Source organism: Vicia villosa, linkage group LG4 (assembly GCF_029867415.1).
Source record: "Vicia villosa cultivar HV-30 ecotype Madison, WI linkage group LG4, Vvil1.0, whole genome shotgun sequence".
In the NCBI taxonomy this organism is placed as follows: Eukaryota; Viridiplantae; Streptophyta; class Magnoliopsida; order Fabales; family Fabaceae; genus Vicia; species Vicia villosa.
In genome coordinates, this window is record NC_081183.1 from 1,302,355 (window position 1) to 1,353,005 (window position 50,651).

A 50,651-nucleotide genomic window follows, 5' to 3' on the forward strand; every position below is an offset into this window, starting at 1 on the left:
TCCAGAATGTTAAAATTTGAAAGTTTAACGACCTTCATGACTTTTATGTAGTATAGCACACGAAAATCTCCCAAAATATTAAAATCTATATGTTTAACGAACTTCGTGACTTTCATGTAGTATAGCACACGAAAAGCTTCCAAAGACCAAAATTTGCAAGTTTAACGAACTTCATGACTTTTATGTAGTATAACACGTGAGAATCTTCCAAAATATTAAAATTTATAAGTTTAACGAACTTCATTACTTTTATGAAGTATAGTATACAAAAATCTTCCAAAATACCAGGGTATGCAAGTTTAACGAACTTCGAGACTTTTATGTAGTATAGCACACAAAAATCTTCCAAAATATTAAAATTTATAAGTTTAACGAATTTCGTGACTTTCACGTAGTATAGCACACGAAAAGCTTCCAATGACCAAAATTTGCAAGTTTAACGAACTTCGTGACTTTTATGTAGTATAACACACGAAAATCTTCCAAAATACTCATGTAACCAAGTTTAACAAACTTCGTGACTTTTATGTAGTATAGCACATGAAAATCTTCCAAAATATTAAAATTTATAAGCTTAACGAACTTCATTACTTTTATGTAGTATAGTACACAAAAATCTTCCGAAATATTAAAAATTCCAAGTTTAACAAACTTTGTGACTTTTATGTATTATAGCAAGCGAATTCTTCCAAAATACCAATATATACAAGAGTTACGAACTTCGAAATATTTATATATTATAGCACACGTAAATCTTCGAAAAAATTAAAATTTGTAAGGTTAACAAACTTCGTGAGTTTTATGTAGTATAGCAAACGAAAATCTTCCAAAATACAAATGTAACCAAGTTTAACGAACTTCGTGACTTTTATGTAGTATAGCACACGGAAATCTTCCTAAACATCAAAATTTGAAAGTTTAACAAACTTCGTCACTTTTATGTAGTATAGAACACGAAAATCTACCGAAATATAAAAATTTATAAGTAAATAGAACTTCATGACTTTTATGTAGTATAGCACACGAAAATCTTCCAAAATACCAGTTTATGCAAGTTTAACGAACTTCGAGACTTTTATGTATTATAGCACACAAAAATCTTCCAAAATATTAAAATTTATAAGTTTAACGAACTTCGTGATTTTCATGTAGTATAGCACACGAAAAGCTTCCAAAGACCAAAAATTGCAAGTTTAACGAACTTTGTGACTTTTAAGTAGTATAACACACGAAAGTCTTCCAAAATACCAATGTAACCAAGTTTAACAAACATCGTGACTTTTATGTAGTATAACAAACGAAAATCTTCCAAAATACCAATGTAACCAAGTTTAACGAACTTCGTGACTTTTATATAGTATAGCATACGAAAATCTCCCAAAATATTAAAATTTATAAGTTTATTGAACTTCGTGTCTTTTATGTAGTATAGCACACGAAATTCTTCCAAAATACCAGTTTATGCAAGTTTAACGAACTTCGAGACTTTTATGTATTATAGCACACGAAAATCTTCAAAAATTTAAAATTTGTAAGTTTAACGAGGTTCGTGACTTTTATGTAGTATAGCACACGAAAATCTTCCAAAGACTAAAATTTGCAACTTTAATGAACTTCGTGAGTTTTATGTAGTATAGCACACAAAATTATTCCAAAATATCAATGTAACCATGTTTAACAAACTTCGTGACTTTTATTTAGTATAGCACACGAAAATCTCCAAAAATATTAAAATTTATAAGTAATTAGAACTTCGTGACTTTTATGTAGTATAGCACACGAAAAAATCTTCCAAAATACCAGGGTATGCAAGTTTAACGAACTTCGAGACTTTTATGTATTATAGCACACAAAAATTTTCCAAAATATTAAAATTTATAAGTTTAACGAACTTCATGACTTTCATGTAGTATACCACACGAAAAGCTTCCAAAGACCAAAATTTGCAAGTTTAACGAACTTCGTGACTTTTATGTAGTATAGCACACGAAAATCTTCCAAAGACTAAAATTTGCAACTATAATGAACTTTGTGAGTTTTATGTAGTATAGCACACGAAAATATTCCAAAATATCAATATAACCAAGTTTAACAAACTTCGTGACTTTTATGTAGTATAGCACACAAAATTCATCCAGAATGTTAAAATTTGAAAGTTTAACGACCTTCATGACTTTTATGTAGTATAGCACACGAAAATCTCCCAAAATATTAAAATCTATATGTTTAACGAACTTCGTGACTTTCATGTAGTATAGCACACGAAAAGCTTCCAAAGACCAAAATTTGCAAGTTTAACGAACTTCATGACTTTTATGTAGTATAACACGTGAGAATCTTCCAAAATATTAAAATTTATAAGTTTAACGAACTTCATTACTTTTATGAAGTATAGTATACAAAAATCTTCCAAAATACCAGGGTATGCAAGTTTAACGAACTTCGAGACTTTTATGTAGTATAGCACACAAAAATCTTCCAAAATATTAAAATTTATAAGTTTAACGAATTTCGTGACTTTCACGTAGTATAGCACACGAAAAGCTTCCAATGACCAAAATTTGCAAGTTTAACGAACTTCGTGACTTTTATGTAGTATAACACACGAAAATCTTCCAAAATACTCATGTAACCAAGTTTAACAAACTTCGTGACTTTTATGTAGTATAGCACATGAAAATCTTCCAAAATATTAAAATTTATAAGCTTAACGAACTTCATTACTTTTATGTAGTATAGTACACAAAAATCTTCCGAAATATTAAAAATTCCAAGTTTAACAAACTTTGTGACTTTTATGTATTATAGCAAGCGAATTCTTCCAAAATACCAATATATACAAGAGTTACGAACTTCGAAATATTTATATATTATAGCACACGTAAATCTTCGAAAAAATTAAAATTTGTAAGGTTAACAAACTTCGTGAGTTTTATGTAGTATAGCAAACGAAAATCTTCCAAAATACAAATGTAACCAAGTTTAACGAACTTCGTGACTTTTATGTAGTATAGCACACGGAAATCTTCCTAAACATCAAAATTTGAAAGTTTAACAAACTTCGTCACTTTTATGTAGTATAGAACACGAAAATCTACCGAAATATAAAAATTTATAAGTAAATAGAACTTCATGACTTTTATGTAGTATAGCACACGAAAATCTTCCAAAATACCAGTTTATGCAAGTTTAACGAACTTCGAGACTTTTATGTATTATAGCACACAAAAATCTTCCAAAATATTAAAATTTATAAGTTTAACGAACTTCGTGATTTTCATGTAGTATAGCACACGAAAAGCTTCCAAAGACCAAAAATTGCAAGTTTAACGAACTTTGTGACTTTTAAGTAGTATAACACACGAAAGTCTTCCAAAATACCAATGTAACCAAGTTTAACAAACATCGTGACTTTTATGTAGTATAACAAACGAAAATCTTCCAAAATACCAATGTAACCAAGTTTAACGAACTTCGTGACTTTTATATAGTATAGCATACGAAAATCTCCCAAAATATTAAAATTTATAAGTTTATTGAACTTCGTGTCTTTTATGTAGTATAGCACACGAAATTCTTCCAAAATACCAGTTTATGCAAGTTTAACGAACTTCGAGACTTTTATGTATTATAGCACACGAAAATCTTCAAAAATTTAAAATTTGTAAGTTTAACGAGGTTCGTGACTTTTATGTAGTATAGCACACGAAAATCTTCCAAAGACTAAAATTTGCAACTTTAATGAACTTCGTGAGTTTTATGTAGTATAGCACACAAAATTATTCCAAAATATCAATGTAACCATGTTTAACAAACTTCGTGACTTTTATTTAGTATAGCACACGAAAATCTCCAAAAATATTAAAATTTATAAGTAAATAGAACTTCGTGACTTTTATGTAGTATAGCACACGAAAAAATCTTCCAAAATACCAGGGTATGCAAGTTTAACGAACTTCGAGACTTTTATGTATTATAGCACACAAAAATTTTCCAAAATATTAAAATTTATAAGTTTAACGAACTTCATGACTTTCATGTAGTATAGCACACGAAAAGCTTCCAAAGACCAAAATTTGCAAGTTTAACGAACTTCGTGACTTTTATGTAGTATAGCACACGAAAATCTTCCAAAGACTAAAATTTGCAACTATAATGAACTTTGTGAGTTTTATGTAGTATAGCACACGAAAATATTCCAAAATATCAATATAACCAAGTTTAACAAACTTCGTGACTTTTATGTAGTATAGCACACAAAATTCATCCAGAATGTTAAAATTTGAAAGTTTAACGACCTTCATGACTTTTATGTAGTATAGCACACGAAAATCTCCCAAAATATTAAAATTTATAAGTTTAACGAACTTCGTGACTTTCATCTAGTATAGCACACGAAAAGCTTCCAAAGACCAAAATTTGCAAGTTTAACGAACTTCATGACTTTTATGTAGTATAACACGTGAGAATCTTCCAAAATATTAAAATTTATAAGTTTAACGAACTTCATTACTTTTATGAAGTATAGTATACAAAAATCTTCCAAAATACCAGGGTATGCAAGTTTAACGAACTTCGAGACTTTTATGTAGTATAGCACACAAAAATCTTCCAAAATATTAAAATTTATAAGTTTAACGAATTTCGTGACTTTCACGTAGTATAGCACACGAAAAGCTTCCATTGACCAAAATTTGCAAGTTTAACGAACTTCGTGACTTTTATGTAGTATAACACACGAAAATCTTCCAAAATACTCATGTAACCAAGTTTAACAAACTTTGTGACTTTTATGTAGTATAGCACATGAAAATCTTCCAAAATATTAAAATTTATAAGCTTAACGAACTTCATTACTTTTATGTAGTATAGTACACAAAAATCTTCCGAAATATTAAAAATTCCAAGTTTAACAAACTTGGTGACTTTTATGTATTATAGCTAGCGAATTCTTCCAAAATACCAATATATACAAGAGTTACGAACTTCGAGATATTTATATATTATAGCACACGTAAATCTTCGAAAAAATTAAAATTTGTAAGTTTAACAAACTTCGTGAGTTTTATGTAGTATAGCAAACGAAAATCTTCCAAAATACAAATGTAACCAAGTTTAACGAACTTCGTGACTTTTATGTAGTATAGCACACGGAAATCTTCCTAAACATCAAAATTTGAAAGTTTAACAAACTTCGTCACTTTTATGTAGTATAGAACACGAAAATCTACCGAAATATAAAAATTTATAAGTAAATAGAACTTCATGACTTTTATGTAGTATAGCACACGAAAATCTTCCAAAATACCAGTTTATGCAAGTTTAACGAACTTCGAGACTTTTATGTATTATAGCACACAAAAATCTTCCAAAATATTAAAATTTATAAGTTTAACGAACTTCGTGATTTTCATGTAGTATAGCACACGAAAAGCTTCCAAAGACCAAAAATTGCAAGTTTAACGAACTTCGTGACTTTTAAGTAGTATAACACACGAAAATCTTCCAAAATACCAATGTAACCAAGTTTAAAAAAAATCGTGACTTTTATGTAGTATAGCACATGAAAATCTTCCAAAATAGTAAAATTTATAAATTTAACGAACTACGTGACTTTTATGTAGTATAGTACACGAAAATCTTCCAAAATATTAAAATTTCCAAGTTTAACGAACTTCGTGACTTTTATGTAGTATAGCACACAAAAATCTTCCAAAAGACCAAATTTTGCAAGTTTAACAAACTTTGTGATTTTTATGTATTATAGCATGCGAAAATCTTCCAAAATACCAATATATACAAGTTTAACGAACTTCGAGATATTTATATATTATAGCACACGAAAATCTTCCAAAAAATTAAAATTTGTAAGTTTAACAAACTTCGTGACTTTTATGTAGTATAACAAACGAAAATCTTCCAAAATACCAATGTAACCAAGTTTAACGAACTTCGTGACTTTTATATAGGCACACGAAAATCTCCCAAAATATTAAAATTTATAAGTTTATTGAACTTCGTGTCTTTTATGTAATATAGCACACGAAAATCTTCCAAAATACCAGTTTATGCAAGTTTAACGAACTTCGAGACTTTTATGTATTATAGCACACGAAAATCTTCAAAAATTTAAAATTTGTAAGTTTAACGAGGTTCGTGACTTTTATGTAGTATAGCACACGAAAATCTTCCAAAGACTAAAATTTGCAACTTTAATGAACTTCGTGAGTTTTATGTAGTATAGCACACAAAATTATTCCAAAATATCAATGTAACCATGTTTAACAAACTTCGTGACTTTTATTTAGTATAGCACACGAAAATCTCCAAAAATATTAAAATTTATAAGTAATTAGAACTTCGTGACTTTTATGTAGTATAGCACACGAAAAAATCTTCCAAAATACCAGGGTATGCAAGTTTAACGAACTTCGAGACTTTTATGTATTATAGCACACAAAAATTTTCCAAAATATTAAAATTTATAAGTTTAACGAACTTCATGACTTTCATGTAGTATACCACACGAAAAGCTTCCAAAGACCAAAATTTGCAAGTTTAACGAACTTCGTGACTTTTATGTAGTATAGCACACGAAAATCTTCCAAAGACTAAAATTTGCAACTATAATGAACTTTGTGAGTTTTATGTAGTATAGCACACGAAAATATTCCAAAATATCAATATAACCAAGTTTAACAAACTTCGTGACTTTTATGTAGTATAGCACACAAAATTCATCCAGAATGTTAAAATTTGAAAGTTTAACGACCTTCATGACTTTTATGTAGTATAGCACACGAAAATCTCCCAAAATATTAAAATCTATATGTTTAACGAACTTCGTGACTTTCATGTAGTATAGCACACGAAAAGCTTCCAAAGACCAAAATTTGCAAGTTTAACGAACTTCATGACTTTTATGTAGTATAACACGTGAGAATCTTCCAAAATATTAAAATTTATAAGTTTAACGAACTTCATTACTTTTATGAAGTATAGTATACAAAAATCTTCCAAAATACCAGGGTATGCAAGTTTAACGAACTTCGAGACTTTTATGTAGTATAGCACACAAAAATCTTCCAAAATATTAAAATTTATAAGTTTAACGAATTTCGTGACTTTCACGTAGTATAGCACACGAAAAGCTTCCAATGACCAAAATTTGCAAGTTTAACGAACTTCGTGACTTTTATGTAGTATAACACACGAAAATCTTCCAAAATACTCATGTAACCAAGTTTAACAAACTTCGTGACTTTTATGTAGTATAGCACATGAAAATCTTCCAAAATATTAAAATTTATAAGCTTAACGAACTTCATTACTTTTATGTAGTATAGTACACAAAAATCTTCCGAAATATTAAAAATTCCAAGTTTAACAAACTTTGTGACTTTTATGTATTATAGCAAGCGAATTCTTCCAAAATACCAATATATACAAGAGTTACGACTTTTATGTAGTATAACACACGAAAATCTTCCAAAATACTCATGTAACCAAGTTTAACAAACTTCGTGACTTTTATGTAGTATAGCACATGAAAATCTTCCAAAATATTAAAATTTATAAGCTTAACGAACTTCATTACTTTTATGTAGTATAGTACACAAAAATCTTCCGAAATATTAAAAATTCCAAGTTTAACAAACTTTGTGACTTTTATGTATTATAGCAAGCGAATTCTTCCAAAATACCAATATATACAAGAGTTACGAACTTCGAAATATTTATATATTATAGCACACGTAAATCTTCGAAAAAATTAAAATTTGTAAGGTTAACAAACTTCGTGAGTTTTATGTAGTATAGCAAACGAAAATCTTCCAAAATACAAATGTAACCAAGTTTAACGAACTTCGTGACTTTTATGTAGTATAGCACACGGAAATCTTCCTAAACATCAAAATTTGAAAGTTTAACAAACTTCGTCACTTTTATGTAGTATAGAACACGAAAATCTACCGAAATATAAAAATTTATAAGTAAATAGAACTTCATGACTTTTATGTAGTATAGCACACGAAAATCTTCCAAAATACCAGTTTATGCAAGTTTAACGAACTTCGAGACTTTTATGTATTATAGCACACAAAAATCTTCCAAAATATTAAAATTTATAAGTTTAACGAACTTCGTGATTTTCATGTAGTATAGCACACGAAAAGCTTCCAAAGACCAAAAATTGCAAGTTTAACGAACTTTGTGACTTTTAAGTAGTATAACACACGAAAGTCTTCCAAAATACCAATGTAACCAAGTTTAACAAACATCGTGACTTTTATGTAGTATAACAAACGAAAATCTTCCAAAATACCAATGTAACCAAGTTTAACGAACTTCGTGACTTTTATATAGTATAGCATACGAAAATCTCCCAAAATATTAAAATTTATAAGTTTATTGAACTTCGTGTCTTTTATGTAGTATAGCACACGAAATTCTTCCAAAATACCAGTTTATGCAAGTTTAACGAACTTCGAGACTTTTATGTATTATAGCACACGAAAATCTTCAAAAATTTAAAATTTGTAAGTTTAACGAGGTTCGTGACTTTTATGTAGTATAGCACACGAAAATCTTCCAAAGACTAAAATTTGCAACTTTAATGAACTTCGTGAGTTTTATGTAGTATAGCACACAAAATTATTCCAAAATATCAATGTAACCATGTTTAACAAACTTCGTGACTTTTATTTAGTATAGCACACGAAAATCTCCAAAAATATTAAAATTTATAAGTAAATAGAACTTCGTGACTTTTATGTAGTATAGCACACGAAAAAATCTTCCAAAATACCAGGGTATGCAAGTTTAACGAACTTCGAGACTTTTATGTATTATAGCACACAAAAATTTTCCAAAATATTAAAATTTATAAGTTTAACGAACTTCATGACTTTCATGTAGTATAGCACACGAAAAGCTTCCAAAGACCAAAATTTGCAAGTTTAACGAACTTCGTGACTTTTATGTAGTATAGCACACGAAAATCTTCCAAAGACTAAAATTTGCAACTATAATGAACTTTGTGAGTTTTATGTAGTATAGCACACGAAAATATTCCAAAATATCAATATAACCAAGTTTAACAAACTTCGTGACTTTTATGTAGTATAGCACACAAAATTCATCCAGAATGTTAAAATTTGAAAGTTTAACGACCTTCATGACTTTTATGTAGTATAGCACACGAAAATCTCCCAAAATATTAAAATTTATAAGTTTAACGAACTTCGTGACTTTCATCTAGTATAGCACACGAAAAGCTTCCAAAGACCAAAATTTGCAAGTTTAACGAACTTCATGACTTTTATGTAGTATAACACGTGAGAATCTTCCAAAATATTAAAATTTATAAGTTTAACGAACTTCATTACTTTTATGAAGTATAGTATACAAAAATCTTCCAAAATACCAGGGTATGCAAGTTTAACGAACTTCGAGACTTTTATGTAGTATAGCACACAAAAATCTTCCAAAATATTAAAATTTATAAGTTTAACGAATTTCGTGACTTTCACGTAGTATAGCACACGAAAAGCTTCCATTGACCAAAATTTGCAAGTTTAACGAACTTCGTGACTTTTATGTAGTATAACACACGAAAATCTTCCAAAATACTCATGTAACCAAGTTTAACAAACTTCGTGACTTTTATGTAGTATAGCACATGAAAATCTTCCAAAATATTAAAATTTATAAGCTTAACGAACTTCATTACTTTTATGTAGTATAGTACACAAAAATCTTCCGAAATATTAAAAATTCCAAGTTTAACAAACTTTGTGACTTTTATGTATTATAGCAAGCGAATTCTTCCAAAATACCAATATATACAAGAGTTACGAACTTCGAAATATTTATATATTATAGCACACGTAAATCTTCGAAAAAATTAAAATTTGTAAGGTTAACAAACTTCGTGAGTTTTATGTAGTATAGCAAACGAAAATCTTCCAAAATACAAATGTAACCAAGTTTAACGAACTTCGTGACTTTTATGTAGTATAGCACACGGAAATCTTCCTAAACATCAAAATTTGAAAGTTTAACAAACTTCGTCACTTTTATGTAGTATAGAACACGAAAATCTACCGAAATATAAAAATTTATAAGTAAATAGAACTTCATGACTTTTATGTAGTATAGCACACGAAAATCTTCCAAAATACCAGTTTATGCAAGTTTAACGAACTTCGAGACTTTTATGTATTATAGCACACAAAAATCTTCCAAAATATTAAAATTTATAAGTTTAACGAACTTCGTGATTTTCATGTAGTATAGCACACGAAAAGCTTCCAAAGACCAAAAATTGCAAGTTTAACGAACTTTGTGACTTTTAAGTAGTATAACACACGAAAGTCTTCCAAAATACCAATGTAACCAAGTTTAACAAACATCGTGACTTTTATGTAGTATAACAAACGAAAATCTTCCAAAATACCAATGTAACCAAGTTTAACGAACTTCGTGACTTTTATATAGTATAGCATACGAAAATCTCCCAAAATATTAAAATTTATAAGTTTATTGAACTTCGTGTCTTTTATGTAGTATAGCACACGAAATTCTTCCAAAATACCAGTTTATGCAAGTTTAACGAACTTCGAGACTTTTATGTATTATAGCACACGAAAATCTTCAAAAATTTAAAATTTGTAAGTTTAACGAGGTTCGTGACTTTTATGTAGTATAGCACACGAAAATCTTCCAAAGACTAAAATTTGCAACTTTAATGAACTTCGTGAGTTTTATGTAGTATAGCACACAAAATTATTCCAAAATATCAATGTAACCATGTTTAACAAACTTCGTGACTTTTATTTAGTATAGCACACGAAAATCTCCAAAAATATTAAAATTTATAAGTAAATAGAACTTCGTGACTTTTATGTAGTATAGCACACGAAAAAATCTTCCAAAATACCAGGGTATGCAAGTTTAACGAACTTCGAGACTTTTATGTATTATAGCACACAAAAATTTTCCAAAATATTAAAATTTATAAGTTTAACGAACTTCATGACTTTCATGTAGTATAGCACACGAAAAGCTTCCAAAGACCAAAATTTGCAAGTTTAACGAACTTCGTGACTTTTATGTAGTATAGCACACGAAAATCTTCCAAAGACTAAAATTTGCAACTATAATGAACTTTGTGAGTTTTATGTAGTATAGCACACGAAAATATTCCAAAATATCAATATAACCAAGTTTAACAAACTTCGTGACTTTTATGTAGTATAGCACACAAAATTCATCCAGAATGTTAAAATTTGAAAGTTTAACGACCTTCATGACTTTTATGTAGTATAGCACACGAAAATCTCCCAAAATATTAAAATTTATAAGTTTAACGAACTTCGTGACTTTCATCTAGTATAGCACACGAAAAGCTTCCAAAGACCAAAATTTGCAAGTTTAACGAACTTCATGACTTTTATGTAGTATAACACGTGAGAATCTTCCAAAATATTAAAATTTATAAGTTTAACGAACTTCATTACTTTTATGAAGTATAGTATACAAAAATCTTCCAAAATACCAGGGTATGCAAGTTTAACGAACTTCGAGACTTTTATGTAGTATAGCACACAAAAATCTTCCAAAATATTAAAATTTATAAGTTTAACGAATTTCGTGACTTTCACGTAGTATAGCACACGAAAAGCTTCCATTGACCAAAATTTGCAAGTTTAACGAACTTCGTGACTTTTATGTAGTATAACACACGAAAATCTTCCAAAATACTCATGTAACCAAGTTTAACAAACTTCGTGACTTTTATGTAGTATAGCACATGAAAATCTTCCAAAATATTAAAATTTATAAGCTTAACGAACTTCATTACTTTTATGTAGTATAGTACACAAAAATCTTCCGAAATATTAAAAATTCCAAGTTTAACAAACTTTGTGACTTTTATGTATTATAGCTAGCGAATTCTTCCAAAATACCAATATATACAAGAGTTACGAACTTCGAGATATTTATATATTATAGCACACGTAAATCTTCGAAAAAATTAAAATTTGTAAGTTTAACAAACTTCGTGAGTTTTATGTAGTATAGCAAACGAAAATCTTCCAAAATACAAATGTAACCAAGTTTAACGAACTTCGTGACTTTTATGTAGTATAGCACACGGAAATCTTCCTAAACATCAAAATTTGAAAGTTTAACAAACTTCGTCACTTTTATGTAGTATAGAACACGAAAATCTACCGAAATATAAAAATTTATAAGTAAATAGAACTTCATGACTTTTATGTAGTATAGCACACGAAAATCTTCCAAAATACCAGTTTATGCAAGTTTAACGAACTTCGAGACTTTTATGTATTATAGCACACAAAAATCTTCCAAAATATTAAAATTTATAAGTTTAACGAACTTCGTGATTTTCATGTAGTATAGCACACGAAAAGCTTCCAAAGACCAAAAATTGCAAGTTTAACGAACTTCGTGACTTTTAAGTAGTATAACACACGAAAATCTTCCAAAATACCAATGTAACCAAGTTTAAAAAAAATCGTGACTTTTATGTAGTATAGCACATGAAAATCTTCCAAAATAGTAAAATTTATAAATTTAACGAACTACGTGACTTTTATGTAGTATAGTACACGAAAATCTTCCAAAATATTAAAATTTCCAAGTTTAACGAACTTCGTGACTTTTATGTAGTATAGCACACAAAAATCTTCCAAAAGACCAAATTTTGCAAGTTTAACAAACTTTGTGATTTTTATGTATTATAGCATGCGAAAATCTTCCAAAATACCAATATATACAAGTTTAACGAACTTCGAGATATTTATACATTATAGCACACGAAAATCTTCCAAAAAATTAAAATTTGTAAGTTTAACAAACATCGTGACTTTTATGTAGTATAACAAACGAAAATCTTCCAAAATACCAATGTAACCAAGTTTAACGAACTTCGTGACTTTTATATAGGCACACGAAAATCTCCCAAAATATTAAAATTTATAAGTTTATTGAACTTCGTGTCTTTTATGTAATATAGCACACGAAAATCTTCCAAAATACCAGTTTATGCAAGTTTAACGAACTTCGAGAGTTTTATGTATTATAGCACACGAAAATCTTCAAAAATTTAAAATTTGTAAGTTTAACGAGGTTCGTGACTTTTATGTAGTATAGCACACAAAAATCTTTCAAAGACTAAAATTTGCAACTTTAATGAACTTCGTGAGTTTTATGTAGTATAGCACACGACAATCTTCCAAAATACCAGTGTATGCAAGTTTAACGAACTTCATGACTTTTATGTATTATAGCACACAAAAATCTTCAAAAATATAAAAATCTATAAGTTTAACGAACTTCGTGACTTTCATGTAGTATAGCACACGAAAAGCTTCCAAAGACCAAAAATTGCAAGTTTAACGAACATCGTGACTTTTAAGTTGTATAACACACGAAAATCTTCCAAAATACCAATGTAACCAAGTTTAACAAACATCGTGACTTTTATGTAGTATAGCACATGAAAATCTTCCAAAATATTAAAATTTATAAGTTTAACGAACTACGTGACTTTTATGTAGTATAGTACACGAAAATCTTCCAAAATATTAAAATTTCCAAGTTTAACGAACTTCGTGACTTTTATGTAGTATAAGACACAAAAATCTTCCAAAAGACCAAATTTTGCAAGTTTAACAAACTTTGTGACTTTTAAGTATTATAGCAAGCGAAAATCTTCCAAAATACCAATATATACAAGTTTAACGAACTTCGAGATGTTTATATATTATAGCACACGAAAATCTTCCAAAAAATTAAAATTTGTAAAGTTTAACAAACTTCGTGACTTTTATGTAGTATAGCAAACAAAAATCTTCCAAAATACCAATGTAACCAAGTTTAACGAAATTCGTGACTTTTATATAGTATAGCACACGAAAATCACCCAAAATATTAAAATTTATAAGTTTATTGAACTTCGTGACTTTTATGTATTATAGCACACGAAAATCTTCCAAAATACCAGTTTATGCAAGTTTAACGAACTTCGAGACTTTTATGTATTATAGCACACGAAAATCTTCAAAAATTTAAAATTTGTAAGTTTAACGAGGTTCGTGACTTTTATGTAGTATAGCACACGAAAATCTTTCAAAGACTAAAATTTGTAACTTTAATGAACTTCGTGAGTTTTATGTAGTATAGCACACAAAAATATTCAAAAATATCAATGTAACCAAGTTTAACAAACTTCGTGACTTTTATTTAGTATAGCACACGAAAATCTCCCAAAATATTAAAATTTATAAGTAAATAGAACTTCGTGACTTTTATGTAGTATAGCACACGAAAAAATCTTCCAAAATACCAGGGTATGTAAGTTTAACAAACTTCGAGGCTTTTATGTATTGTAGCACACAAAAATCTTCCAAAATATTAAAATATATAAGTTTAACAAACTTCGTGACTTTCATGTAGTATAGCACACGAAAAACTTCCAAAGACCAAAATTTGCAAGTTTATCGAACTTCGTGACTTTTATGTAGTATAACACATGAAAATCTTCCAAAATACTCATGTAACCAAGTTTAACAAACTTCGTGACTTTTATGTATTATAGCGCATGAAAATCTTCCAAAATATTAAAATTTATAAGTTTAACGAACTTCATTACTTTTATGTAGTATAATACACGAAAATCTTCCGAAATATTAAAAATTCCAAGTTTTACAAACTTCGTGACTTTTATGTAGTATAGCACACGAAAATCTTCCAAAAGACCAAATTTTGCAAGTTTAACAAACTTCGTGACATTTATGTATTATAGCAAGCGAATTCTTCCAAAATACCATTATATACAAGTTTAACGAACTTCGAGATATTTATATATTTTAGCACACGAAAATCTTCCAAAAAATTAAAATTTGTAAGTTTAGCAAACTTCGTGATTTTTATGTAGTATAGCAAACGAAAATCTTCCAAAATACCAATGTAACCAAGTTTAACGAACTTCGTGAATTTTATATAGTATAGCACACGGAAATCTTCCAAAACATCAAAATTTGAAAGTTTAACAAACTTCGTCACTTTTATGTAGTATAGCACACGAAAATCTACCAAAATATAAAAATTTATAAGTAAATAGAACATCGTGACTTTTATGTAGTATAGCACACGAAAATCTTCCAAAATACCAGTGTATGCAAGTTTAACGAACTTCGAGACTTTTATGTATTATAGCACACAAAAATCTTCCAAAATATATAAATTTATAAGTTTAACGAACTTCGTGACTTTCATGTAGTATAGAACACGAAAAGCTTCCAAAGACCAAAAATTTCAAGTTTAACGAACTTCGTGACTTTTAAGTAGTATAACACACGAAAATGTTCCAAAATACCAATGTAACCAAGTTTAACAAACATCGTGACTTTTATGTAGTATAGCACATGAAAATCTTCCAAAACATTAAAATTTATAAGTTTAACGAACTATGTGACTTTTATGTAGTATAGTACACGAAAATCTTCCAAAATATTAAAATTTCCAAGTTTAACGAACTTCGTGACTTTTATGTAGTATAAGACACAAAAATCTTCCAAAAGGCCAAATTTTGAAAGTTTAACAAACTTTGTGACTTTTAAGTATTATAGCATGCGAAAATCTTCCAAAATACCAATATATACAAGTTTAACGAACTCCGAGATGTTTATATATCATAGCACACGAAAATATTCCAAAAAATTAAAATTTGTAAGTTTAACAAACTTCGTGACTTTTATGTAGTATAGCAAACAAAAATCTTCCAAAATACCAATGTAACCAAGTTTAACGAAATTCGTGACTTTTATATAGTATAGCACACGAAAATCACCCAAAATATTAAAATTTATAAGTTTATTGAACTTCGTGACTTTTATGTAGTATAGCACACGAAAATCTTCCAAAATACCAGTTTATGCAAGTTTAACGAACTTCGAGACTTTTATGTATTATAGCACACGAAAATCTTCAAAAATTTAAAATTTGTAAGTTTAACGAGGTTCGTGAATTTTATGTAGTATAGCACACGAAAATCTTCCAAAGACTAAAATTTGCAACTTTAATGAACTTCGTGAGTTTTATGTAGTATAGCACACGACAATCTTCCAAAATACCAGTGTATGCAAGTTTAACGAACTTCATGACTTTTATGTATTATAGCACACAAAAATCTTCCAAAATATAAAAATTTATAAGTTTAACGAACTTCGTGACTTTCATGTAGTATAGCCCACGAAAAGCTTCCAAAGACCAAAAATTGCAAGTTTAACGAACATCGTGACTTTTAAGTTGTATAACACACGAAAATCTTCCAAAATACCAATGTAACCAAGTTTAACAAACATCGTGACTTTTATGTAGTATAGCACGTGAAAATCTTCCAAAATATTAAAATTTATAAGTTTAACGAACTACGTTACTTTTATGTAGTATAGTACACGAAAATCTTGCAAAATATTAAAATTTCCAAGTTTAACGAACTTCGTGACTTTTATGTAGTATAAGACACAAAAATCTTCCAAAAGACCAAATTTTGCAAGTTTAACAAACTTTGTGACTTTTAAGTATTATAGCAAGCGAAAATCTTCCAAAATACCAATATATACAAGTTTAACAAACTTCGAGATGTTTATATATTATAGCACATGAAAATCTTCCAAAAAATTAAAATTTGTAAAGTTTAACAAACTTCGTGACTTTTATGTAGTATAGCAAACAAAAATCTTCCAAAATACCAATGTAACCAAGTTTAACGAAATTTGTGACTTTTATATAGTATAGCACACGAAAATCACCCAAAATATTAAAATTTATAAGTTTATTGAACTTCGTGACTTTTATGTATTATAGCACACGAAAATCTTCCAAAATACCAGTTTATGCAAGTTTAACAAACTTCGAGACTTTTATGTATTATAGCACACGAAAATCTTCAAAAATTTAAAATTTGTAAGTTTAACGAGGTTCGTGACTTTTATGTAGTATAGCACACGAAAATCTTCCAAAGACTAAAATTTGTAACTTTAATGAACTTCGTGAGTTTTATGTAGTATAGCACACGAAAATATTCCAAAATATCAATGTAACCAAGTTTAACAAACTTCGTGACTTTTATATAGTATAGCACACAAAATTCATCCAGAATGTTAAAATTTGAAAGTCTAACGACCTTCGTGACTTTTATGTAGTATAGCACACGAAAATCTCCCAAAATATTAAAATTTATCAGTAAATAGAACTTCGTGACTTTTATGTAGTATAACACACGAAAAAATATTCCAAAATACCTGGGTATGCAAGTTTAACGAACTTCGAGACTTTTATGTATTATAGCACACAAAAATCTTCCAAAATATTAAAATTTATAAGTTTAACGAGCTTCGTGACTTTAATGTAGTATAGGACACGATATGCTTCCAAAAACCAAAATTTTCAAGTTTAACGAACTTCGTGACTTTTATGTAGTATAACACACAAAAATCTTCCAAAATACTCATGTAACCAAGTTTAACAAACTTCGTGACTTTTATGTAGTATAGCACACGAAAATCTTCCAAAAGACCAAATTTTGCAAGTTTAACAAACTTCGTAACTTTTATGTATTATGGCAAGCGAATTCTTCCAAAATACCAATATATACAAGTTTAACGAACTTCGAGATATTTATATATTATAGCACACGAAAATCTTCCAAAAAATTAAAATTTGTAAGTTTAACAAACTTCGTGACTTTTTTGCAGTATAGCAAACGAAAATCTTCCAAAATACCAATGTAACCAAGTTTAACGAACTTCGGGACTTTTATGTAGTATAGCACACGGAAATCTTCCAAAACATCAAAATTTGAAAGTTTAACAAACTTCGTCACTTTTATGTAGTATAGCACACGAAAAGCTTCCAAAGACCAAAAATTGCAAGTTTAACGAACTTCGTGACTTTTAAGTAGTTTAGCACACGAAAATCTTCCAAAATACCAGTGTATGCAAGTTTAACGAACTTCGAGACTTTTATGTATTATAGCACACAAACATCTTCCAAAATATTAAAATTTATAAGTTTAACGAACTTCGTGATTTTCATGTAGTATAGCACACGAAAAGCTTCCAAAGACCAAAAATTGCAAGTTTAACGAACTTCGTGACTTTTAAGTAGTATAACACACGAAAATCTTCCAAAATACCAATGTAACCAAGTTTTACAAATATCGAGACTTTTATGTAGTATAGCACATGAAAATCTTCCAAAATATTCAAATTTATAAGTTTAACGAACTACGTGACTTTTATGTAGTATAGTACACAAAAATCTTCCAAAATATTAAAATTTCCAAGTTTAACGAACTTCGTGACTTTTATGTAGTATAGCACACAAAAATCTTCTAAAAGACCAAATTTTGCAAATTTAACAAACTTTGTGACTTTTATGTATTATAGCATGCGAAAATATTCCAAAATATCAATATATACAAGTTTAACGAACTTCGAGATATTTATATATTATAGCATACGAAAATCTTCCAAAAAATTAAAATTTGTAAGTTTAACAAACTCCGTGACTTTTATGTAGTATAGCAAACACAAATCTTCCAAAATACCAATGTAACCAAGTTTAACGAACTTCGTGACTTTTATATCGTATAGCACACGAAAATCTCCCAAAATATTAAAATTTATAAGTTTATTGAACTTCGTGACTTTTAAGTAGTATAGCACACAAAAATCTTCCAAAATACCAGTTTATGCAAGTTTAATGAACTTCGAGACTTTTATGTATTATAGCACACGAAAATCTTCAAAAATTTAAAATTTGTAAGTTTAACGAGGTTCGTGAATTTTATGTAGTATAGCACACGAAAATCTTCCAAAGACTAAAATTTGCAACTTTAATGAACTTCGTGAGTTTTATGTAGTATAGCACACGACAATCTTCCAAAATACCAGTGTATGCAAGTTTAACGAACTTCATCACTTTTATGTATTATAGCACACAAAAATCTTCCAAAATATAAAAATTTATAAGTTTAACGAACTTCGTGACTTTCATGTAGTATAGCACACGAAAAGCTTCCAAAGACCAAAAATTGCAAGTTTAACGAACATCGTGACTTTTAAGTTGTATAACACACGAAAATCTTCCAAAATACCAATGTAACCAAGTTTAACAAACATCGTGACTTTTATGTAGTATAGCACATGAAAATCTTCCAAAATATTAAAATTTATAAGTTTAACGAACTACGTGACTTTTATGTAGTATAGTACACGAAAATCTTCCAAAATATTAAAATTTCCAAGTTTAACGAACTTCGTGACTTTTATGTAGTATAAGACACAAAAATCTTCCAAAAGACCAAATTTTGCAAGTTTAACAAACTTTGTGACTTTTAAGTATTATAGCAAGCGAAAATCTTCCAAAATACCAATATATACAAGTTTAACGAACTTCGAGATGTTTATATATTATAGCACACGAAAATCTTCCAAAAAATTAAAATTTGTAAAGTTTAACAAACTTCGTGACTTTTATGTAGTATAGCAAACAAAAATCTTCCAAAATACCAATGTAACCAAGTTTAACGAAATTCGTGACTTTTATATAGTATAGCACACAAAAATTACCCAAAATATTAAAATTTATAAGTTTATTGAACTTCGTGACTTTTATGTATTATAGCACACGAAAATCTTCCAAAATACCAGTTTATGCAAGTTTAACGAACTTCGAGACTTTTATGTATTATAGCACACGAAAATCTTCAAAAATTTAAAATTTGTAAGTTTAACGAGGTTCTTGACTTTTATGTAGTATAGCACACGAAAATCTTCCAAAGACTAAAATTTGTAACTTTAATGAACTTCGTGAGTTTTATGTAGTATAGCACACAAAAATATTCAAAAATATCAATGTAACCAAGTTTAACAAACTTCGTGACTTTTATTTAGTATAGCACACGAAAATCTCCCAAAATATTAAAATTTATAAGTAAATAGAACTTCGTGACTTTTATGTAGTATAGCACACGAAAAAATCTTCCAAAATACCACGGTATGCAAGTTTAACAAACTTCGAGACTTTTATGTATTGTAGCACACAAAAATCTTCCAAAATATTAAAATATATAAGTTTAACAAACTTCGTGACTTTCATGTAGTATAGCACACGAAAAACTTCCAAAGACCAAAATTTGCAAGTTTATCGAACTTCGTGACTTTTATGTAGTATAACACACGAAAATCTTCCAAAATACTCATGTAACCAAGTTTAACAAACTTCGTGACTTTTATGTATTATAGCGCATGAAAATCTTCCAAAATATTTAAATTTATAAGTTTAACGAACTTCATTACTTTTATGTAGTATAATACACGAAAATCTTCCGAAATATTAAAAATTCCAAGTTTTACAAACTTCGTGACTTTTATGTAGTATAGCACACGAAAATCTTCCAAAAGACCAAATTTTGCAAGTTTAACGAACTTCGTGACTTTTATGTATTATAGCAAGCGAATTCTTCCAAAATACCATTATATACAAGTTTAACGAACTTCGAGATATTTATATATTTTAGCACACGAAAATCTTCCAAAAAATTAAAATTTGTAAGTTTAACAAACTTCGTGACTTTTATGTAGTATAGCAAACGAAAATCTTCCAAAATACCAATGTAACCAAGTTTAACGAACTTCGTGAATTTTATATAGTATAGCACACGGAAATCTTCCAAAACATCAAAATTTGAAAGTTTAACAAACTTCGTCACTTTTATGTAGTATAGCACACGAAAATCTACCAAAATATAAAAATTTATAAGTAAATAGAACATCGTGACTTTTATGTAGTATAGCACACGAAAATCTTCCAAAATACCAGTGTATGCAAGTTTAACGAACCTCGAGACTTTTATGTATTATAGCACACAAAAATCTTCCAAAATATATAAATTTATAAGTTTAACGAACTTCGTGACTTTCATGTAGTATAGAACACGAAAAGCTTCCAAAGACCAAAAATTTCAAGTTTAACGAACTTCGTGACTTTTAAGTAGTATAACACACGAAAATCTTCCAAAATACCAATGTAACCAAGTTTAACAAACATCGTGACTTTTATGTAGTATAGCACATGAAAATCTTCCAAAACATTAAAATTTATAAGTTTAACGAACTATGTGACTTTTATGTAGTATAGTACACGAAAATCTTCCAAAATATTAAAATTTCCAAGTTTAACGAACTTCGTGACTTTTATGTAGTATATGACACAAAAATCTTCCAAAAGACCAAATTTTGAAAGTTTAACAAACTTTGTGACTTTTAAGTATTATTGCATGCGAAAATCTTCCAAAATACCAATATATACAAGTTTAACGAACTCCGAGATGTTTATATATTATAGCACACGAAAATCTTCCAAAAAATTAAAATTTGTAAGTTTAACAAACTTCGTGACTTTTATGTAGTATAGCAAACAAAAATCTTCCAAAATACCAATGTAACCAAGTTTAACGAAATTCGTGACTTTTATATAGTATAGCACACGAAAATCATCCAAAATATTAAAATTTATAAGTTTATTGAACTCCGTGACTTTTATGTAGTATAGCACACGAAAATCTTCCAAAATACCAGTTTATGCAAGTTTAACGAACTTCGAGACTTTTATGTATTATAGTACACGAAAATCTTCAAAAATTTAAATTTTGTAAGTTTAACGAGGTTCGTGACTTTTATGTAGTATAGCACACGAAAATCTTCCAAGACTAAAATTTGCAACTTTAATGAACTTCGTGAGTTTTATGTAGTATAGCACATGAAAATATTCCAAAATGTCAATGTAACCAAGTTTAACAAACTTCGTGACTTTTATGTAGTATAGCACACGGAAACCTCCCAAAATATTAAAATCTATAAGTAAATAGAACTTCGTGACTTTTATGTGTGCTTTCTCGATCATAGTTGTCTTCTCCACTGCCGTTAATGCAGCATTCATGGCTGCCTCTCCCTTCAATGCTTCTAAACAACCCTGTCGAACCAGTAGGGCTTTCATCTTCAAGCGCCACAGACCGAAATCATTCACTCCGGTGAACTTTTCAATCTCATATTTTGTTGAAGGCATCTTCTCCATGCTCACCGCACCAATTTGTTGTGAAAAACGATACCAATAACAAAGTATAATAGGGAATTAGAGAGGAGAAGAAGAATACAAAAATTGGTTATAACTGCTATTCTTTTACTTTCTCTTAAAACAAGATTACAAGTTTACAAGAATAACAAATAACCTCTCTCACCCTAAATTAGGATTTGCAGCTTAGCAATAATGAGAGACTAGTATGCTTTTTATAATAAAACCTAACATACTAACTAATGGGCTTTTTTAGCAAGGCCCATTACACAAGCCAACTTAATACACAAGCTAACTTAACAAATTAGAGTTTAAACACTAAAACCTAATTTAACATGCTAACAATCCTAACATCTTCGACATCTGCATGCTAGGCCCATCTTCGACTACAACATGCACACTTCGACACCAGCATGTGAACAACCTTCGACTTCATGCTTAACTCTGTTGAACTGTCAAACCAAGAAGCTACCCTTCGGCCATACTAAAGTTCGATCCAATATCTCACAAAAACTATATTGCAAACATGTTTTGTGACCAATGTTATGTTGCATACTGCCTAACTATCAAATTATGGATTGTGTTTTACCTATTGTGAGGTTTGTCAATTGTGTAGCTTGCAAATTATGGATTGTGTGCCAAATTAGGTCAAATGCAAATTAAGTCAAACAAGTTCAACACCTTTCTTTACCAATTCCAAAACACATTTCAAAATACATTTCAAAACCATTCATTATAGTTCAATACATTTCATAAACTAGACCAAAATAAAACTCTCAAATATTCATTACATTTCATAACAATAGGGTTACTCATACTCTCAAATTTTCAACTATTACATTTCAAAACTAAATAAACATTAACCATAACAGACATTCCAAAACACAACATTTTTTAGATTTCCATAAAATTTCTCTGCTTTGAATCTTCATACAATTCCTTCATATAGCTCATAGAGGACATAACTTCCATCTCCGAGTTCATCATGCTTCCATTTTCATTTTTAGATTTTGCTCCAAAGTCCTCATTCCAAATGAACAAATCACACGTATCAACACTTCTCCAAAAGGGATATCTCCAAAACAACCATTCTTTATTAGTTCCCTTCTTATATTGGTACGAAACTATACGAGCGTGACAACTACATAACTTTCCAAATCATGAAGAAGAAGACATTGCAACACCTTTGCTTGGCTTTGTCTTCAAAGAATTAGGGTTGGGAAATATGAAGCAAAGCAAAGCAAGGCAATGATTTTGGGGGGCTTAAAAAATCTAACACATATTTTTCTGAATATCAATATTTTTACCCACCGTACCCCATCCCTACCCATTAGAAACATATGAATCCTCTCAGACCATTAAGGAACCCTAAACAAAACAACCACCTTTATTAATCTATTTATGCTATTATTTTTTGTTTTAAAATCCAGGTGCTACAAGGTGATGCATAAAATTAAGTGGAGATTTGTATATGTTAATTGCATAGTTGGATGGTTTTGTTCAAGTTTAGGGTATTGATTTTAGAATTTTGGTATACTTTATTGATATAATTATTATTTGCATTCTCAACTAAAGAAAAATAATGAAGGTTTGAGTTTTTTTTTTACATATTTATAATATATACCACTAGCAAACCGCCACATTTTATTTACGTGATACCAGCAGTCATCCAAATCCCCTGCATATAATTTATGAAAATCGTATCGACGGCAGTTTTTGTAACTCCCGCAAAACAATTTACGGAGGTCAAAAACCCCAGCATGGCTTAAAACCCCCCGCAATTTAGCCGCGTTTTTTGTAGTGTATATATAATTAATGATATAACACAATAATAGAAAATTTAAAAATGCTTACATTATAGTAATAATTATTAAGATTACAAAAGTAAACACCATATATATGTACATTTTGATGGGTGCAGTTACGGTGCATAGATAAAAATCTATGCACCGTGCATAGAGTATTATTGACCATTGGATCATTAGATCAAATTATAATTATTACTCAATACTCAATACTCATCACTCAATAGTCAATACTCAATACTCAGTACTCAATACTCAATACTCAATACTGGATTAAAAATATGATCCAATGGCTTAGATTGACTTATGCATGGTGCATAAGGAAAATCCTTATGCATATTAGCCAATGCCCATTTTGATCATTGGCAAACATCAACATATGGAATTATTGCCTAGTTAAAGGAGTGGTAAAAGAAAACTTTTGTTATTAGGAAGAAGCAGCAAAAGTTATTATTTGGTCAACATAAATAAATTGATTGTAATGGACATTACCATTATTATTGCCTCTAACTACACCTTGATTGGCAACTACCGATCGTTCACTTTGGGTGGAGTAAGAAACTTGAGGTGCAACATGTGGTTTTGCAATTTGTCCTTGTTCATGTTGGAGAAATGGTTCAGCTCTTGATGTAAGATTTTTTTCATATGATGATAAATAGGAGAGTCCAAGATGACCCGTGGCCCGTGGGTGAAAGAACGAACTCATTATTTGATACCCAAATATCTAGCTTCATTACAGTCGTATGGGAAATTTATAAGCATAGAATGAAGAATATTTGCCCTATTCTCCAAGATAAGCGTTGTTCTTCCGCAGTATTATTTGATGTAATTATAACAAAGCATCTAATTCACCATCATATGAAAAGAGCATCTAAGTCTCCACCATAAAATATTAAAAAAAACAAAAAAACATCTAATTCTCTTTTATAAGTTTATTGCAGAATTTTAGTTACCACTTATTATTAGAATATATCTATAATTAATAATAATTGTATGTTGTTAGCTTTTAAATATAGAAATATTCACACTTATATATTATTTGTATATTATGACAAAAAATATCAATGAGAAAGTATGGAATTTGATTCTTACATGATATGGTATTAGCTTTATCATGTTCCTAAACCAACAATTTTTTCCAGCCGTCGCACACCTTTTGTTCTACCATGGCAGAAGAAATTAACCTTCCCACTCTCGAACATCTGATGACACTTCATCAGCCCGACAATCTAATTCCTCTCAGGCGGTAACATCTAAATTCCACTCCGCTTTCGCCATCAACAACGTCAAAACCATCATCCCAGTGACGTTGGAAAATGATTCTAATCTCTACCTCTCGTGGTCTGCCCTATTCAAAGTGCATGCACGCGTTCGCAATGTTCTTGATCACATTATTCCGCCTTCGGAAGCCTAGACCATACAAGCGTTGGCCAAACTTAAGGTTGTCGATTCTAAACTTTGGAATCGCCTTGATGCAGTAGTGTTGCAATGGATGTACGTAACAGTGTCGCATGATATTCTGTAATCCATCCTCGTCGTCGACGACACTGCAAAAGACTGTTGGAAGCGCATAGCCGCTATGTTTCATGACAATAAAAACTCCCGCACCGTGCAATTGGAAAATCAATTCAGTAACACAAACCTGGAATCCAAATATGTATCTAACACCATGTAGTCTGAACTGTATGAATTGAAGAAACAGTTGGGAGAATTGCTCGAGAAGAAGTTTGTTCGACCGAGTGTTTCTTCGTGGGGTGCACCGATGTTGTTAGTTCAGAAGAAAGACGGAAGTATGAGATTGTGTGTAGACTACAGGCAATTGAATAAAGTGGCTATTAAGAATAAGTATCCACTCCTGAGGATTGATGATTTGATGGATCAGTTGTTGGGGGCTAATGTTTTTAGCAAGATTGATTTAAGGCCAGGTTATCATCAGTTTCGTGTTAAACCATATGATATTTCAAAGACGGCTTTCCGAACGATGTATGGTCATTATGAATACATTGTTATGTTGTTTGGTGTATCTAATGCGCCATGTGTTTTCATGGAATATATGAATCGAACTTTGCATTCATATCTAGATAAGTTTGTTGTGGTATTCATAGATGATACCTTGATTTATTCCAAATCAAAAGAGGAGCATGCCGAGCATTTTTTAGTAGTGTTTCTGTTGGCACAAGTGGAGACTTGGCTGGGGACAGCGATGGTCTGTTGTCCTCGATAGAGTGGGAGGAGGAAAAGAGCTTTCCTTTGCCCTTAGATGGTTGGGCCAAGGCTATTGGACTGTTATGGGTGCAGAAGTGGATTGGGCCACATCTAGCCATTGGATCAGTCCGGAACAGTTACATATATTTTAAATAACTTATTATACGTTGAAATAAACTAGTGTGGTAGAATACCAAATAATTTATCAAATTCTATAAAGTTTTAATGACTTAATCTACTTGATAATATCTCTCAATTCAATGATCAAATTAATTAAATTTGTTACTTATAAAAAGTTATTGAAAGGTGTAAGTATACTAAATTTAACACAGGGTGTTAACTAAATTTGACAAGATGTTAAACCAACTCAGTATCATAGGTTGATTGGATCCTTACCTTACTTCTACAATACACGTCCGGTTTTCGCGTTTAGTGTATGTATTATGAACAGATTCATCGAGAGACCGAAGGTGTCTCACTTAGCCGTAGTCAAGAGGATTGTAAGATTTGTCAAAGGCTTTGTTGGATGCGGAATTCGTTTTCCTGCAATGGACAAGGGAAGAAAATACAATTTACTTGGATTCACCTATTCTAGTTGGTGCAGATATAAGGAAGATAGAAAATCTACAACTGGATACATATTTATGTTCGGTGAAACACCAATCTCATGGTGTTCGAAGAAGGAACTAGTAATATCATTCTCTTATTGGGAGGTCGAGTACATTGCAACTTGGTTGTGTACGTGCAAAGTCGTGTGGTTGATGAATTTGTTGAAGAAGTTAGACATCGAAGAGGGTGATACTGTAACGCTAATGGTTGATAACATTACCTCTATAAATCTTGCTAAGAACTCCGCTCATGGGAGAAGCAAGCATATTGAGATGAGGTTTCACTACTTGAGAGAACTTATTCGTGAAGGAAGATTGAGGTTGGAGTATTGTAGAAGTGAAGACCAAGTGGCCGATTTGCTGACCATAGAAGTCACAAGAAGTATTCAATAGATTGAAGAAGCATATGGACATGGAAGACTTGGAGCACATGAATTAAGGTGGTGTGGTGAGAAAAAAAGTAATTCATGTTCATATACCCGAGTGACATATGAATGTAACAGGTTACACCCCTTTATATTTTTCAAACAGAACCGTAGTAATGTAACCGGTGGACATAATATGTCAACTGGTTAATTGTGTCATTTTTCTAAGATAATAGTTAAATATAATTGATTTCAATTTTATGCCAACTAGTTACACCTAGAGCGTATCAGTTTTTTCTGATTGATAGTTGTACCTCATTTTATTTAGTTATATAAATACTCTTGAGATATCTCATGAATAATTGAGTGATCCATTTTTACCCTCAATTACTTTGTCTCTCTCATTGTCTCACCCTCTTCCTTTCCGCACTCAATTATTCACCAATCTTAATAATTACAAGTTCTAACAAATGAACCATAAAAACCCATGAGAAAATAGAAAGAAAAGTGAAGAATCAAAAAAAAATAGTTGGTACTAACATAATCAAGAATTATTGGAGAGATAGAGAGAGAGAGATAAAGTATAAATATTCTGAAACACAGAAAAGTGGTATGCCTAAATTAGTCAAAGAGAATAAAAAAAATGCCATACGAAATTTAATGGTATAAGATTGCGTTAGACTAACGCATGCAAACAATCCATTATAATATAAGGGCATATTTAGCTTCTATGTTTTTCAATTGACTTACGAAATTTATTTGTTGTGAGAATACATATAAATCAGCATGAGAAACAATCTTGAAGGTGTTAATCGTCTAACTGATGATGATTTTACAACCTACCATGAAAAGTTGGGAACTTATGGTTCCATTTATGTGACAAAATCTCAAAGATATACCGGTTTAAAAAGGGATTGGATGGCGTCCTACACTATAGATGGTTCAGAGGACTGTTCATTCAGAGTCATGCAATCTAAAGAAGTAACCAAAGATGGCATATTGTCGACTTATAAAGTATATTTCCAACTCTTATGTAAGTTATCTTCAAAATGTAGCTGCATTCATTTTAGAATACAAAAAGACGAAGCTTTTCTTGCCTCTCCTGCTTTTTGTGTCTATCTAGATAGAGACTTTGAAAATGGTAAGAAAAAGCGTAAAAAGAGTATTATTGGATCGGGTTATGTTATGGAAACACGTGCTTATCATTATAGCAGTGGGAAAATAAGAGGTCTACTTGTGTTGGAAGAGGTGAGAAAGAGAGGAGATAACGAAAAGCCTTGTAGGGTAATTGTGGCACACTATTTTACTGTTTGTAGCTCAAGTATTTTTAGTATCAATAATAGAAACGTTGGTCTTTGTGTGATTGTAAATATTGAACCATGTGAGAAAGTTGGTTTGAAGGTTACAGTGGAAGGCCCTAGTCATCACCCTACTGGAGCATTACATAACATGTTTGAAGAAGTAATGAAAGATGAGATTTGGAAGCCAACTATGTTATGTTCTAACTTGTCAAACATTGAAAGGCAGCTGTTCCGGCGGCAACCGGAGAGAGAAGATGATGATGTCGGTTTTCCGCCACCACGAGGTCATGGTGGTAAGTCCAAGAGAGCAGTTGTTATAGACAGTGGTGGTTCGGTTACTGGCAACGGCAATTGTAATGTTGTGATCGGTGATATGAATATTTATAAATAACTAGACTTGTTATGATGCTTCACCATCTTGTATATATACCACATAGGTGTATTGTATTAAGGGTTAAATTTTTATTTGGTATCTTCATTTTTCATTTGCTAACATTATAACATTATAGGAGTAATGTTTCATTGCATGAGAAAGGCTATGGTCTTGGGATCAAAATTTATTAGTACAATTTTTCAATGTTTTATATCTAAAATTTAAAAAAATGTATATATTTTACTTTTGCAATGTTAGCGAATTTTAATTTATCTCCCTTATAATAAATTTTTTTTCTTTCAAAATTTTAAAAAATAAAATAAAAGAAATTCCACGTTGAATTTAAAAATTAAAAAAAAATGCACCTGGATATGCCACGTAAGCAAAAATGAAGATTCCATGCCATTTGGTTAACTGAGGGGCTAAAGACATAAAATCTTAACATTATAATGGGAGAATCCATTTTTTTTTACAGGAGGGTAAACAGAATCTCGATAACATTACAAGGGTCATTGTATATTTAACTCTTGTATTAATGTAAGAGAAACATATGTCACATTCTCCATATATAAGCTCAAGTTAGTTATGAGCTTCGTCCTTGCTAATATGCTATCAAACGCAAAAAAATTTCTCATTTTCTCTTCGATTCAGATTTCCTTTCATAGATTCTTGCATATTCTACACATTCTTCTCTTTTGTATTTGATTATGCACTTTATTTCAATTCTTCATCATGTCATCATTGTTAGAATAATAATGCAAGTGTAAGTAAGTGGAGAAATAGACTTACATTGGATAAGAATGTCGTGAGTTGAAGACTTATTAGTGGGAGAATCCACTCACCTATCACCTTAAGGTTTTAGGTGGACAAGTGGTGTGTCTCCCACAAAGATGTCTAGTCCAACACTATGTATCAATGTTTCCTAAGTGAAAAACACCCCTAACAAATAGTATCATGAGCCTTTGGTTCGAGAAAGGAACTAGCTCACTTATATCAAAATGCCCAGGAAGTGGTGCCCCATTGCAAGGTGTCAATGGTGATATAAGTGTGAGGGGGAGCATTGTAGACTCACACTTGAGGGGGAGTGTTAGAATAATAATGTAAGTGTGAGTAAGTGGGAAAATAGTCCCACATTGGATAGGAATATGGTGACTTGAGCATCTATATATATATATATATATATATATATATATATATGTGTGTGTGTGTGTGTGTGTGTGTGTGTGTGTGTGTGTGTGTGTGTGTGTGTGTGTGTGTGTGTGTGTGTGTGTGTGTGTGTGTGTGTGTGTGTGTGTGTGTGTGTGTGTGTGTGTGTGTGTGTGTGTGTGTGTGTGTGTGTGTGTGTGTGTGGGAGAACCCACTCACCTATCACCTTAATGTTTTGGGTGAATAAGTGGCGTGTATCTCACAAAGGTGCCTAGTCCTACACTATGCATCTATGTCTCTCACAAAGGTGCCTAGTCCTACAATATGTATCAATGCTCCCTAGTGAAAAACTCCTCCAACAAATGGTATCAGAGCCTATCGATCGGACCATGGGCCACCCACATTAATATAAAAAAAGAATGATGGACGTGAGAGAGTGTATTAGGAAGATCCTAAAGCCCCACATTTGTTTTAAATAGAACATTGAAAAAGTTTATATAGAGTGACACTCCTCACCTTACAAACTATTTTTGTAAGGATGAGTTAGGTCAAACTTTAATAATCACCACTACTACAAATAATACATTTTATGATAAAACTTTCACCTCAGCCAACAAAACATTCGATGTAAAGTTCTTGGGCACGTCACTTTTTTTTTATAAATACAATATATTCCTTCACTAATGGATAACTATCGGCAAGAAAAGTAGTTAAGGGATCACATTTCGAATCTCAACTCGATGTTTTTACTTTTTGTTTTTTTCAATTGGTGCATTTCAAATTTTTTATTACTAAATCAATAAAAAAACTATTCCCTCGATTGCAAGAAACAACTGATAGAAAATGTGGCTCATGGACCAAGCTTCAAATCCCACATTTCCCTTTTGACTTTTATTCTTTTTCAATGGGTGCTTTTTCTTTAATTTAAGATTAATCTATTCCCTCGGTTTAGAGTTTCAACCGAGAGAGATTATCAACTTTGTATTTCAAATGACACATTTCTCTTTTTATAAGTTTACTATTTCCTTGCGGTTGGGAGTTTCAACTCAGATGAAATCTCAGCTTGATATTCTAATGACATTTTTTTAATTTATCTTTTTATTTGATTGGATGGTTCAATCGAGAAAAAATTCATTGACAGTTTCCTGCCTTCTTTCATCCATACATCGATGACATTGTTGATGTTGAACCAAATGGAAATTATGGTTTCCGTTGTATTTCATCTGCATTAGGATGGGGGAAGAAGCATGTTATGATGTTCGAAGACAACTTCATACTCAAATCCAGCAACACGCAGATTTGTTTTCCAAGTTGTTCTATGACACTGTCTCTGATGTTAGTAATTTATTACTCGTAAAACACTTGGGTTTTCAAGGTAAGGAGAAATGGATGACGATTCCCGATATGGGTTACCCTGTTGATTTTAAATACAGTGTTGTATTTGTTTATCTTTCCATGTTAATGAACATAACATTTTTCCCGCTTCTCATAGCTCCACCCCCATACACGAGTCGACATACAATAGTTGTTGTTGATTTTGTCAACAGTAATCATTGGGTTCATATAAAGTTGAGACCCGATTGTCCACTGCCGCCCGTCACTGATTGTTGGAAAAATAATTGTTCTATTAATGCAAAAGCATGGGAATCAGCATATGCCGGTCGGTTTAGACACTGGGAAGCATTGGCAGGAAAGTCAGACATTCGGAAGAATGTTTCTATGGATGCAGAAACTGTTGTGATATTGTAATAATAGATATGTATGATATTTATATATTAAGACATTTGATATTTATTCTATTTATGTTAATCAAGTTTAAAAAAATAAATTTAACTCCCAGTTCCGGAAATTTGAAATTTCCGGTATTTTTCTTTTACCGGAAATTTAAAATTTCTGGTAGTTTTATACATTGAAATCATACCGGAAATTTGAAATATCCGGTAAATTTCTAGTACCGGCTATTTTAAATTTCCGGTATGAATATTAACTAGTGATTCATACCAAAAATTTGAAATATCCAGTAAATTTCCGGTACCGGATATTTTGATTTCCTGTATCAATATTAACTAGTGATTCATATCGGAAATTTTATATTTCCGGTATAGTTCATCATGCACAGTAAATTGGTAAATCCTATTAAATTTCCGGTATGAACCGGAAATTTCAAAATATCCGGTATTTTGCATGGGTAAAATGGTTAAAACACCACCCTTGAAATCATATTAACTTAATCATTCCATTCTTGAAATTGTTTTATGATGCTACTATAAAAATATATGGGTCATCTTATTTGACAAGCAATATGTATATGTTTGAGGTCCTAGGTATTGGAAAGAGCGGGTATGTGTGCGTCTGAAGATGAACATCTACGTTCAGCAGATCAAAAGATAAAGAAGAAGTATGATAAGTATTGGGGATCTCATGATAAGCTTAACATGATGTTGTTGATTGCTCTATTTTCGACCCTAGACGTAAGGTTAGATTGGTTGATTGGATGATTGGATGGTACGATGGTATTATAATAAGGTTGATGCTGATGCCTTGAAAGTAACCTTAGAGTCTTGCTTGAAATCTACTTATGAGGAATATTGTGTTGGATTTATGTGTCCTCAAGGTAATTCAGATGAGTCGCAAGTTTTTGGTAGTGATAGTCATCCTTATGGAACTGCTGAGTTCTATCTTTCAGAAGGGTGTGACATTGTAGATAATGAATTAATTACTGATCTTGGAGAGAAGTTAGAGCATAACATGGAGATAAATATTCCAGAGTGGTGGAAAGTAAACTCCGACCGTTATCCCATCCTTGCAAAAATTGCAAGAGATGTGCTAGCTATACCTATAAGCATAGTGGCGTCTAAATTTGCATTCAGTACAAGAGAAAGGGTCTTTGATCCACATCGCAGCTCATTAACACCTACAACAGTCAAAGCACTGATATGCACCCAGGATTGGCTCAAAGGAACATCTTCATCCTTGATTACAAATGAAGATTTTGATATTCTCGAGAGATTTGAGCAAGGTATAATAACTAAGTATATTCGCTAATGTATTATTATTTATTATACTTGAGACATAATGAAATGTATTTATATGTTTTGTAGAATTACTTTATACAGAAAATGGTGCTAGCTGTTCAACATCTTCAATCTTTGTTGCACTCGAAAAGAACTTACTGGGAGTCAAATTTATTGTTTAAAAAGCATAATTATGAAGATTATAAGAGTCAAATTTAAACCAATTTTTTTTTAAATAATTATTTTTAACATAAACTAGTTTTAGAACTAGTTAAAATAAAAAGGAAATTGAATGATTAAATCAAATATGATTAAATAAATTCCATCATGTTCTATTTTACTCCATCAATTGTTTATAAATCGAAACAACAAAATATTATGTATATCACTTCATTGCATTCTATTCCATCATATTCCACTCATCCAAACAAAGAGACAACAACATTGAACATTCATTGATCATAGTAAAATTGAATTATTTTAATAATAAAGAACTTATTTAACTCTTGATAATCTATAGATTGCTTTTTTCACCAAAACAGTTAGATATCACCTAGCTTCTATACACAATAATTTAGATATTCATTTTTAGATTCTTTATTAAAAAAATAGAAGTTATTTTATGTTTGTTTATTAAAATGAAAATCAGTTTCCTTTCAATAAAAATAATTATCAAAATCTATAAAAAAAAAGTCGCATTTAATTTTTAAATTTTTTTTCAAATTCTCATTTTATTGAAAATGTATAACTAATGATTAAAAACTTTAAAATTTTATTATTTTATTTAAAAAATAATTTTAAATAAACTGATACAGAAATTTGGGTGATTCATTCAATTCAATTCTTCTTCTTCTTCTTCACAATTTCGGCGGAAAAATTCGATGAAGCTGAAAGAGCTAGAAGGTCACCTTGGTTCTCTTGATCAATTTTCTAACCCTAAGGTTTCTCTTTCATTACTCTTTTTACTTTCAATTTCGTAATAATCAATTATTGTGAAGAATCAATTAAACTAATAATCGATTATTGTGAATAATCACTTCATTGTTTATTGCAGATTGAGCTTGAACAATACCCAACAGGACCTCACATCGCTTCTCGTATGCTTTTTCTTGTAAATTTCTTAAACCCTGTTTTTTTCCATTTATGCCCCCTTTGTGCTTTACTCTTCAAATATGCTAAAGTTTCATTCTTTTGCCTTATTCCATCTTCACTCTGTAATGCTTGTTAATGGGTGTTTTGTTTTTTTAATAATATGTGATTATTGTTTGTTAAATTTTAGTTTGTTGTTGGAGTTGAAACCAGTTGTTAATTTGGTTTTTTTTATAACACCTGATTGGTTTATTATAATTCCACATTGTGAAAATCCTGTTTTTATTGTGAATCTTGGAATCAGGCAGAGAATTCTTATGATGATGTGAGCAACAAAGTAGTGGCTGACTTTGGATGTGGTTGTGGTACTTTAGGCATTGCAGCTGCCCTTTTGAGCGCAGAGTAAGTTGCAGCCGCATTTCGGGATATTTCATCAGTTTGTCTTATTTTTATCTCAGTCTTGTATTTTATGCGAGATTATAGTGAAGTTGAATATTGGTAATGCTAAAATTTTGATTTGTGTTAGCATTGATCAGACATGTTCTCAGCATTGACATTGATCCAGAATCTCTTGAAATAGCATCTCTTAATGCTGAGGAACTCGAGGTATTGTCCTTTTGCTGATTACATTGGTTAATGAATGCTTAGGTTTCATAATAACCAGTTCTCTTGTTGAAGGAAAAGAATAATAAGGCTCGATATTTTTTCATTGTTGTACATATGTTGAGTGAGAAAGATTCAGGTCAATGTTTTGAATCTTATTGGAACAATAGGAGATGAAATATGATCATCAAATAAATGTATTTTATTTATATATTTTATCCGACCGATTATGTTAAAGTTGGCCTCTACTAACGGATACTGATACTCACTATCGCTTTGTTATTCAACTAAAACTGCAGCTGGACTTGGATTTTATTCAATCTAATATCATGGACTTGAAATGGAGAGGTATTTTCAACATTGTCTTTGTCCTTCAATAGCTTTCAACATTTTCAACAATATCTAGTATGAAACTGTCTTCATATAAACTATAAGTTGTTTTCTGAATCTATTTTAGAGAGCTTATAGATATGTCATAAGCCACATTTGCATAAGTTCTCCTAAATAGTTTCACTAGTTCTTATGCCAGCAGGTAAGCTCTCTCAGCAGTCTCACAAGTGCTTATGCCAGTAGATAAGCTCAAATAAGTTAATCCAAATAGGCGTTAGGTGTATATTATTTACTATTATTCAATGTGTTAGTGACTTGTTTTGGTAGCTGTCAAACAATATAATCTTGTGATAGTCATCAGTTAAGAAGAAAGCAATAGTAACATTGGTGCTTTTGCAAGGTCCAATTGTCGATACAGTTGTAATGAATCCTCCATTTGGAACTCGGAAAAAGGGTGCAGATTTAGAGTTTCTGTCTGCTGCTCTGAAGGTAAAGCAATATCATAGATGCTGGTTATAATTATTAACATATGACTGAAAAAAATATAATAATATACCTTTGTTCCATATTTTGTTCCATTAGGTTGCTTCTCAAGCTGTTTATTCTTTACATAAAACTTCAACAAGAGATGTAAGTCACTTGCAACTCAAATTTTTAGTTTTTCAATTGAGCAATTTAGTTCTGCAAAATTTACCAGATTGCTATTGACAAGTGTCGGTGTTGGTTTCGGACACGAACAATGACTCGAACACACCTTTTTTCAGAGGTGTCGGTACTACAGAGGTTAATACCATTGGTTAACTTTATATGATTGCAGCATGTGAAACGGGCAGCCTTAAGGGATTTCAATGCTAGGAGTGCTGAAGTTCTATGTGAGGTGAGTGCAGTTAAAGTATTATGAACAGATTAATTTTCTTATTCTAGTTATTTATGGTGTAACCATGGTGCAATTCTGAACCATTCTCATTTTGTTGAAGAAGTAATCTTTTTTGTATGCTATGGCAGCTTCGGTATGATGTGCCGAAATTGTACAAATTTCACAAGAAGAAAGAGGTAGATATTGCTGTTGATCTCTGGCGTTTTGTACCTGCAAGTCATCAGAGCTGAGGCATCTAGTGCAAGACACAGATTGCAATATAGATGATAACATTGAAAATTAGAGATGAAATTTTGTTATGTACCTATATAAGAAAGATATTATGTGTTTTTCTTCTCTCTGTTACAATCTCTTGATAGACTTGGGTGATTTCTCTTCAATAACTTGTTAGTATGATATGATAGTAGTCAGAGTATGAACTTTGGACTTGGTAACATGTCGATATCAGTAGTAATTTAAAAAAATTGAATAAATCAAACATAATCATGTGTTTGTTTTAGACACGTCGAACACGGGATACATTTCTCAAACATACAGTGAAGTTGGTCTAATTCAAGGATGTATATATGACTATGAATCATAGTGATGTTTTCGTAATCCAACTCAAGAAGCATTCAAGTGTTGCTTCATTATTCCTTCTCTCCATTTTTAGACTATATATATTTTTACCAATGAAAATATGATATGAGATAATCCATTTTCAACTTATAATATGCATAAATTATCCTTATAACAATTCTCAAACAGATCAATGATTATTATAATTTACATGAAAAGTAACAATTGTCAAGAATTAATGAAACTAGCAATTCAAACCTTAATGAAATTTTGTAATTTAGAAATGCATCAACTAATAATTTCAACACAAACCACAGAATTACACAAAACTCAGTCCTCATGTATCCTCAATACAGATACAGATCAGTAAAACGTGTCCGCGCCTAATGAACATTCGGTTACTACGAAGAATCATCTTTCGGTATTCAAAATTGATCTCTTAAGCTATGCTGCAACTGTTGTTTCTTTTTCAACTCTCTCTCCAAGAGTGAACCGAACAAAACGCCGCACTTTAATGTTCTCTCCAATGGCAGCTATACTTTGCTTCACCAAATCTTTCACCAACACACTGTCATCCTTAATGAAAGGCTGCTCTAGAAGAGCAAGCTCTCCTAACCTCTTTGAGATTCTTCCTTCAACAATTTTCTCTCTTATGTTCTCGGGTTTTGAAGCAAGGTCTTCTCGTTGCATCTCGAGTTCTTTTTCCTTCTTCACAGTGGCTTCTGGGATATCTTCAATAGATACAAACTGAACCTGTGGACAAGCCACAACTTGCATTGCAAGATCATCGACCAGTTCCTTAAATTTCTCACTTCTGCCAACAAAGTCGGTTTCACAGTTCACTTCAATTAGAACTCCAATGCGTGAATCGTGAATGTATGTACCGATTCTTCCTTCAGCTGCTAGTCTTCCGGATTTCTTGTCAGCAGATGAGAGACCCTTCTTTCTGAGGTATGCTTGCGCCTTTTCAAGGTCCCCTTCGGTTTCAGCAAGAGCTTTCTTACAGTCCATCATCCCTGCACCGGTTTCTTCCCTCAATTGCTTAACCAATGAGGCCGAGATCGTTACTGTTGATTTCCTGCAATTCAATATTGAACAATTTTAGACTTGCAGCAAACACACCTTAGGTAAATTTTACTTATACCAAGAATAATTCATAGATAATAACTCATTAACAAGTAAAAACTTATAGATCTGCTTACTTTGGTTCAATCTCCTTGACTTCGGCAGCAGCAGGTTCCTCTTTCACCGGTGTAGTCACTGGTTTTGCTGCAGTTTGTGCGGCGACTTCCGCAGCAAAATCCTGGCTTCTCTTTTCCAAACCTTCACCGAGGTTGAACCGCACAAACCTTGTAACTTTAATATTTTCTCCAATAGTTGCAATTGTCTGCTTGACCCAATCCTTTATGGGAACTTTATCATTCTTGATGTAAGGCTGCTCAAGCAAAGCCAAATCTTCGAGTCTTTTCCTTATCCGTCCTTCAACAATCCTCGATCTGATTTGCTCCGGTTTTGAAGCAAGATCTTCTTTCTGCATTTCTATCTCTTTTTCTTTGCTCACGATTTCCTCAGGAACATCTTCAGTAGCAATGTACTCTACTTGAGGACACGCAGCCACTTGCATGGCTATATCTTCAACAAGCTCCTTAAAAATTTCACCTCGGGAGACAAAATCTGTCTCGCAGTTTACTTCTACCAAAACACCGATCCTGCTGTCGTGGATGTAAGAACCTATTCTTCCTTCAGCAGTTGCTCTGGCTGCTTTCTTGTCTGCGCTTGCTAAGCCTTTCTTCCTAAGGAGCTCTTGTGCTTTAGTAATGTCGCCTTCACTCTCTGATAGAGCATTTTTGCAGTCCATCATTCCAGCTCCGGTTTCATCTCGGAGTTGCTTCACAAGTACCGGTGATATAGCAGCTGCAATCAAAAGGGGGTTGGAACAGACATTTTACGATTAGAAATCATATTTAACCATTCCTATGATGAAATGATTGACATTGGACACGACACCGACACTAACACGTCGATAACGGTGATAGTTTGAAAATATAAATAAATTGATTGTAATCACAAGTGTCGGTGCCTCACACGGACACGGAAGGCCTTCTTTAAGAGGTGTTGGTGCTTCAGAGGTGGTTAGTTTAGGTCAAATAGGTGGTTAATTACGTTCAATAGTTGGTTAATGAATATACCGTTAACAGGTGTTGAAACTCATTAACTATCAATGTAACTTCATTAACCACAAACTTAAAGCTTGGTTAACAATACTTTTTCAGGTGTTCTGCTACATGTAGAATTGAACACCTGAAAAAAAAAATCGTGGTTCATGAAATTACTTTAACAGTTTATGACTTTCGACACCTAGTATATCCATTAACCATTTCCTGAACATAATTAACCACTTATTTAAACCTTCCTTAACCACAAAGTTATAGCAAAAATTGTCTAAATTTGTCTGTTCAAATCACACTAATGAATTGAAATGTGAAGCAAATAAAATGAAATTGAAACCTTTACTCAAGCCTTCATCTGAAGCAGTAATGTCGGTTTGTTCATTAGAACTAGATAAGGTGCTGTTTGTCTCGGATGCAATTGCAACCTCTTCAACTTGTGCTGCCACAGGTGTTTGTTCTTCTTGCAATTCTTCAGTGGCAGGACTCTCAACTTGTGCTGCTACAAGAGGTTCTTCTTCTTGCACTTCTTCAGCGGCAGGACTTTCAACTTGTGCTGTTACAAGTGTTTGCTCTTCTTGCACTTCTTCAGTGGCAGGACTTTCAGGAGAGGGAATTTGAATGTTTTCTTCGGTTCCATCTGTCGGCAAAAGAGTCAGAGTTAAAAAAAAGTCTCATCATAGCAAAAGAAAAAAAAAATCCAGTGTTGTGCATTAGCGCGCTATAGTGCTTTAGCGTAGCGAAATTTGAACAAACCACTATTTTCTATTTTCGGTGATACGCGATTGACAACACTTATTCAATCAGGCAGTAGATTTTAAAATGGATCTAGTATAACCTTTACTCAAGCTTCCCTCAGGAGACAAATCACTCTCATTGTTCTCCGGAACAGCTTCAACATTGTCATCTACTGCACAAAATATGTCTGATTTTAGTTTTAAATTTTGGAAAAGAAATCCAATCGATATTTCCATATGTAAATACGAATGCGATAAACGAGCAATAAAAGCATGACGGAGAAAACACGAACCTTCTGTTTCTTCAGGTAATTCAGGTGCACTTGATGTAATGTCTGTTTCTGTCACAGGGACAGGCTCAACTGCATCACTATCTGTCTGCGTCGCAGCTACAACTTCTTTTTCATTATCAGTTTCTGATTGTTTTTCATCTTCCGCAACAACTTGATCAACTCCACTTTCGGTTACATTTTCATCAGTGGATTCAACTGGTGAATCGGTTTCCACATCACTTGTTGTGATATCTGTCTGAATAGCTTCCTCGATTATTGGATTTACAACAGATATATCCTCTTCAGAAGCCAAACTTGCAGAAGCTTCCTCCGTTTCCTTCTCGGTGTCACCATTTATAATACTTCCTTGACTGCTTTCATCATCCGCAACAGTTGTTGAGGAACCGACCAACGAACTACTTCCCACATCTTCCTCGGTTTTTGTTGTTGATGATTTAGCTTCACTTTGAACTTTCTCCCTCTCATCCAAAAATTTAGCAATATCCTTATTTTTACGAAAAGCCACTGCAAAAGGGTTTGATACAAGACCCGCATTCCCTATCTCTAAAAGTGGCTTGTCCCATTCTTCAACAGCTCCTTTCTTCTTCATTGTCAACGTCGCTCGTCCTTTTGTGATACGCAAAACTCGTACGCTAACTTCTTGACCAGCCTCCAACGAAGATTTTCCCATTATATTCGCGGATCCATCTTTACTCTCCTCACCTAACGGTAGAAATCCCTCCTCACCTTCCGGAAGTGATATAAAAGTACCACTCCTTGTCTTATTCTTCACCTTACCCTTCAATTCCTGACCAACGGAGAATTTCGTTTGTTTATTCACACTGTCTTTCCTTGGACCAGATCTCGAAGGGTCCCTAGTGTTCGGTGCGTCGTTACGTTTGCCAGTGTCAGCATTCTCACGCATAGAGAGAGATATACGCTTAGTTTCTGAGTTCACTTCAATCAGCTTTACCTTCACTTCTTGTCCAACAGAAACAACACTCGCAATATCCTTTACGTAGTTATCACTCAACATAGAAATATGAACGAGTCCGTCAGTGAAAGCTCCAATATCAACAAATGCACCGAACGGCTGGATAGATTTTACTTTCCCCGTAAAAGATGCACCTGGAATCAATTCCTCTATCTTTACAGGCGGCATGTCGCTTTTCCTCCCCGGTCTTGAACGTTTTACTTTTGCAGAACTAGTGTTCGCATCGGACTTAGGAGACGAATCTACGCTTTTGGCAACTTCAACCGAAGGAGATTCACTAGAAACTTCATCTGCAACAGGTGAACCTGTTACCTCCACGGGTACTTCCGTTTCTGTGGCTGATATGGAGGTTCTAGATTTTCTACGATAAGAGCATATCCGTTTGTTCTGCGGAAACACTCCATTGACGACAAATGAAGGAAAGAGAAATCTCCGAGTTGACGATCCTTGTTTTAAAGAACTCCTTGAAAAACTGAGTCTAGTTAAAGAGTTATTCTTCCTTGTCGAATACGCAACTCCCGGAATAATCGAAGCATTGCCAACGGAACACGATATTATGGGATTCATGTTGAACTGAATTATAAATCTAAGTTATTTTTCAGGATCAGTTCATAGCATGTCACCTTCAAAAACAAATGAAGAATATCAAAACGTGCAAACTCGGTGATAAATTTAATACATGAAAAATTCTATAAATACACAAATCACATTACATAATCAATTTCCTCGCAACAACTTCAACCATAATCACATCGTTTACGAATTGAGTATATACAAACTCCAACTACATTACAGAGAAATATCTACATAAATCTCAATATCTGGATTTCGTAATCGAAAAAAACTTCAAGTCATTAAATTTCAATATCTGGTTTTTGTAATCGAATTCTTGGACATGTTCAACTATCTTATCTCCTTTATATCATCAATGTCAGTTTCAAACCACTTTCAATTCAATCATCACTATATAACATAACATGATAACAGATTAACATATCTCACAACAAAATTCAAATTTTCACAAATTGAACAAAAAAAAAAACACACTTTCAAAACTCAAACTCAATTCATGAAAGTACCAAATTCATTTCATACAGATAATTGCCTAGTCCATGAAACCCTAAAAGTACTTTTTTTACACAATTAACTTAATGAAAGTAACTAACATTAAGCATTCATTTCAATTACAAGCACAGTGCAAAACAATAATACACTAAAAGTGATTCCAAAGTTCAATTAAGCAAATTCAATTTTCAACATAGTAAAGTGAAGTAAACACAATTAACTCTAGAATTGCCACAAAGAAACTGAAAACACTTCATGGTTTAAACATAATATATACCTCGGAAGCTTCAAAAGGGTAGAATGAAAAAGGAAAGAACAATGAAGATGAAGTTAGGTGTTTGAAGTTTAGAGTGTAAAAATGAAATCTTTTTGGTGAAAGGGGAAATGGGTAATGATGATAAAGAGGGAGGGAAATGAATGGAGAGGCTTTAAATCCTTATCTTCATTATTCACAGTTGAGATGAGACAACGTTGTTGTTTTTCTTTGCTTGTGTTTTTCTGATAAACCGAACGAAATGCCGAACCTTAGCTTCGGTTTTTAGCCTGGTTAAAGAGACATTTAGTTGGGCTTTAAAGTCCATATTATTAACTATGTACATATTTTTGGAGGAATCTACCAGGCACCCCCAACTTAGACCTAACATCCTCTATTTTTTTATAATGTGAAAAATACCCTCTCAATTTGTATAAATATGTGTTGTATGTTGTTGACTAAAATAACTGACAATGTCTCAATTTTGGTATCTCGCGTTTGTGTACTTCAACTGCGTGAGTCCTCTTATTGATTTAAGGCTCACAGAGGACACCCGTTTTGATGTTATGAAATCCAAAGCAGATAATCTCTTACGCTATCCAAACAACAAAAGGGTGGTTAAGATCGAATATTATTCACCATCAGTAGATAACGAAGGAAAGGTAAAGTTCAACAAATTTGAGTTGAAGACGGATGGATATTTAAGGGGTATGTGGAGCTCATTTCACCAATACGAAACACAAGGTCCAATCAAGGAGAATGTGATAGTTGTGAGATCTATTAATGATATTATCATGTTAAAGCATCTTGAATCATCTAGTAATATTTAAGTTGTGTTCATTTTATTCCATGTTAAGTTATGTTAAGTAAATTCGTTTGATTTATTTTAAATTTACAATAAAAAATAATGAGTTTTTCTTATCCATACATAGTCATAATAAACTCCAACCTAAATGTAACTTTCTATGAAAGAGGTACTCACAAACCCTTGTAAAGAAAAATGTGAGGCGGTGGTGGTGATGACTTAACCATATACTCTTAACAAAATGGCCTAATGTCTTAAATACATACAGGGCCAATGACCGAACTAATTCGAAAATAGTTTGGAATTCGATTCGACAATTAAATCGTTGCTAGGCTCATGAATCAAATGAGTCGAATATGAGCTAAAAACTAAGTTCGTTAACTAAATGAGCCGAACTTGAACTATACATAGTTCAACTCGTTAGGTTCATGAGTCAACTCGATTATATATGAGATGAATTATAGTGTCTTTAAGAGTAAGTTTAAATATTTGCTCCAAATCTTAACCCTATTTTTTTAATCTAACAATTTTAATTGATAATTTATATTCTCAAGAGAGCAAATTATTTCTATAAAAAATTATACAAATATAATGAACATCGTATAAATTTCAATCTTATAAAATTTATTTTATTTTTATATTTTAAAACATATTAGTTTAAAATATCAAATATATATATATATATATATATATATATATATATATATAAAATAGACTTTAAAAAATTACTTTTAAGTCTGGGAAATAAGCGAGTTGAACCTAAAAAGATAAACCTAACGAGTTGAACCGAGATGTTCGTGAACTTCTAACAAGTCGAGTTTGAACTGAAAAAAAAAGTTTGTGTGATGAGCTCGAACACGAACTCGGCCAATTTTTAACTAGTCGAGTTTGAGCTGAAAAATACTGACATCGTTATACCTAAACCATCTATCAATGGCCTTAGGCGGTACATTAGGGGCTGGTTTAGGAATGCCCTAAACAAATTGGCGCAAAAACCTCGTAGGTAAATATCTAGCGACAAAACTCTCCCATCGTTGATAACCCAAAAAAGGAAAGTATCATTAAACTCCTAATGCACTTTATGCTCTACATATGGTGTCCATATGACATCGTCAACAATCAAAGCATCAATCCTCTGATTATACTCAAAAAGATCACATGAATGATAATGCCCAGACCTCTATCTGGTGTCTCGTAGGGAGGCATAAATGGTATGACCACAATCACATCTGTCACAAATGGACAAGAAATGCTCGTATTTCCAACACTACACAGTAAACACAAATCACATATATGAAATGTCTTTGATAAATAAGAACGAAATAAATAAAAAATAATAAATATTCATACTTGAAATAGACTTCTACAACTGACAAGCATGGTGAGCGAATAGTCCACCAACGGCAACAAACCGACATCATCGACAATCATTCTAACCTCATATGGCATTTACACTTCAGTGAATTTCTTCAAATTCGACCCATGGGTGGGAACCTTCAAAGGAGTGCGGTCCTGTAACAAATAAAGCATAAATTATCAATTATATTCAATTAACTAGTAATAAATAAAAGCAACTTATAATAAAATATGTATACCTCTCTCTGCCATAATTTAAACGCCACATGATTGATATACCTAGTGAGCAAGGTAGGTCCATTGGACCCTCTGGAAAACCTTCCATATGTGTCAACCTAAATAAACGCCTTTGTATTAGCTTCAGTCGACGCCTCCATATTTGCTAGAGAAGGAACCTCTATATCAGCCTGAGGAGGGGCTTTTGTACCATCTTGTGATGCTGCCATAACATAATTAACAAAGGCATCATCTGTCTTAACATCCTAATCTCTTACCCGTCCGCTCTACCTCTCATACGCTAGAGAGTATGCGGTCTACGAGACATCTCAATTATCATGCGATGAGAATCGATATGGACTACTACACCCACCCTAGTGTGCAACTACTCTATGTCATCTTCGTTGCCTATTCAAGTGCTCTCTGCAGCTACTCTCTCTCTCTCTCTCTCTCTCTCTCTCTCTCTCTCTCTCTCTCTCTCTCTCTCTCTCTCTCTCTCTCTCTCTCTCTCTCTCTCAATCTAGGGATAATCTTGTCGTCTTTTCTACTTCTCGCCACTATAGGAAAAAAAACAAAAAAGAAATTGACCTAGGGAATTTTTTAAAATATCCGATCACACCCCTGTATATATTGACCATTATAAGAATTTAGTATGCTTATATTCATTTTTACCGATATTTTAGAAATATTTGGTATGCATATATGCATTTTTACCGATAATTTCAAAACTTCCAATTAAAATACATACTGTCACATCGAATATTTCTAAATTATTGGTAAAAATACAAGCAAAACTTGGGATTTTACCAGATATTTATAAATCATCGATATAAAACCATAATTTTGATAGTGCCAATTTAAAAAACTCAATAAAAAAATATGTTTCACACTATATATTTGGTATCCTATCAAAATATTTGACATTAATACATAAATTTAATGAAAAACAACACTTGTAAATATTTGGTATAAACTACAAAATCTTTGGTAGAAATCTAAATTTTTTTGAAAAAAATCCAAAAAACTAATATTATCAATATTAAAATTGATTTTTTTTTTAGCCATGAAAGTATTATGATCAAATTAGGGGACATGTGAGGGTGTTAGGTTCAAGTGAAGGGGTGTGAACTAGATTCCTCATATTTTTGGGTTATAAGTTGGGAAGGGGCTTTGAAAATTTATAAAACAACTACCTTTTTCTTTTATATATAAACTCAAGTTTTTCATGTGTTTTTCTTTTTCCACTTATCTAGTTCCTCATTAACCGTTTGAAAATTCAAAAATATCTTTCATATTCTCAAATATGCAACATGTTTTTTAAGTGTTTGAATTCTGGAATTTGAAGATCTCATATAACCCAAAAAAATCTCTCTTACTATTGCATTTTCTCATTTCATCTATAAATCTCTAAATATGACATCTTTGTATTGTCTCGGTTTGTCGCCAAATCTAATATCACTATACAATAATTTAACATGTTAATACACATATTCTTATTTATATTTAGGATTATAGAATTTGAGCACATATCATACTATATGTCTTCAAATTTTATAAACCAAACATGCAGAATAAATTCAGGTTTTTTTGGTGTGGTTTTAGTTTGGATCAGATCAAGAGCAGATTGGCTTGGCTGTTTTGGTTTTGATTGTGGTTTTATGTTTGTCTTGCTGGTTTCGGTTGGTTGTACTTGAGTTGTCTCTTTTAATAATTTGGTGTTTTTTTTATGTTTTCGGATTTGTTGGTGTATGTTATTTCTTGTTTCTCTCTTTTTATAATATCATTGGTGTTTTTTTATTAAACTTGTTAGGTTCATGAGTTAATTCGATTATATATGAGATGAATTATAGTGTCTTTAAGAGTGAGTTTAAATATTTGTTCAAAATCTTAACCTTATCCTTTTTTAATCTAATAATTTTTAATTGATAATCTATATTCTCAAGAAAGCAAATTATTTTTAAAAAAAATAATACAAATAGAACATCGTATAAATTTCAATCTTATAAAATTAATTTTATTTCTTTATTTTTTTTATTTTAAAACATATTAATTTAAAATGTCAAATATATATAAAAATAGACATAAAAAAATACTTTTAAGTCTAAGAAATAAGCGAGAACGTAACAAAATAAACCTAACGAGTTGAACATCTAACAAGTCGAGTTTGAACTGAAAAAAAGTTTGTGTGATGATCTCGAACTCGGCCAATTCTTAGCGAGTCAAATTTGAGCTGGAAAAAAATTCGTGATAAACTCGAACTCGAACTCGACCAATTTTTAATGAGTCGAACTGAACTATGACGAGTTCGACTTGACGCGACCCATTTCTAGCCCTAAATACATGTATTGACCATCGATTTAAGATGGAAAAAGAAAATAATTAACTATTAAATCAAGTTACTTTAAAGAACTTACCAAATTGTGTCAACACAAGTTGAAAATTTAAAAATAGAAGTTTTATATCAACACGTTATTTGTACATAAACACGTGCATATAAAATAATTAAGATATTATTTGTTTGAATAACTAAATTTGACGTCTATTTGTATTCATACTAGTTAGACAAGTTAAGACAGTGAAAGAAATCCTAAACAATTGATCCAATGAAGTAAGAAGTTTTATCATGAAACATACATTACTTTAGTCATTTTAAATCTTTAATAATAGGATCATTCAACAAGAGGTTAGCAAAACGTTGGAAAAAAAAAAGATGAAGTTATTTGTATAATTAAATTTAAGAAGACACGTTAGGTTCAAATGTACATTTTTAACTACTAATGAATCTATCTCTTATTTTAGTATTCAAGGCTATCTTTGCAAAACTAGTGTTGTTTTGGATTAGTTTTAAGTATGTATACAAGAAAACTTACATAGTGACATTGACATGAACTTTAAAATTTAATTAACAAATTTTGCATTTGGGTTCTATACCTTTGTTGACTTGAAAAATGTAATTTATCAACTAAATGGACTTAAGATTAATCTACTATTCGGGACATATCACAAAGAATTTTAAATTAATAGATTCATCGTTCAAATCTTTGGCCATTGATGATTTTAGGATGATTCATGTTTTGATTAGAAAAGCATATTAATATGCATGAGGGTAGCTTCTGGTTCTGGTTCGAACACTATTACGTTGAAGGATAGCTTCTGGTTCGATAGAAAATATCCATGAGGTTGAAGACTGTTTGCATGATGCTGTCGAAGACTTACATACTGCAGTCAAAGTGTGTTCTAGTATGTCGGTATCAAAATGCTATGGTTGTTAGTATTTCGAATTGGGCCTGTTTGCTATATTCAATTGTTTAAGTTAGCTTGTAATGGGTATTATGTAAAAAAGCCCATTAGTTTAGTATGTTAGGTTTATTATAAATAGCATACTAATCTCTCATCATTGCATACGACAAATCCTAATTTAGGATGATAGGATTATTTGTTATTCTTGTAGCACTTGTAATCTTGATTTAAAGAGAAAGTAAAGAATATCAGTTATGACCAATTCCTTGTTGTTCTTCTTGCTTTCCATTGTAGTCTCTATTATACTATGTTCTTTGCAAAGAACATAGTATAATAGGGAATACAATTGCATCGTTTTCACAACACGGGACATATCACAAAGAATTTTAAATTACTAGATTCATTGTTCAAATCTTTGGCCATCGATGATTTTAGGATGATTAAAGTTTTAATTAGAAAAGCATATTAATATTGAAAAAAATGTAAACCATTAAACTTAAGTTGGGTGGCCGAAATTGAAGAGGACTTTAGGGGAACTATATGACACAAATGTATTGCTTAAGTTGAAGGGAAATTTTATTGGACTTCTATAAAACCTGCGATGTTGTACGAGACAGAATGTTAGACGGTTAAGAATAAACACGAGGATAAAATATGTATAGTAGAGATTAAGATGTTGCGTTAGTTGTGCGATAATACTATATAAGATATGATTAGAATAAGAATATTATAGATGGTGTTGGGGTAACACTTGTAGTAGAAAACATGATGGAAAGTGGACTTAGGTGGTTTGAACATGTAGACAGAGCACATGTAGACCCTGTAGTAAGCATAGAGATGACAATCAGACCCAAATCCGCGGGCCCACCCGTCCCCATACTCGAGTCAACGGGTGAAAACCAGAGTTGATTATATTTGGATTCGGGTTCGGGTTTGGGTGCCGATTTTGGGTGCGAGTTTGGATAGTGTGACATCCACACCCGACCCGTTGTCATCCCTTGGTAGAAGAATAGATCAGATGAAGAGGAGTCAAATAACTAGAAGTAGAAGAATACGTAGAAAAACAATAAGAAAAATTATTAATAAAGATCTTAAGCTTAACAAATTAGATAAGATCATGATCTTGGATAGAACATTATAGCAAGAGTTGATATATGTAAGCGACCCTATTTACTAGGATAAGGCGTGGTTGTTGTTACTAACTAGATTGATATGGATTAATGTTACGCTATGAAAAATAGAATGCTACAACTAGATTCGAGTTACATACTTTGTCGATTAGACATCTGATGCGTTGAATCCTGATAGGGGGATATTAACATTTTTATGGCTAGTGTTTAAGAAAAAATAAACTTCATTTTTATACAAATCGGTTTTGTAAGAATGTGTTAGGTCAAACTCTAATAATCATTAACATGTTTTTAGTTTTTGAAATATAATAACAGCATAAATTATATTTAAACAATTTGTCTTAACCATCTAAAATTCTCAAACCCTATTCTTCAATACAATTTTTTTAGTTCTCTAAATTATAGAAATTTTTATTTTTCAATAAAATAAATCTCTATAAACTCTTTCCACCTAAATCTTTCTATTTATTTTTGCTCCATCATTTTTTTTTCAAAACACTTATTTTCCTACTCATCAATTTCTCAAACAAAACCTTAAAAATATGACGTCTAAGATGCATCGTCTTTCTAACAAAATGGTCACATCCTCGTTCCGAGTTGAGTAAGAGAAATGATCTTTAACTTAGTCCTTATTACTAAACCATTTAACTATTATTTACTTAATCTTCTCGAATAGATAATCCATAAAATACAAGATTAGGATCTTTTAGATCCATTCAATTACAAAACTTATGTAAATTATTATTTTTTATGATACTCTCTCCATCTTATAATAAGTATTTTATTTGAGCTCTACGCGGTTTTAAAGAAAATAATTAAATGTGTTGGTTTTAATGATAAAATTAATATCATTTATTAAAATATCTTTATTTATTATAGATAGTGGAGTAGTTGAAAAGCGTGAAAATTAATAAATAAAGATATAGTAGTTGGAAAAAAAATAATAAATGTTGTATTGGTATTCTGAAGAGATGTTTATTTTGAGACATACAAAATGTGCAAATGAGACACTTATTATGAGACGGAGTGAGTAATTTTATTGCTAATATGCCTTAAAATGTTTGTTTGTCTTTGTATTTTTTCTACATTTTCTATGCAAATTTGTTTTTCTCTCAAAAATAATTTTTTTTTAAAAACTGGAAATATCAATTAACAAAAAGAAAAAAGAAAACACAATACATAAATGGGAACCAAACCAAAGCCCCTTAAAAACAGAGCCTGAGTCTAGGAGTAACTTCATTGTCTAAAAAGTAATCCTTAACTAAAACCGAAGGAACAAAGAAAAACCAAAGATATGACCTATTAGTATATCCGATATTCGCAAGATAATCAGAAAAAAATTGGCTTTCCTATAAACATGAGAAATCATGAACTCAATACTTTTAGTATGCACATGACAACATAGCCAACGAGACCTGATTGCCCAAGGAACAATAGCGAAATCGAAGAAAACTTTAACCACAAATCTGCAATCTATTTCAATCCATAACTTTTTCCAACACTAAGAAATATCCTTCTCGAAAATAATCTAGGCTAAACTTTTGGTGTAAAAGTTGAAAATAGTTTACGATCTATAAAAATCATTAAATAGAGTTTCGATTGTTTTATATAAATAAAGAATTTTAAATTGATTCAATGATGATTGAAATCCAACACACATGTACAGACACACACCCTTGGATGCATAAATCTTCTAATGCAATCCAATAAAGTGATTTTACCTTGGATAGTGAATAATTAAAGTGTATTATATTTCTGCATAAACTTAACACCAAACTCTTAAAATTAATTTGATTCTGGGTCCATGATCTTGAAAGAATTTTGGAAGATTCTTTTTTATGACTTTTCCATCTCAAAATGTTTGTGACAGATAGAAGGATCTGTATTCTCTGTCCAGAATCAAATAAAATAAAAAATAGTTCAGAGTACCACTTCAATAATTTTTATATGGGAGTAATATATTCTGAT

General features: G+C 31.3%; 3 protein-coding genes across 6 annotated transcripts; 2 read left to right on the plus strand and 1 right to left on the minus strand.

The window, feature by feature from the left end:
• Positions 1-31,209: 31,209 nt before the first annotated feature.
• LOC131594663 (uncharacterized) lies at positions 31,210-31,725 on the plus strand. The gene has a single exon (XM_058866848.1). The coding sequence runs from the start codon at positions 31,210-31,212 to the stop codon at positions 31,723-31,725; it is 516 nt and encodes a 171-aa protein (XP_058722831.1).
• Positions 31,726-33,786: 2,061 nt separating this feature from the next.
• Positions 33,787-36,372, plus strand: LOC131594296 (uncharacterized). 2 transcript variants are annotated; one of them, XM_058866385.1, is made up of 9 exons: positions 33,791-33,931; positions 34,045-34,101; positions 34,384-34,481; positions 34,616-34,685; positions 34,982-35,030; positions 35,413-35,501; positions 35,595-35,642; positions 35,830-35,889; positions 36,018-36,372. In XM_058866385.1, the coding sequence occupies exons 1-9, from the start codon at positions 33,872-33,874 to the stop codon at positions 36,117-36,119; spliced, it is 633 nt and encodes a 210-aa protein (XP_058722368.1). In that variant the 5' UTR covers positions 33,791-33,871; the 3' UTR covers positions 36,120-36,372. The 2 variants fall into 2 exon arrangements, with proteins under 2 accessions (XP_058722369.1, XP_058722368.1); XM_058866386.1 differs by lacking the exon at positions 36,018-36,372 and having other exon boundaries at positions 33,787-33,931; positions 35,777-35,879.
• A 326-nt stretch (positions 36,373-36,698) lies between these two features.
• Positions 36,699-42,184, minus strand: LOC131594294 (polyprotein of EF-Ts, chloroplastic-like). Of its 3 annotated transcripts, XM_058866384.1 has the most exons (7): positions 41,961-42,184; positions 39,646-41,241; positions 39,454-39,525; positions 39,027-39,255; positions 38,956-38,987; positions 37,650-38,361; positions 36,699-37,525 (listed from the first exon to the last, which is right to left on the minus strand). In XM_058866384.1, exons 2-7 carry the CDS (start codon positions 41,183-41,185, stop codon positions 36,892-36,894), a joined length of 3,219 nt encoding a protein of 1,072 aa, XP_058722367.1. In that variant the 5' UTR covers positions 41,186-41,241; positions 41,961-42,184; the 3' UTR covers positions 36,699-36,891. The 3 variants fall into 3 exon arrangements, with proteins under 3 accessions (XP_058722367.1, XP_058722366.1, XP_058722365.1); XM_058866383.1 differs by having other exon boundaries at positions 38,956-39,255; positions 39,454-39,522; XM_058866382.1 differs by having other exon boundaries at positions 38,956-39,255.
• Between the last annotated feature and the right edge of the window lie 8,467 nt (positions 42,185-50,651).

Coding starts and splice junctions, on each gene's coding strand:
- LOC131594296 (XM_058866385.1), top strand. CDS start 33,872: ATGAAGCTGAAAGAGCTAGAAGGTCACCTTGGTTCTCTTGATCAATTT. Junction 35,643..35,829: donor ATAAAACTTCAACAAGAGAT/GTAAGTCACTTG, acceptor ATATGATTGCAG/CATGTGAAACGGGCAGCCTT. Junction 35,890..36,017: donor GTGCTGAAGTTCTATGTGAG/GTGAGTGCAGTT, acceptor ATGCTATGGCAG/CTTCGGTATGATGTGCCGAA.
- LOC131594294 (XM_058866382.1), bottom strand. CDS start 41,185: ATGAATCCCATAATATCGTGTTCCGTTGGCAATGCTTCGATTATTCCG. Junction 39,526..39,645: donor ATTACCTGAAGAAACAGAAG/GTTCGTGTTTTC, acceptor TATTTTGTGCAG/TAGATGACAATGTTGAAGCT. Junction 39,256..39,453: donor TGAGGGAAGCTTGAGTAAAG/GTTATACTAGAT, acceptor TTTTGCCGACAG/ATGGAACCGAAGAAAACATT.
- LOC131594663 (XM_058866848.1), top strand. CDS start 31,210: ATGGGGGAAGAAGCATGTTATGATGTTCGAAGACAACTTCATACTCAA.